Source organism: Pistacia vera, unplaced genomic scaffold (assembly GCF_008641045.1).
Source record: "Pistacia vera cultivar Batoury unplaced genomic scaffold, PisVer_v2 Contig45, whole genome shotgun sequence".
Lineage (NCBI taxonomy): Eukaryota > Viridiplantae > Streptophyta > Magnoliopsida > Sapindales > Anacardiaceae > Pistacia > Pistacia vera.
This window is the reverse complement of record NW_022196279.1, coordinates 622812-684052: the sequence shown is the minus strand read 5'-3', so window position 1 is coordinate 684052 and position 61241 is coordinate 622812. Positions and strand designations below refer to the sequence as shown.

The 61241-nt window shown below is 33.3% G+C and overlaps 2 protein-coding genes across 15 annotated transcripts; both read right to left on the bottom strand.

Annotated features, from left to right (window-relative positions):
* Positions 1 to 7605: 7605 nt before the first annotated feature.
* Positions 7606 to 16650, bottom strand: LOC116144636. Of its 12 annotated transcripts, XM_031430086.1 has the most exons (18): positions 16048 to 16650; positions 14630 to 15428; positions 13456 to 13563; positions 13191 to 13373; positions 12558 to 12738; positions 12223 to 12362; positions 12000 to 12109; positions 11679 to 11746; positions 11513 to 11586; positions 11335 to 11430; positions 11118 to 11207; positions 10845 to 10973; positions 10366 to 10579; positions 10112 to 10279; positions 9573 to 9680; positions 9352 to 9445; positions 8347 to 8532; positions 7606 to 7954 (listed from the first exon to the last, which is right to left on the bottom strand). In XM_031430086.1, the coding sequence occupies exons 1-3, from the start codon at positions 16495 to 16497 to the stop codon at positions 13532 to 13534; spliced, it is 1281 nt and encodes a 426-aa protein (XP_031285946.1). In that variant the 5' UTR covers positions 16498 to 16650; the 3' UTR covers positions 7606 to 7954; positions 8347 to 8532; positions 9352 to 9445; positions 9573 to 9680; positions 10112 to 10279; positions 10366 to 10579; positions 10845 to 10973; positions 11118 to 11207; positions 11335 to 11430; positions 11513 to 11586; positions 11679 to 11746; positions 12000 to 12109; positions 12223 to 12362; positions 12558 to 12738; positions 13191 to 13373; positions 13456 to 13531. The 12 variants fall into 12 exon arrangements, with proteins under 12 accessions (XP_031285946.1, XP_031285945.1, XP_031285949.1 ...); XM_031430085.1 differs by having other exon boundaries at positions 10112 to 10582; XM_031430089.1 differs by having other exon boundaries at positions 9352 to 9480; positions 10112 to 10579.
* Positions 16651 to 16966: 316 nt separating this feature from the next.
* On the bottom strand, positions 16967 to 27262 carry LOC116144635 (putative disease resistance protein At4g19050). Of its 3 annotated transcripts, XM_031430079.1 has the most exons (9): positions 26614 to 27262; positions 25889 to 26215; positions 23870 to 24954; positions 23558 to 23785; positions 22734 to 23162; positions 20190 to 20924; positions 19324 to 19791; positions 17236 to 17937; positions 16967 to 17126 (listed from the first exon to the last, which is right to left on the bottom strand). In XM_031430079.1, the coding sequence occupies exons 2-9, from the start codon at positions 25893 to 25895 to the stop codon at positions 17055 to 17057; spliced, it is 3726 nt and encodes a 1241-aa protein (XP_031285939.1). In that variant the 5' UTR covers positions 25896 to 26215; positions 26614 to 27262; the 3' UTR covers positions 16967 to 17054. The 3 variants fall into 3 exon arrangements, with proteins under 3 accessions (XP_031285939.1, XP_031285938.1, XP_031285940.1); XM_031430078.1 differs by having other exon boundaries at positions 23558 to 24954; XM_031430080.1 differs by having other exon boundaries at positions 17236 to 17700; positions 23558 to 24954.
* Positions 27263 to 61241: the final 33979 nt, after the last annotated feature.

Genomic DNA, 61241 nt, shown 5'->3' with positions numbered 1-61241 from the left:
GTGTAGATCTGGCCGTATGGAAGGGAAATCAAGTCTTGGGGAGCCGAACGCGCCGGAAAAACGGTGAATCTCGCCTGGAAGATGAAAAGTGCGATGTGAAGGCAAAACACGCGGTGGTGGTGGGTGATTTGCGGTGGTGACGGTGGCTGGGTGAAGATCGGTGCACCGGGAAGATGAAGAGTCGCCGTAGGTCGCCGAAATGAAGACGAAGGGTCACCGAAAAAATGATGACAGCCGCCCCACCCAACCCCCCCCCCCCCCGGTGTGCGACTTTTCGTTTTCTTTTATAGAACAAAATGCAAAATATCACTTTGGTCCTTGCATAATTGAAAAGTAGCAAATCAACCCTTATAAATATGACAGTTTACCCCCTAAATAGCATAAATGAGACAAAATCACCCCTAATCCATAAACCACAATCTAATATCAACTCATATCCTTTCCAAAATCATTCCAAACACTTTAAATTCATAAGAAAAATATTAGGAAGCGATTTTAGTGAATAAATTCATAAATTCTTTAATTGTCTCAGTATACTTCAATTTAATCACACATGGGGTATTTTTATCACCAAAATAGAGTCACTTTCATGACTCTAACATAACCCCAAGGAATTGGTCTGTCGGTCAAGGAGGTTTGATTCTTTCCTTAAGTTTTTAGATTCAAACTTTGTAACCACCTATCACAATAACATTGTGGTTTACTTGGTCCTTCGGGCTCATAAGATGTTCAATAGATCATGAGGATTAGTTGAGGTGCGTACAAGTTGTCCTGAACACTCTGATTACCAAAAAAAAAATCATCAGGTGCTAGGGTACTCACTTGAACATCGTATTTCATAATTATTTTATTATTCGTTGTCGTGGAAACTTAAGTGTTGAAGTGGAAGCCTGAAAACGGTATAGTTTTGGGTTAAGTCGAACGACGTCGTTTCATGCAAGTGATCAAATGAATCTTGACCACATATTATTCTTCAGATCCAACGACCATCATCCAGCCACCAAGTCAACCATATATAAACTTAGTTTTTCCCATTCGACTAATTGGAACACTATTATCTTCAATATTCGATTGAGAAGTTAGGGTTTGTGGAGTTCTTACTCACGTTTTGTGTAATCAGTTAGACTAGAGTGATTAGGGTTGTAATCATTCTGGTGAGGTGTTGTTCTCTCATATTAGAGTTTCCAGGTGAGTTTCTCTAAGGGTTGATTACGGGATATATTGTATCTGGGCTGGGTGATTCTGTGTTGGTTTGGTTTTTTGCTGTGATTGTAATTGTGATTCTTGAGATAACAGTTAGTGCAGTGAGCTCCTCTCTTTCTGGAGCTCAACGTGGATGTAGCTTATCTTATAAGGATAAGTGAACCATGGTAAATCACCATGTTCTTTCTATTCTTGATTGATTTTGTGTGTGTTTGGTATTGAGTAGAATCCTTTAGTTTGCATAATAGTGGTATCAGAGCTGCTTTTGGAGTCTAGATTAGATTACTAAGTCTCTATGTCTCGATAGAAGACGATTCTTGAAATCTAGGGTTTTAAGAAATTTGGGGGTTTCTCAAAATTGAGTATTCTGAGTCTTCCTGTAGAACTAAGGTTTCGGGATTTGAGTGGAATTTGTCAATCTTGACAAATCTTGGGAAAAAATCTAAGGTTCCAGAATTCGTATAAAGGTTAGGGCAAAAGATCTAGGGTTTACAAATTGGGGCTTTCTAAAATTAACTCTAAAACACCACTACAATGACCACTACAACCACCACATGGTTGGAGATCATCCAATATGATGGGAAGATCAACTTTGGAAGCTAGAAGATGAAGATGAAAGCCCTCCTTTCACACAACGAGGTCGCAATTGCATTGGAAAGGGACCCCAAGAAGTGGCCAGAGGACAAATTAAGGAAGAAGGAGGAGATTGACAAAGAGGCCTGCAACCTGATCATGATGAACCTCTCGGACAGTGTACTTCGAAAGGTAGATGGACTTGAAACTCCTCTTGGATTACGGGGTAAGCTTGAATCTTTATATGCTTTACAGTTTGCATCGAATCTTGCATTTTTAAAGAGAGTTTTATTTTCTTATAAAATGGATAACTCTAAATCGATTGAGGAAAATTTGAATGAGTTTTTGTTAACGACCATTTCTTTGGCTATCACTGACGACTAGATCTGGCCTTTTTCGGCCAGATCCATTATGGATCTGGCTAGAAAAGGCCAAATCAGTGAATTACCGACCATTTCCGGTGGTGGTGTAGACCATTGTGATAGATTCTGGCTACCACCGGCGGTGATTACCGGAATCTGGCAAGTATTGGTGGGTGGGGGTGTTTTTGTTAATTTTTGAACTTTTTTTCTAAGGGTATTTGATGAAATTAGTAAACTTAACGGGTTTAAAAGTTATTAAAGAAATAGACTAATATTTCTCAAATAATGTGCCAAACAATATTTGGGGAATAAGATTGGGAATATGGGTAGAAATAATAAAATAAACAGAGCCCAAATTATTCAGAAAATCTAAGAGTTCATTGTCATCATTAGACACATAATTTTTTTTCCCCCAAACTTAGTTCCGTAATTTAAAGAAATATTAGATTTAACATTTATTAACCATTAAGTTGAAGAACAATTTGCAAGTTGTGGAGACACATGAGACCCACTTCAATAAATATTTTGTTATGCCTAAAAATTCAGGGCTGACATAAGCTGATGTTAGTGAGCACCAATCAAAGTTCAAGAAGACTTTGCAATTTGCCACATCGTCCAAGACAAAAAGAATAAAGTTGTTATCAATCCAACCGACTCAAGTTTTGTCTATGAATGAATTTGGTTCGCACACTTGTTCAAGCCCCATTTATTTTAAGGATATCTTCTAAGTTTTCAGCCAATGAGACATCAGGAGAGGTTTACATAGTACCTACCCACTTACAAAAATGTAATCATTACCTTGAGCTTAGCGGGTATAAATAGGCAGCTCTCCCTCACAAAATCGAGATCAGACAATCTGAATTTAACAAAGCAAATAGCAAAGACACACAATAGGAAATAGACTAGATTAATATTCTCTAAGAACACTAAGCACCTGTAACCTAGTTTGCAATTCGCGACCTCTTGTAATCTTGGCTAATAACCACAAACTCACTACTATATAAGAAAACAGTGGATATATGATTCGCTTTAGGCATCTAAACCACTATAAAACTTTTATTTTCTCATTTATCTTACGTCTTTGCATGCTACTGTGAGAACAGTACTTCATTTAACTCTCATAATCATTCACGTGTGATTTTTAAGATTTTCTTTACACTTTGCACATGTGAGTTTGTTGGTATCAAAATCCAACATCAACATATTTATTTGTCATATTAAAGAACAGGCACGGCTAAGACAATGACTCAACTAAAGCAAGTAAAACATCCTACGATTAAATTCGTCATCACCGTGGAATCAGCATTGCCTTTTTATTAGGGCAAGACTTGGAAAATATATACTTACAGAAGGGGAAAAAAAAAACCAGAAAGAAAGTTTAATCAAGGAAAGACTTGTGTAGAATTTCTTAGCTGCTTGGTTTATAACATCAAAGGACTAATCTATTTACTTAGACGTTTGATAAATTATTGTGTTAAATTCTTTTCTTTCATTAATTTGTACTAATTTATGATTTTTGTAATAGCACATAATTAATTTTCAAGGACCACCATCTATGATTTTTAGACATATATTTAATATGAGAAAGTCTTTAATAAAACGGATGCATATCCCATCAAATTATATTTTATGTTTTAAAATATTTATTAAATTATATTTTTAAACAAAAAAATTAACATAAGAGAATTTTTTTAGTGCATAAATCTCAAAAAAAAAATTATTATTTAATCAAACTTTATGAGATTAATGTTATTAACTGTGAGAGAAATATAACTATTGAATTAGCTTAGATGGGAGTGCTGAATAAATCTTCAATTTGAAATTGATGTGCAAAGAGAATAAAGAAAATGCATCCCGAGAATATCGATCTTATTCTTGATGCATTAACTAGCACTGGATATATTCTTAAAAAAAGAAACCGTATAATCAAAAAAATGGAATGAATATGTATAATTGTGTCAAAACTAAGTGGATATGAATGAAAGCCTACATATTTAATTTTGTCTGACCTTTTGTTAATACTCACTTTGATAGTAACAATCATCGTTTTAATTCTATGCCTAAAATTGACTACTAATTTTTTCATCATGTCTGTTTGGCATAAAAAAAAGGGAGCTAGATGAAAACAAAAGGATTGAATCGACGTGTGTGGATATTAGAAAAAATTAATTACATAATAAATTAAGAAGTAAAGGAAAATAATCATTTATTAGCATAAGAATTTCTTTTAAATGTTATTTTAAATCAATAACTATCTATATATATAAAAAGTAAATTTTTATGCAACTAATTAATTAATTTAAATTATTAAAGTAAAACGAAATAAAACAATAAATCCCTTAACCCACCCTTTTACTTGGTATTAATTAATATTCAACTGGTCATATTGAAAAGCTTTCAATTTAATATTGGTGGAAACCCACCATGTAATGGATTCATAAACCAGATAGGAGCCTGTTTTTTCTTTACAAATGTGTACAATGGATTGATTCCCATTGGTTTGTGACAATTATTCCATGATGATCAACAAACAATTAGAGCGATTCAACTATTGGTGGATGTTTGTCTATTTCAACTTGTGCTCCAAGTCTTCGAGTGAGTATGAAATCATATCATACTTATATTTCGGAAAAAGAATTCCTCAGGAATGCAAAAGTTCATGGAGACACAACGAACCAAAGCTACCTTTCATAAGACATTAACTTCCTCCAAGGTTTAAAAAAGTACAACCTTTGGCTTTTTCGGAATCAGTATAAAAAAATTAATGAAAAAAATGAACTAGTTTATACCCCTTTACAATCAATTCCAAGGACTTTTAAAACATTGTCTTAGTTAATAGTGGAAGCTAATTATCTTGTTTTAATGAACTTTCTAAATGAAAATTTAACTACTGGAAAGAAATATTTTCCAGCTATTCTTAATTTCCAGAATTAAAAATTGATGTTTAGGCCATACAAAAAGAGAGGGACAGGTAAATTAAAGCTAGTTAGTAGTGAAAAATAATAAATTGTAGAGTTATGAGCTCTTACCTTACCCTAATTAATAATATTTTCAAATAAATTAATTATTATTAATTGATTTGTGCGAACTAAGTAAAATTATATCCCATTGTTTAATCAATCGGAGTCATTCTGTGATTGTTGGTTATAACAAGTCAGATGTGCTGCTGGAATTAACCTCAGCTCATGAAGAAGAGTTTAGCAAAGTGCAGCAGAATTAATAGCAAAAAGCTACAATTAGATAATAAAAAGGATTAGTTAGAGTCAAAAATCTGTTAAATTAAATTTAATATGAAATCCATAATAATTATCTTAGCTTATGATCATAAGTTTTTGTCAACATAACCTCTTTGAACAAGTCGATACAGCAGAATTGATTAAAAGAAAAAGAAAAAAAAAAGCTTCTTCCTGTATAGCCAATTTGAACATCAATGGAAATAAAATTCGAAGTCTAAAGACAATGAATGGAAGGAAATAACAGGTGAAGAAAGCACTTAATTTTAGCCTAGGGGACATATAACATCCTTAAGACAAATAATTATTAAAGAGAAAGGTACATGAAAAGAGACTATTCAAAATTGGTAGCATGTGAAGAGAATTTTCAAAATTGGATGCATGCGAAGACTTAGACTATATATTAAAAATTATTTTCAAAATTGGATGCATGCGAAGACTTAGACTATATATTAAAAATTATTTTCAAAATTGGATGCATACGAAGACTTAGACTCTAATAGAAATCTTGAAGAAAAACATGTAATTTCTCGGAAGACAAACTAATTAACATTTTGAAGAAAAGGCGAGTAATTTCCTTATTGGAAGACTTATGAAGCATGCCAAAATCATTGCTTTCTCCAAATTAATTATTTCCGACCAACGACAATTGACTTTGGCCCAAGATTATTATCCATGCAATTTGTGGTGGAAATTTAATGAGGCTAGAGAAAAAAGTAGAGGGATAATTCAAAGTAATAGAACGTTCAACGATAATTAATTGAATTAACGAGATTTTTCTTTTGATTAATATATATTCATGAAATAACTATTAATCTCAACTGGTTGTACAATATAAAGTATATTTACACGACATAATTTTAATATTCATACCTCTAACAATATAGAAGAACTTAACATATAAAAATAGTTGTTAATGGTTAAGGTTAATTTGATATAATAGGATCTGGATGCCCTAAATATGCTACTTTTTCTTACAACAAATTTTATTAATTTTGTATAATTCAAAATTTTATGACCAGGGTGGATTTTATCTATTCAAATAATTTTAACTCAAAATTGATTCGGTCAATTACATCGAATATGCTTGTGTTGGAAAATATCCCTTTAAAATCTTTAAGTTATTGTCTAATTGTGAAAATAATTATGCCGTTGATTTTCCACTTTGTTTTGATTTTAACAAAACGTAAGTTTGATTATGAAATCATATCAGAATTTCATTCTTATATATTAAAGAATTTCCCAATAACACAAATCTTCAAGAAAAAAGTAAGGAAACAGAACTACCTTTCTTAAGAGAATGAATCCTTCCAAGGTTTAAAAGAGTACAACCTTTGGCATTTTCAACTTCCTTGACTCTACATGAAAAAACTAATGAAAACAAGAAACGGGCCCCGTCATTTATCAAAGGAACCATGAAAAAATTACTCAGCTCCCCTTGGCTCCGTCCTTGTATGAATAGTTTCTAGTTTGAGAAATTCTACAAATCTCAAAGTCTAAAATACAAAATATATAGGTGTCAGATCATTTATATCACCCTCCAATGAATTTATGTTACTTTCGATTTTTCTTCTCTCTCATTTATTTTTAAATTAATTGTGATTAATAATTTTTATATGTAATAACTATTTGAAATGTATAAATTATCTTGTGAAATCACATCGTGATACTATTCTTTTATTTATATGTTAATCATTATTAATCGGGTTTAACCTGACTCTTTAGATTGGGCTTTTCCGAAAGTCGTCATCTTCAAATGTGTTCTTAGCTAATAATGGAAGCTTAATTATGTCGTTTAAATCATTCTAAACTGTAAGGAATACTTTGTGAGTGAGAACAACCGAAAGTAGATCAAGTGGAATGACTACAGCAGCTTTCGATAATTTCACAAATATTAGTTAACGTTGCCATAACAACAGAGGACATCCGATAAGATTTCACTCTTTTTATCACAAACCATAACCATTTTCTTCAATTATATCATCAATTCAATTTCGAGGAAAATGAAAATCATTTTATAGACCAAGAATTTGACCATCCACAAGGGTAATTTAGAAATATATTATTATAGATAACCCGAGTTTGTATCCCAAGTAATGTGACATCAAAATCTTAAATTGTCAAAATCGTTGATCGATGCCACGTCACCACACTGACTCGTAAATAAATTAAATAACTAATTTTCTAAGGAATAAGAAATAAATCCATGCACCATAACAAATAGAAAAACTGGAATAGAATTTTTACTGTACAAAAACATCAAAATGCCTTGAAACAAGGAAATATTGTCAATTTACGGGCTTCCACATTTTGATACAATGAAATATATGAAAAATGTCTTGAAACATCTGAACTGGTTTATATAGAATAACTGAATGTTCAGAACTCGCCAAATAAAAGGTCCACTTACCTGACGGAGAAGCAAGGTATGTAAGCAGAAGCTGCTATTCTACATCTGAGCCTTAAATTACCCGCATCACAAACTCCCACAGCACCGTCACAAAAACCGGAATACACCAGGAAACCATCACATGAATAAACTGCACTAGAAATGGGAGCAGGGAGTGTATCATTTGGAGACCACTACAAGTTATAAAATCATAGCATAAGGACCATTAGAAGAGAGATTGAAAAATAACATATTAAAATATACTTTATGATAATAAGCCACGCACCGGGCCAAGGCTTCTAACATACTATCCATAAAAAAGCATTCAAATAGTAAATTTTACTCTTGCGAGTCAAGGTGGAACCGTGGAATGAGTACATTGGTGATAATAAGCTACATAACTAGATCTTTTATGCAAACATCAATATGTGATTTGGAGTCTCATTGACCTTAATTATTGTGATGCCATGTTTCCACACGATAGAAATGAGATCATGGTCGGTAAGTTTACTTAGACAGAGAGAGAGAGAGAGAGAGAGAGAACAGAAGAAAAACTACAACATAATGACATGGAAGCAAAACTTACTGAACTTGAACATTCAAGCTTGCTGTCATAAATGGAAATTTGTCTATCATGAGCCACCAACAGATGTGTTTGATCATTATGAAACTGGACTTTAGTTTCTCCAACCGAAGGGGATTGACAACCAGCTGGTTCTTGTATGCACCTTGATTTCAGCTTCTCCCATTTATCAATACTCCACATACATAGCTGCATCAAATTAATTGAATAAAAATAAATTATTAAGTAACGGAAATAAAAAACCCAGAGATAATAAAAAAGAGAAAGCTTCAACTTAATTGAAATTCAATCGCATTTAGAAGTGACTTGGGGAAGCCATGTTTGAAACTTGTAGTAAATTAGAGTCTTTCCTCATTTGTATGATTGACTATTCTTTTCAGTGCAACAAAATAGAAAAAACATGTATATTTTTTCCCAGGCCTAAATGCAGGGGAAATTACAATTGTGTTTCACATCATTTCTGCATAATGTTTGATTTGGCTATTTATGCATTGATTGGTATTAAGCTTTTGGGATGAACTTGACATTGTTTCTTCTTCTGTGTCTTTTTGTAAAAAGTCATTTAGTTTAAATTTATTTCATCAGTCCTCACCTACTGTGTTAATCCATGAAACAAGCACTACCATGCAGAGAGGGTGCATTATGCCCTAACTTCACGACTGAGGTGGCATTACCATGTGAATTGGCAGTCCACATACCATCATCCTCAGATGCATGTTACCTCAGATGCATGTAGGTTTAAACTAGCATTCCAACATTTGAATTTAACATTCGGGAGTTCCTGTGATTATGCATCCAATTCTTTAGAATATACGGTTGGTATATTAATGAAAGATATAGTTGCATATGATTTGCATAGGTTTATAATAGTAAAATATCTCATATATAAGCACAGACACACAAAGGGTAGTAACTAACTGCAAAGAAAATAAGAAGCACCATAGAAGCAGAGGGGTTTCTTCCTAACTGAAATAAAACATGCAAATACTTGAAGTCTTTGCCACCTACCTTGCCAGGTGCTATAGAATCAGGTAAGTGCAGGGCTTTTATTTGTGATGGATCTGAAACATCAGGAATTTTCTCTTAACCATGTCTCCATCGTCTGCAATATGTGGTTTAACATCAACAAGTCTACTGCTGTCCATAGTACCGTGCAGTGGCACTTGGTATAAATATGTGGACTAAGATAAGCACCAACAACTTCATGGTATAAGAAATGCTAAACTTACAAGACTGCTGATAGATACAGCCTGAGGAACTCTATCTGGCTGTTCCAGAGTCGGAGCAATGGCACCAGAAACATTTCCCACTGGACCGAGAGCATTCACAATCAATGGCTGCCAAAAAGACAGCAGCACATAAGACACTGACAAAACAAAAAGTCAATTAATAGGCTTATAGGAAAATGTATCCTAAAGGTCTTCATTCTTTAAGCTTATAGAAGGTTAAATTGACAAGATTCTAGAGACTACTATGGGTTGCAGTCATAAGAATTTCAAGACTCAGGACTGTCATTTTATCTCAGTCATGAACCAACCAAACCTAAACATTATCTAGTTTAGGGCTGATAATGCCAGCCCCTAAAGGGCTGTTGCTTACAATTTTATCTTCCAACGTGTTGTTCTTTCTACATAAATTATTTTTTTAAACAAGTTCAAATAATTACATGAGAAGAGGATTACGATTTCTACGTAACTTCTCAATGGATCACAAATATTGTTTGAATATAAAAGAAAGGTAATACATCAACAAACATGCACAAAACTACCTTAGAGTTGATGGGTTCAGAAGGGGCCCGATTTTTGTTAGTAGCCCTGCTATCTAACATTCTTATCAATCATAAACCATTACTGGTGGCTAAATTTTTGATAACATTGTCACTCGTTGTAACTGTGAGCAGAGATCCTCCCTTATTGAATGTTAGTCTAGGTCTAGCCTACAAAGAATAGAATTGAATGAACAACTACTACGTATCTACTGTTAAATACCATTGATGTACAAGTAAATAGTACGACTACAAACAGGCAATCCACCATCTGCATCAACAGCAGTCAACATATTTGTATTGTCCATATCCCAGAATTTAATTTGAAATTCATCACCAGCAGCCAAGAACTGATTCCATGTCGTATCAAAACGGACAACCCAACCAGAATATGTCCTTTTGATAGCTCCTTCACTCTCATTCCACTCAACTAAATGAGATTCGCCGTCTTTACTTGTTCCGCATGAGAAGCTGCTGCAACAAAAAATATAGAAGTCTTATTCCATTTAGATGATGTAAGAACGGTTAAAAAATAATGGCACATCAAAGGCAGAAAAGTGCCTAAAAAGTCCAGCAACAAAGGATCCTTGGCAGCTAAATGATATCATCCTTTGTAAAACAAGATATTATAAGAAACTTCATCGAGTCATTATATAAAGTATCATGTGCACAAACAATATGAAAAATCACCAAATTATATTAGCCTGTGTCTATCTTAAAATTAACCAAGCTTTACCTGGTTCCATCTGCAGTATATGCCATCATGGTGCACCAGTGTACAGGAGCGTCATAGTTCCAGTCTAGATCCCAAGCAATCATATAGCCAAGCTTTTATCTTTTTATCAATGGCAGTAGAGAAAATAAACTGCACATTTCAAGAGAGGAAGATGGATAATATGAGATTCAAAGTGATGTTAGCCATCTTATTCCTATCAGTTAGTTAGCGTATAGAAAAAGATGCAGACTCATATTGCCGATCACAACATAGATGATTTAAATAAATATTGACCTGAATGTTTTCTGTGGTGAAGGCAGAATACACAGGAGATTCATGGCCTTCAAACGTATACTGCCTGCATCCAGCTACAGCATCCCAGACCTGTCATGGAAGAAACTTACTCTAAGTATCCCCATAAGTCAAACTCATTAATAGGGAGAAGTTACAGCAAGGATGTATCAATTATGTTTTCCCTAGATAAGCAGATCACACCCTTTTAAGATGATACCTTAATAGTCTTATCATCTCCACATGTAACCATACACAGTTGCTTGTTGGGATGAGTAAACACATTGTCATTAACTCCACCAACATAGGCGTCGATCTAAAAAAAAAGAGACAAGTGATCAATAGATTGTATCTAGCCATTTTTAAGGAAGAACTGATATTCAGGATACAGAATTTACCTTTAAGTGCTGTCTTAGTTCTCCAGTTGGATTGGAAGTATATATCTGAACTATATGTTTAGAAAATGCACCACCTAGACAAAGCACAATTTGATTAAGAGAAAAGATAAATATAACGAACTAGGGGTATGATTCATATTCACAAGCAAAGAATGCATATACATACCAAGATAAGTCCATCTGGCCCCCAAACACACTGATTCACTGATATTGCAGCATCATTCAACAAAGCCTCTGGTAGTACAAGATAATTAATGAAGAGACAAGAATCAGACCATATTTATATTCCTAAATTGTTGGCCATGGTTAATGTGAAAGTGTTTGCCAATCAAGCCAGCAAGTATACTAAATCCAATGTTCATAAGTATTAGGTGAATACATCAGTATGAGTTACTACCCACTATTATTAAATTCATTGTCAAGATCAAACTGATAAAGGAAGAAGATTTTATGCATTGTACTCTTAGGAAGTTAAGATGGTGAATACCTGCAACGGCCTTGAAGCAGCCTATATATCCCAAACCTTGAAAGATTTATGTGCTAGCCTTTCCCGGGATCCCACCTCCCGATAGCTAACGTCACCAACCTTTGTCCCCACTACAGACCGAAGAACAGAAATTTCAGTCAATAATAAATAATCTCAGGAAAAAAAATTTATAAATTTTCAGCAACCAGACATTACACAGTGGTTTTTTTTTCTAATTTTTTACCTAGAAGAATAGTTTGCTGATATGGATGGAAGTCCATGCTCATGACATTAGATCTTTGATTTAGGGTTCACACAACGGCTTTTAGTAAGGTCATCTTCAGAATATACATTGGGAGTATGTGCTACACCAGCAAAAGACACCTAGAAAGACCAAAAAGGAACAAGAGAATTGTTACAACCAGCTGATATAAAGGCCATTTAGAAATTTATAGCAGCTATCAAGCTTGAAAAAACAACAGATTATCTCATTCATCCACAAATCATCAGATTGGCTAGTGCGAATACGCTTCATCAAATGCTCTGAATCAGCTGATTGATAATCCATCCTAGTCATACCTGTCAGCGTCCTTGGATGTTTCAAGAATGCAACTGTAGACATCCCGCTACACAGTTACAAACTTTGGGGGGGGTGGGTGACGCCGCCTGTTGCCACAGCAGGGTGAGGTAAGGAAGGACTATTGTTTGACATCCAACTAGTAACAGCACCAGAAGATGGGGAAACAACAGTCTGAAATGGCTGCACAATAAGAATCATTATGAGTATGCACCAATGTTTTATATGGTAGATAGATGCAAAATACTCACACCCTGGGCACCAATAGGTGGAAATGCACCAGCCTTAGGAATTGGTCCTACAAGGGGGTTGTTTGTAAGAGGAGGATAGGCTCTATTAGCTGTAGGGTTGCAAGAATGATCAGTGTAGAGTGTTTTAATATCAGGGTTTGGATGAGGATTCTTGCAAAGTTGATGCTGCCAATTTAAACGGATTTTTTTTTTTTAAAAAAAGAAGTGAGTTCTAGAAAATAAGTCTCATCAAGAAAAGGTAATATCATCTACAAGTGTAAATGATTTCAATCACCTTACAAATATAAGAGCAAAAGCGCAAACCCAAATTAGAAATCAACCAATATATAATATACCAATACACATAAATATTTGTAAAATGCATTCTCTAGGTTTTGTTTTTACCAAAAAACCTCGCTGCAGCACACCTCTGGTTTATTAATGTCCTTCGTTGTGAACTTTTGAAGGCTGGGAATCTAAGCTTGTCACGAAACAGGGGGTTTGATTCAATTAGCTTTTTAAGTTCTACAAGCATAATATTATGATCCGAATTTTGTGTCTCCATACTTGGAAACCTGCTCATTTTGCCTGATCACAAAGTGCCAACAGAAAATCAACTAAAATTTTCTTGGCATACCATACCAATTAGAAAGAATGGTGGAGTAATCACCTAAAGTTATCAAGTGTAAGAAGCTGGGTAATCTCCTTGAAAGTTCTTCATTGAAGGATGCAAAAACCTTAAGGTCCTAGACAAGAATCTCAACAACCTTTGCTCGATCTGATAACATGAATGGAAAAAAAAATGAACATTATTCTGCACATATAGGTTAAAACTCTACATATGAAAACAAAACTACTTCCCTCTTAATGAATGGGAATACCATTAATTTTTAATAATGCCCTGATGATCACTGTGATCAATAGGTTTAGGATATCGGCACAATAAATTAGAAGGATATTACTTTCCTTTTAAATAAACTCTTCAAACCATAGAGCTAATAAATTGCTTTGGGTAAGCAATTCCTAGGGCTACAGAGTAAACAAAATCTTACAAAAGGCTCCATGAACATGCATCGTCTTCATATTAAAATACAAAGAATAAACCAGAATAGGAAAGGTCATTGAAAGATTAGCTTCATCGCTTCATGTGCCCAGAGGAAAAAATTTCAGCACAATACCAGGTTCTGGGAGGTGGTGACATCATCTGAGGCCAAGATTTGGCTTGAAACTGTGTGGCCATGCCACACGGCTGAGGCGAAGATCCGACCAAACCTCGCAGCTCAAGCAAAGATTCAGCCGGACCTTGAGTAGCCAAGCCATTGACCGGTTTGCCACCCCCAAATAAGGCCTTCGTAGCCGGATATTTTAGTTTATTTGTTTAATAAATATTAATAAAATATTTTTAATAATCTTTTATTTTTTCAAAAAATTATGAAAGAGAAATACTGTGTGTTGATGGAAATGGGAATCTTTTCCATAACTATGACCAATCTGTAAGCATAAAGAATAACACATTAATAGTAAAAGCAAAAACTGTAGAGAATACTATTTTAGACCCTAAATTGATCATAATTTATCAATTAAACAAGAAAATAAAGAATTTCCTCAACAACTACTGCAATATAAGCTTCACAAACATGTATAAATTAACTTTAAGGAAACATAAATTGTAATATTATAGCTTTTCTATATATATTTGACAGTCTACAGTTGATTCACTTAAAGAATTTTAATTAAAGACAAAATCAATAATAAAGACTATTGAGGATTTACTAGTATTAATTCAATGAAGAGTATGAAGAAGTCTATCGAAAAAGTATAATTTTAAGTAAATGAATACTTACTATTTTCTAACTGTTGTATGATTGTATTAATGTCACTCTCCGAACAATTTTTATTGTTTAACTCCTTTAACCTTGGCATGCTTAAGTCTCCTCGAAAGAAAGTCTTCATCTTCGAGCATTTACTCACAAATAAACTTTCCAAGAATGGGAATTTTAAGATGTAATCCCCGAAGCAGAAACATGTGAGACAATCTAAATCATCCAAGTACAACCTCTTCAATTTCTCAAAAACAATTTCACCTTTCTCTATATCTCCCTCATTTGCTAATACTTCTATCATCATTTCACATCCTACTATACTCAACTCTTCTAGTCGCAACAGACTTTTGACTGTTGAGGATGACATTAAGTTTTGCATTCCATTGCAATACCTTACTCTCAAAGTCGTTAGATTTTCAAAAGATGCTAAAGATGGCAATAGAGTAGTCAAATTTTGACAATATAGCACCTCCAAACGATCAAGATTTTGAAGAATTGAGTTTAATTGGGAGTCTTGTTTCCAAATGCACTTTAAATTATAAAGTCCTTGTAATTTTAAAACTTTTAATTTTGTGAGTGTTCCAACATGTTTCTTATCCACTTCACATGAAAATATCTCTTCATATGAACTCATTTTCAATATCAGTTCTTCAAGACTATTAAATTTGTAAAGGATTTGAATTGGAATGCTGGTATATTCATCATTAATCAATTGAAGAGTTTTTACTTTCCCAAATCTCTCTTGAAACTCTCCTTCCCAAATCAACACGATGTCCCTTCCACTTAACCGTAATGTCAATTCCTTCATATCAGAGTCAACCTAAAAAAAATCATATCAGTCAAATTACAATTAATATTTCCCTTAAAAACATATATATATATATAAACTAAGCAAGAAAAAAATATTTATTTAACATTTTTTTTCCATAAAATTACCACGTAATTATCCAATTACTTTGATATTGATACTGCATTGCTTTAATATGTTCAGGTAAAGACAAAAGTTAAGATAATTAAATAGAATAAAGAAAAACTAAATAAATCATTATTAATAATAAAAGCACCTTTAGATTTAGACAGAATTGTTTCTCTTATTATAACAATTAATTAAGTACTTACTACGTGTTCCCATTAAAATTTATGGGAAGATTTCATCATTTTCCAGTTCTAGTAATTATGATAATTACATAATTTCCCAATGCCAATGTTAGAGTCCGAATGCAAACCTTATGCTGAAATAAGCCAGTTTTGCATAACACTAGATTAAAGCTTCCAATGCTGGAAGGAAATATGTGAATCTTATTCTAACGCAATATTTGCAAAACAGTACCTATATATAAACACAAACTAACTTTAAAAAACAGTTTATTGTAATTAATGCTATAAACATAATATTATTATAAAATAAATATTTAAACTAATTAATTGAATACATATACCTTTTCTTTGTGTTCTTTTTGAATGGTTGCATTAAGCTCACTCCCGCCACTCTCTAAATCCATCTCGCAGTTGTCATAATAAAATGTGTGTAACTTTGGTGTGCTTAAGATTCCTTGAGAGAAAGTCTTCATATTGGGGCAAAACCGTATAATTAAGTCTTCCAAAGATGGGAAATTGAAAGAGTAATTCCCAGAGCAAAAGCATGTGAGGTTGTTCAAACATGTAAATGACAACTTGTTCAAATTGTTAAAAACAATTTCAGTTGTTGTTGCATCTCCCTTATTTTCTACTATTTCAACCAACATTCCACAATACTCTACGCTCATTTCTCTCAATTGCACCAAGCCTCTAGCCGTTGAAGGTGTTATTAACTTCATCAACCTTTCGCAATGGTCAACTCTTAGAACTTTAAGATTCTGGAAAGAAGCTGAGCATGACATTAGACTCATCAATTCGATACAGTCCTGTAAATTTAGAACTTCAAGAGTTGGAAGATTTGGAAAGAATAGCTCTTTATATTGATCACACCAAAATAGTTTGAGCTCATTCAGATTTTCAAATCTTTGAAGGAATCCAAGTGGAATATTTACTGAGTTATCATATCCGATCTCAAGNAACATATATATATATATAAACTAAGCAAGAAAAAAATATTTATTTAACATTTTTTTTCCATAAAATTACCACGTAATTATCCAATTACTTTGATATTGATACTGCATTGCTTTAATATGTTCAGGTAAAGACAAAAGTTAAGATAATTAAATAGAATAAAGAAAAACTAAATAAATCATTATTAATAATAAAAGCACCTTTAGATTTAGACAGAATTGTTTCTCTTATTATAACAATTAATTAAGTACTTACTACGTGTTCCCATTAAAATTTATGGGAAGATTTCATCATTTTCCAGTTCTAGTAATTATGATAATTACATAATTTCCCAATGCCAATGTTAGAGTCCGAATGCAAACCTTATGCTGAAATAAGCCAGTTTTGCATAACACTAGATTAAAGCTTCCAATGCTGGAAGGAAATATGTGAATCTTATTCTAACGCAATATTTGCAAAACAGTACCTATATATAAACACAAACTAACTTTAAAAAACAGTTTATTGTAATTAATGCTATAAACATAATATTATTATAAAATAAATATTTAAACTAATTAATTGAATACATATACCTTTTCTTTGTGTTCTTTTTGAATGGTTGCATTAAGCTCACTCCCGCCACTCTCTAAATCCATCTCGCAGTTGTCATAATAAAATGTGTGTAACTTTGGTGTGCTTAAGATTCCTTGAGAGAAAGTCTTCATATTGGGGCAAAACCGTATAATTAAGTCTTCCAAAGATGGGAAATTGAAAGAGTAATTCCCAGAGCAAAAGCATGTGAGGTTGTTCAAACATGTAAATGACAACTTGTTCAAATTGTTAAAAACAATTTCAGTTGTTGTTGCATCTCCCTTATTTTCTACTATTTCAACCAACATTCCACAATACTCTACGCTCATTTCTCTCAATTGCACCAAGCCTCTAGCCGTTGAAGGTGTTATTAACTTCATCAACCTTTCGCAATGGTCAACTCTTAGAACTTTAAGATTCTGGAAAGAAGCTGAGCATGACATTAGACTCATCAATTCGATACAGTCCTGTAAATTTAGAACTTCAAGAGTTGGAAGATTTGGAAAGAATAGCTCTTTATATTGATCACACCAAAATAGTTTGAGCTCATTCAGATTTTCAAATCTTTGAAGGAATCCAAGTGGAATATTTACTGAGTTATCATATCCGATCTCAAGAGCTTTAGATTGACTCTGCCATATAATCCATTTCTCACCCCATGACCTACCATTCTTTAATTCAAATACCTCCAAATCGTTGTTGATCTACAGATCCATAAAAAAAAAAAATCTAATTAACTTTTTAATTATATACTTAAAACAAAAGTTTAGTTATTGGCTCAAAAGTCATAGGCCAAACCCAATCAAATTTTGACAAATTAACTACAATATATTTTAAAACTAGTAAATTAATTTTATTAATATTATAAATTTCAAATCAATGTTAAAAATTGCATTAAAAAACTATATTTGAAAACTACATATTAAACATACTTTGTTTTTTGTTTACATTATTTTGGAAATTAGAAAATAGAAACATACTTTCCAAATAAATTTTATTTTTATTTAAACCAATTTAGATTATTCTTCAAAGTTCAAAGGGCTAACCATGAATCAAATTTATGAGCAAATGTTTCATTTATGTAGATTTGCTAACTGCACCCCCTGAAACCAAAAAACTACTCAGCCCCCACTAACTTGGAAACTACATTATACACCTCCTGCTACTGTCCACTAAATTGTTTGAATTTAAGCTACAATCTAGTGGAAACGGCTACAGATGCAGATCGTAGCCACAAATTGTAGACATGATTAATGGCTATGACTTCAACCCCAGAATGCAAACCACGATCTAGTGGTTGTAGACACCACTACAACCATTTTCAATTTTTTTTTCAATTTCTCTTAATTATTTTATTTTATTTTATTTTTAAACATAGTCATAGAAATTCAATTAATATAAATTTCTTAAAGAGTTTTTTCCTAAATTTCTATTATTTGAATTTTCAAATTTAGTATTTAATGGTTACAACTTTAAAAATATAATTTCAGGTTTTATAAATATTTTTTTCTTTATATTTTCTAATTTTGCTTTTTTAATTTTCTATATTTTCAAGTTTTTCTAATTTTATCTTCTATTTTTTAAATTTTTTTATTTAATCTTTCCTTTTGGTATGAAATGTCAACTTTATCCTCTTTAACATTCAAACTGGCCCATCCTAATATAATTTGATTTATTACTCTTGGCCGTTACTAAATCATGTTAGAATGATTTTGAATTTATGATCCCGATTCATAGGCTTTCAAATTGCAAACTTTCTATTAAAAAAAAAAAAATTCAATAATAAAATGAACCACCTGATAGACAAATATCTAGTAAATATAAAAACTTTATTGTTGATTTCTAGAATTATATTGGATGATCTAATTTTTTTTTTTTTTTAAAAAAAAAACCTAGTGCGTAAATGAGTTTAAATAATAAGATCCTAAAGTAAAATTGTTCAAATTAAATAACCATTAATTTTTCTAAATTTTCTTTCCAAGAAAAATAGAGATGTTAAGAATTCCATAATTAAAGTTTTGACTAAATGTCATATAAATGAAGAAAAATAATTTTCTTTTTCAATAAACAATGAAATAAGAGATGCGTACCTTATCGTCCAAAAAGATAGAATTTGGATTTGAAATATTAAGTCCATTCTCCTCATTGTTTTCTTTGAAGCTTAGATATTTTGATGATAATTTGTCACAATTTATCACCAGCAACTCTTTTAACATTGGCCATTCGGAAGTATGTATTTCAGGATAGAAAGCTCTAAGTTTTGGTAGATCTTCAAGCTTAAAAAAGGTTACATGTGGAAAGACAAAATTGACAACTCCATTTGCTCCTTCTTCTTTTGCAACAATCTCCTCTAAAACCTTACAATTATGTATCTTTAGGTATTGGAGTTTGTGGAGGCTTTGGGCAATGGAAGATGGAAATGCAAATTTTATGTTTTCACAACCTGACAAAATCAAGTGTGTCAAATTTTGATAGAAGGAATTTGGATGTTGATTGTAGCAAATCTCTGTAGAACTATCATCTTGGAATGTCAAGAACTTTAAATAAAGGGAGATGTCCTGCAACAAAAGTTAATAGTTGTTTCAATATAAAGTAATTAAACAATAATAATTACCTTTTCTAATGGATTAGAAAAATGTGTCTTTTTGTAACTCTTAATAATTTATAGAAGGCCTAAGCCCAAACTAAACGGATAATAATATAATGTTGCATTAATTCTCTCTCTTGCTTTATAGAGCTATGCCATCCCCTAACCTGCAGCTATTGTCTATTCAACCAGGGTCAATACTTAAAATTGTCTTCTTGTCTTCTTAGTGTTATACACTTATTGTAAACTAACAAAACTTACTTCATCCTACTATTACTTGCAATCTTGTAGCTAAAACATAATATTATTAAAATATATAAAAGTAATGTAAAAATAAGTAAATATTTAAACTAATTATGGAATACATACTTGTTTCTTGTATGCTCCTTGTATGGTTTTATTAAGATCATTCTCCTCATTCTCTACCTCCATTCTCTCCCAGTCTTCTTCCTCTTCCTCCCTAACATCTTCAGTCTCTTTAAAGCTCTCATAATTGACTTTTTGCAACTTTGGTGTACTTAAGATTCCTTGAGAGAAAGTCTTCATATTGGGGCAATACCGTATAATTAAGTCTTCCAAAGATGGAAAATTGAATAAGTAATTCCCAGAGCAAAAGCATGTGAGACTTTCTAAACATGTAAGTGACAACTTATTCAAATTGTTAAAAACAATTTCGGTTGTTGTTGCGTCTCCCTCATTTTCTACTATTTCAATCAACATTTCACAATACTCTACACTCATCTCTCTCAGTTGCACCAAGCCTCTAGCCATTGAAGGTGTTATTAACTTCATCAACCCATTGCAAAAGAAAACTCTTAGAACTTTAAGATTTTGAAAAGAAGCTGAAGATGACACTAGACTTATCAATTTGCTACAACCCTGTACATCTAGAACTTCAAGATTTGGAAGATTTGGAAATGATAGCTCTTTGTATTGATCAGGCAAATATAGTCTAAGCTCATTCAGATTTTCAAATCTTGGAATGAGTCCAAGTGGAATATCTGTTGAGTTATCATATGAGATCTTAAGAGCTTTAGTGTGACTCTGCCATATAACCTCTTTCGCACCATCCTTTAAATTAAATACCTCCAAATCATGGTTGATCTACAAAATCCATCAAAAACAAAATCCAATTAGCTTTATAATTATATATTTAAAACAAAAGTTTAGATATTGGCTCAAAAGTCATAGGCCAAACCCAATCAAATTTTGACAAATCAACTACATTCTATTTTAAAACTAATAAATTATATTTATTAATATTTTAAATTTCAAATCAATATAAAAATAACATTCAAAAACTATTTTTGAAAACTACAAATTAAACATACTTTTTTGTTTTTGTTTACATATTGGAAAATAGAAAATAGAAACATACTTTTCAAATGAATTTAGATTATTCTTCAAAGGGCTACCATGAATCAAATTGGTGAGCAAATGTTTCATTATTTGATTTTACCAAAAAACTACGTAGCCCCCACTAACTTGGAAAACTACAATATACACCTTCTCCTATTGTCAATTAAATTAGGAATTTTATCGTGTTTGATCTATGTAAATACAAAGTTACCTTTAGATTTTCTGCAAACCGACTAATTTATCTTGTGAAAATTTTATGTACAATTAAATTAATATAAATTTCTTAAGAGTTTTTTTTTTTCTAAATTTCTATTATTTGAATTTTGAAATTACATCTTACTATTTATTTTAAATTTCAAATCAATATTAAAATTACATTCAAAAACTATTTTTGAAAACTACTAATTAAACATAACTTTTTTAAAAAATTAATCATTTAATTCCAATACCTTCAAATACAATTTGATCTACAAATCCATTAAAACAAAATCCAGTTAGTTTTTTATTTTCTTAAAAACAAAACTGTTATTATTACCTATTTTGTTAAACTAACTCTTAGTTGGTTCATCCTAACAATAAGTTGGACTTTAGATAAATTTCTTTTTTAATTAAATTTTTTAATGTAATTAAATCGTGTGATTTATAACCTATAACATTATAGGCATATAATATGACAATAGATAATGTCTTAACATAACATAACTCCACAGATAAATATTATAAATTTCTACTTACAAAAAAATTGATATATAATTTATTGACATTTATCCTAATATAATTTGTTTCAAATTAATTTGTCCACTACCAGATTATGTTAATTTGGTTGGGTTTCAAGTGGCAAATGTTTTTTGTATAATGTTTCCAATAATAAGAAGGTTCACTTTTTAGACATATTTCTAGTCAAAATAAAAGGAATATTATCAATTGAGCTATAATGTCTCCTATGGTTTTAAAAAAGGGATAAAATGTTATTAGAGATAGTTAGATTTAACATTTTGTAAGAATGAAAATAGTATTAAAGTTGATGATAAAATACTAAAGTTGGGTTCCATTAATAAATTATTCTACAAGAAATTAATAATTAAAGAAAATTATTTAATATACTGTTGAGATGTAATAATTAACGTAATTTTTCAGTGAAAAAAAAAGTATTTATGACAATAAAATTTGCCACTCAAACACAATATTTCAATATAGCTCTTAAACAAAATTTTAAAATAGTTTTCAAACATCATATTGTAGTTGTATTTCAATATTCAAAATATGATAATACAATGAATTGCATTATAATACTTTAGAAATTAAATTTTAAAACTTGTCTTTTTTCTTATAGTTTCATAAAAGGTTGTCCTCCAATTGATGATAACCCAATATTAAATTTTATTGATGATTTCTAGTAAACATTTGATGATTCTATAATTATTTTTCTAAATTTTTGTTAAAAAAAAAAAAAAAAAAAAAGACGTTAAGAATCACATTATTAAGTCCTAATTTATATAATATATTAAAGTTTTTTTTTTCTTTTCAATAAAGAAGTAAACAAGGGACTCGTACCTCATTGTCCAATATACGAAGTGAATTTTCATGGAAGCTTAGATACTTTGAAGTGAATTTTTCGCATTCCTTCACCACCAACCCTTCTAACATTGGCAATTCCCAAGTATCTATACCATGACAAAAAGCTGTAAGTTTTGGTAAATTTTCAAGCATCAAAAAGGTTATCTGCGGAAAGGCAAAAGTAACAACGGCTTCTACTCCTTCTTCCGCAACAATCTGTTCTAAAACCTCACAATCTCTTATCACAAGGTATTGTAAAGCCTGGAGGCTTTTGACTATGCAAATTGAAAACGCATATTTTATTTTTTTACATCCCTTCAAGGTCAAGTGTGCCAAGGAAGACATGAATGTTGGAGGTTGGCTGTCCCAAATCTTTCTAGAACTAGTAACTTCTAGTGCCAAGGCCGTCAAATCATAGAAGATAACCTGAAGTCAAAGATAACTAATGTTTCAATATTTACAAATATGAAAAATTAAAAAAAAAAAAGTAATAATTGATTATTATGGATTTATCATTGACATTTCTATTAACGATGTGTCTTTTGTCTCTAATGATTTTCATCATGAAATCAAGCATGAATTTATGAAAATCAATTTGATAGAAATTACAAAGTATAATTATTGAATAGAAGTACTTGGAAAAGGAAAGTACTTAGTAATGAAATTTAATTGGAAATTTAAATCACAAGGGAAAAAATAAAAAGCAAAAACAAATGAAAAAATAATTTAATATCACAACTATGTGTTAACAAATGAGAATAACATAAGAAAAAAATAAGAATATATAATAAAGAAGTGCAAGAGGTTAACTTCAATCATACCTTTTTGTTAAAAAGTGGCGTGAGATTGTTATCATCATCTGAAAATTCGACCAACCCTAAGAGTTCAACATTCTTGAGAATTCGTAATTCTTCTAAAGAGATGGTAGAATCATATTTAAATTTCAAAATTCTTGAAAATTTGTAATTGGATTTGGGCCAACCATATGAGTTCCACCATTCATTACCCATTGATATCTTGTACCTTCTAAGCTCTCTGGAAAAGAAGACCTGAGGCAAAACTATGTCATTTTTAATATCTAATTTTAAAGTGGTCAATTGAGTCAAGTGCTTCAACTCCTTGAGTAATTCTACCTTCCACTGAATATTGCATCCTTTTATATACAGTTCTTCTAGTTGCAATAGTTTTGATATCACATTTGGCACAATAACTTTTAATTGCCAACAATTGCTTAAATCCAAAAACTTTAATCCAGTCAACTGATCCATTTCTGTAGGCAAATTCTTAATTCTAGTATTTCGCAAGCTAAGGACTTTTAGCTGCTTAAGCTTTCCAATAATAGCAACATCTTCAATTTCGCTACCATCTAAACACAATGTTTGAAGGTTTGTCAAAAGACCAAGTGACGACGGCAACGACGACTTTTGTATTCTAAATAAATTTAAAAAGGTTGTCAAAAGATCAAATGACGACGGCAACGACGACTTTTGTACTCTAGATAAATTTAAAACTTTTAGCTTTGGCATCACCATAAAAAACTCCTTAGGGATTTCGAAAGAAGAACCCCTCTCACTCATATTAAGAAATTCAAGCTCTGGACAATCTAATGCTTCAGGCCAAAGTTGAGTAATAATTTTATTACCAACTAAAGAGATAATTGTGCATTTTCTAAGTTTATCTTTATCCTTCCATTCACTTTCAATGTCATTTCTTTCTGTAAATACATGGTGATCTGTATATGCACATGTTAAAGCAACAATGCGAACAACGTCATGCATAGAAAATCTTCTTTTGGTTCTACCATCAAGTAACAAGCAAGAGTCCTTGAGTTCCTTGACCACTGAATCTAGTCTATTTCGTGCTTGCTCTATTGTAAGGTTAGCTCCTTCAAGTATACCCAAACGAACGATATTCTTGAGCAAGTTTGAAATGGAAGTGTCGTTTTCCATTAGACTAGAAATTATGAAAGTTTTCTTGAGCTCATCATCTTCTAAATAATCATAACTCAACTTAATCTTTGAATATTCCTTTTCTAAAAGTCTTGTGAACTTTGCTGGGGAAGGCATTCTTAGTATTCGCAAAGCATCTTCCCATTGAGATTTTTGTCTTCTGTTCCTTAATGCCTTTGCTATAGTACAAATGATAATGGGCAAACCTCCACATTCTTTGCATACATCATTTGGTAAAGAATTCAATTCAGGTGTTTGAATAACATTACCTGCACAAGAAGCTATGATTATACTAATTGCATTTTCTATTCACATGCTTTTGGTTTACAAACAAGAAAAGTTCCAAGTGTTGTTATTTTCCCTCCAGCTATCTTATTAGACTCTTTTCTAAACAAAACCATAAAAAATATTTGAAAATCTAAATAAACTGCACTTAACTCCAAATAAAATTCCTTTCCCCTCTTCATCTCTAAAATCATAGAAATACATATGTCTTCTTATCAAGAGCTTTACGAAGTTTTTATAGAAAAGAAAAATAAATCGATGAGAAATGTAAAATGAAGCTGCTAAATCAATTCTCATAACTGTGAATTTAGGCTGAAAATAATTAATTAACGGCATCTAATTCAAATATTAAGAATTAGTTTAAAGCATGCATGTTAATGAATATACTTTAAATTTAAGTCGCAAAGTAATGTTTGGGGGGCATGGGCAATTCTCCCACACCCCCCCCCAAAAAAAAAAAAAAGGCATCCATTCCCTGCCTTGACAAAAAAAAGGGCAATAGCGCCCTCAAGCAGAAGCAAATCCCTCGAGAATATTTAATATTGAAAAAAATAGGTTACGAATTTAAAGAAAAATAATTACAGTTATTAAATACTTTTTAAAAAATCAGAATTATTTAGCTCAGACCCTCGGGAAAAAGAAGTACAGTTTTAGTGATTTTGGTTAGAAGATCAGTTCAAATAAAATTTGACTAGCTTGCAATTAGAAAACATTGCCAACACATTAAAATGAGTTACAACATTAAAACATGGCCCCTAAGTTAGATTGTTTTTGCATATGGAATTAATTTCTTGTTACCAACACTGCTATTCTATCAATCATTGAGTAATTATACTGATTTCGAAAATATTCCTCTTATCACATCAACCATAACACAATTTTATATGTTATCAAATAAAAATGAGTTATAACAATTACCTGCCATTTTCTTGAATAGGCTCCAAGCTCTTCTTCATTTAAAATGCCCATCCCGATATTTTTTGTGGAACCCATCTTCTCCAACATATCTACATTTCTTGTTGTCATCAATATTTTACTTCTTCCACGATCAGCTTCGGAAGGAATTCCACCGACGTCACCTCTAACTCTTTCCAAATATTATCTACAATTAAAAGGATATTCTCTTCTCTATTCTAGAATATAACTTTTTTGCTCTGTCACTCTCATCTTCCTTCTCTTCAAACTCAAGACCTAACTTTTTTGCAATTGCTATTTGAATTTTTTTGTATCCGGAGTTTCTGTTACCTATAAAACAAGAAAAATATGGCCAATCAAGACCACAAAATAAAGAAATACATCACAGAAAAAGAAAAAAAAAATCTTAACAGAACTGTGCTTTTTTTATTTTTCTTCTTAAGGTATTCATCTATTAAAAATAACTAAAAACAATGAAACCTTACAATAAACTGAACTAAGATATATAAAATTCCTTATTTTCATTAAACACAAAAACAATATTGTGTTGAATGCTTTTTTTTCTCCCTTAATTATTAATGGAAACATACATCCTCATATATTTATGATGCGTAAAGTCTAATTAATTCACTCAAATAAAATTAATCATATAATCATTTATACTAATATATCACTCTAAATATATAATTAAGATAAAACAACATCTTAATAAACAAATGAAACATTACCTCTACAAAAACAATCTCCTCAAAGAGCTTATCCTTCTCGGCTTGTCTCCAACTTCCTGCACAAGAGTGGTCTTCCCAACCACCCTCCGTAACACCGATCATGTAGATATTCTCATTCTTCAATGCATCCCATACATTCTTCACTGTGGAGTTTCTGATTCGAAAGCCAATATCTTGGTTAGATCTAAGCCAGATCTCTGGTGGATTAGTTGGATGGGCAACTTCTTTGAATTCCTTTTCTTCCTGCAAGAGTGAACCAATCATCCCGCTTTAATCCAGTGCTTTCCTACTAAGTTTGTAGCGGATGATCAAGTTGGGGCACAATCCCTTGAAACATCGTGGGTTGTTTTCTTTTGCTTGAATCAACTGCTCGCTTCATTAATGGTCTTCTCAACATCCGTCTGCCAGTCCTTAACAGTCTGGTTGATCTCTTCCAAGTTTCTTTCAGCAGCAGTAACCTTAACCTGCACTTCGCCTCTTGTATTCTTCAGCTTCGTACCTTCCTTTTCGAGATTTTTGAAATTGGTATTGTAGTTGTACAAGTATTTAAATGGACGCCCAATCGAAGCAGCCAACAGTTGACAACATCCAGAACAAAACTCGCGATTTCGACCATTTTCACACACTTTTTCCTTTCTCCTTCGCTTTTTTTTTTTTTTTTTTTTTTAACAGTCATAACAGGAGACTAGGGTGCAAACTTTCAAATTTGAAAAAACACAAAAAGGTAAGAAAAATACAGAAATAACAGCAAGACAACAATGATGCAAACTCAAACAAAAGAAGAGGAGTGAGGACAAACACCGAAAATGCTGAAATAATTGTTTTTTTTTTTTTTTTTTTTTGGGTTAAACAGATAAAGGAAAAGGAAAATAGCAAAAAAAACAGAGAAAGTAACGGGACAACTGCAAACTGAAATAAAAAGATCCTTTTGTTCTAATGAAAATAAGAAATGGAAGAGAATTCTTTTTGGTAAACAGAAGGATTGAAAAATAAAAGCGATCTGGTTTTAGAGTAAAAGTATTTTTGTGGTAGCTGAAGGGAGGAGATTGAGAGAGGTTTACGAGTGAAAGTTTTTTTAGTGATTTCTGAAAGATTGAGAGATAGATGAACGCTAAGAAGAAGAAGAGATTACAAAGACCCACCACTTGAACCATCGACAAAAGTAAAAAGTTTGAAGGAGGAAGAAATGAAAAGACGGAAGCACTTGAGTTCGGCCTTGCACGCGGTCCCGCCTAGTCGACCCCCGTGCCTCTGTCTCATTACTGATTACCCCAAAAGCACTTAATTGATTATGAGAAGAGAGAGAGAGAGCTGGGTTTGGACTTTTGCTAAAGCACAGTGGTCCTCACTCGCCCCACTGGGCCCCACTGAACTGTGCACGAGTCAACACAAGAGGCCCTCTACCCCTTGTCAGTTGTCTCTTAACTCTACCAATAACACAACAAGTTCCGCTCTTCCCTTTTACGTGTGGCCCCCGCCACCCAATCTCAATCAAAGGCTTGACTAGTTGACTTTCTAATTTTTTAAATTATTTTATGGAATAATTTAAAATTGATTGATAGAGCTTGCCGTGTGAACAAAATTATATTTTATAAAAGAAAAGTTTGATAAGTTATTAACCTATAATAAACCCTTTTATCTCCGGTACATAAACAATATTTGAAATGCTACAGCTACCGACTGTGTACGATTTTGCACCGAATGACTTGCAAAATCCTACCGTTGATTAATTAACTGATAATAATAAACGTCGATTTGCACTCATTCGGTGCAAAATCGGTACACCAGTCGTAACGTAGCTTACCCAATATTTTGGGAGGAAGTTCTTTGAATCCTAAATCCCGTGTCACTGCTATTTTTTTTTTTTTCGAGAATCCATAAAATTATAGTATATATGTGGATAATGCCCTCATTTGTATTTTGGTGTGGGATTACTCCATGACCATCATCTTGTTGTGAAATGTCATCATAACAACATAGTTTATGCATCTCTATTAAAGATCCTGGGTTTGCTATGTGCCTTATGGTTGATTTCTTTTGTACCTAACATTTTTTTTTTTTACAGACAGAGAATTACGGTTGCATAAACTTCATTTATGTTTTCAATATTTATTATATGTAAGTTTATGTTCTCTTTTTAGTGGTAATAAATTCTATAAACATAACAATTGAATTTACTTAGTAGTTGAAAGAAGGACAGAAGGACAACCGGCTAACTTTGTTAACTTTTAATAGAGCTAAACAGACTGGTGAAACTGTGCATATTCTGAACTTGAAGGAGGCCTGGAGTTGAGTTCTTATATACTTCAACAATATAACCAAAATACTTTGTGTGTGAGAACAATTTGAAAGAAGATTAAATAGAATGATTACAACAACTTTTTATAAAAAAATTTTATAAACTAGTATCGTAATTCACCAAAAGTAGGTCATATATACGTATATACATACTTCAAAGTACACACAAAATACATAATTCACATTTCACAAAGACATTAGAAGGGTAAGAAATATTTTATTTACCTTTCCAAGTTTTACTCTTCTAATTGCTAAAGACAATATAAAAAATATTCCACTAAAAAAATACTGATCTTAAATAAACAAAAATTTGATTGTTTAATAAACGATAGATAAAAATTGGTGAATATCAAAATAGGAAAAATAAAAAAAAACATATAAGAAAAATTAATAAAAATAAATTTATGAATGAAGTCACCGGTCCTAATCATCTATACATGGGTACGTCCATGTTCAAGGAAAATAAAATAAACCTTACTTAAATTTTCAATCAAAAATTCAAAATATATTCAATATTAACTTTATTAAACATATTAATATGTAAATTAAGGTGGAAGGAAGGAGATTATTGTCATTACACTTGATCAATTTAATAGGCCAGCCTAACCACTGACGACAGACTATAATGACAATGTAGGCCTCACTTTATTCGTATTGTCACGTCAACGTAAATGAGAATAATGGTACACACTTTTTAGATGATCAATTTTATCTGATTTTGTTGCCGTTATAAATTCGGTGTGCTATCGTATTTGTTGCATAAATTTGTATAGTATTATATTTTTTTACATAATATAATTCCTAATTTTTATTAATAAAGGTGAGGTAGCGGTGAGACTAGAGGTGTAACAAATAAATTGGGTTAGAGGGGTCTATCCTAATTCAACCCGCATTAAAGAAGGTTCAATCCGATTCGCCTTATAGATAGACTGGATTGAATCCAACTCGCATGCAACCCACCAACCCGGCGGGTTGCTATAGGGCAACTCGCCAACCTGACGGGTTGGCCCAAAAAAATTAAAAAAAATAAAAAATTAATTAACTTTTTCAAGTTTCTCTTTTTTTTTTTTTTTTCTAATTAAAACTATTATGATTGAACTCTTACAAATAATTTTATATAATAATATTAAACTATACTTCTAAATCATAAATTTTAAAATGTATAAAACTTAGTAATATTTGACATATTGTTATTATTATTTTTTATGGTACGTAAAATATAAAAAAATTAAATATTGAAGTCTTATTCTTAAATTTTCATGTCTTGTATAAAATATAATTCATTCTTATGCTAAAGTTTCATCAATTGAATAAATAAATCTAATTTTTCTTATATTACAATTTTATTGTATTAAAATTGAATTAATATTTGAAATGTTAATAAAAAAAATTAATTTAATTGAGTTATTGATATTTGAAAAGTTAACTAAAAGCAATTACATTTATTTATTTATAAATCGTTAATTATTTATTTGAAAAATTAACTAAATAAAAAAAAAATAGGGTTAACCCGGCCCGACCTGCAACCTAACTCGACAGGTTAGGGTTGACGGGTTGGATTGGGCCAACTAGAGTTGGGCATTTGGAATCGGCCCAAAAGCCCAGCTTCAAAAACCAGTCCTAGGAGGCCTGGTCCCAAAACGGGACCAGACCTAAGGAGGAGGGCCCGGGCCCTCCACTGGACCCTCCTCCAAGGCCCGAGCCTGGGCCCAAATTTTTTTGACCTTTTATCATTTTAGTCCTTTATAAAATTACATTAAACCTCATAAAATAAGTATAAATTATAAGGATTAAAATGAAATTTTACAAAATTTATTAAAAAAAAAAAAATTTAACCGTTGGCTGCCAACGGTCAACTGACACCAACGGTTATATTTATATAATTATAATTTTTTTTTTTCATTTTCCCCCCCACAACTACACTATAAATAACCCTAAAACCTTTAATTTTTTTCACACCAATCAATCTCTCATTCTTTCATTCTCTCAATCTCTCTACTCCAAATCTCCAATCAATTTCTCATTCAATTTATATTTATAATTTATTTATATTATTCAAATTTTTTTCTATTTTTCAATATCATCATAATTTCATATTATTATTTAATTTCTTTTCATTTTAATTATTTATTATTTTATCATAAATTTATAATGTCTTCCCCAAATGAGTTTTACGTTCCATCCACCGAAGAAATTGAAGCCTTCAATCCATTTTCACCATTTCCTCCAGAGGATGCAGCTGTAATTCCACAACCACATTCGGCCGGGACGAGGTGTAGCCAAACACATGTGAGCTGCGAGTCAACGGGCACGGACATAGCCCAACCCCCCCGACCGTCAAAGAGGGTCGTGTCCGATGTCTGGCGATACTTCACCAAATCAAAACGGCCAAAGACAAATGGGGAGGGGGAAGAATCGTGTGGGATATGTAATTTATGTGGAACCATTATTGGGGCTGAGAAGGGGACTTCGACGATGCGACGACACGTAGAGAAGAAGCATCCCCAAATAAATGCATCTTCAAGCGGATCAGGTAGACAAATTCAAACTCAACTTAATTTTAATCCACAATCCTCAACTCTCTCAACATGGCAATACAATACACATGTTGCACGAGAGGAAATAGCAAGATATATAGTTGCTACAGACTCTCCCATTTGTTTATCTGAAAATCCTTTTTTTGTTAATATGGTTAAAACTGCATTTTGTCCAGCATATACCCCTGTTAGTAGAACTACAAGTAGAAGAGATATACTAAAACTTTATAACAAAATAAATAATAAACTTAAAAACGAATTTCAAAATTTTAGGAATATATCTATTGCACTTACATCAGACATATGGGCTTGTAGATCAAAAACCGATTTTTTAACTGTTACAGTACATTTCTTAGATCATAATTGGGGTTTACAACAAAAATTGATAGGTTTTAAACCATTATATGAAAAACATAGTGCTGAAACTATTTATTTTACGATTCTTGAAGTTTTGCAAGAATATTTATTAACTGATAGAGTTGTAGCGCTAACGCTTGATAATGCAGCTGCTAACACCGCGGCAATATCTTTATTTGAAAAGAAATTGGATCCGCTTGGTGAAGGCAAATTTTATCACCAGAGATGTGCTTGTCACATCATCAATTTGATAGTTAAAGCAGGTTTAGATGCTATACATTCAAAGATGGAGAGGGTGCGTAGAGCTATCGGATTTATCGTCGGCGGTAGCAATAAAAGATGGCAGGAGTACGTCAAATATTGTAAGCAAGAGGACCCACCGGTTCGACCTTTGAAGTTATGTACAGACATGCCTATCCGTTGGAACTCTACCTACTTGATGTTGGAAAAAGCTTTGCCAACCGCGAAACAAATTACAGATTTCGTCAACCGGAAGACCTATCCAGAGGAAGTTGTCGATTATGATGATTGGGGGGTTTGTGAACTTTTTTATTCATTTCTTAAAATTTTTTATGATGCTACTAATACATTAAGTGGTATTTATTATCCAACTACTAATTTAGTGTTAGATATTTTAGTTCAAATTGCTAAAACTTTTTATCAATATAGACATGATGACATTTTTAGTGAAATTGTTTCAAGTATGGAAGAAAAATATAAGAGATATTGGTTAGATATTCCATTCTTATATGGATTAGGCCTTTTTCTAGATCCTAGGTTTAAATTATCCGTAGTTAACGGTGTAATTACTGAGTTAGGCCATTATTTAGGACATGATTATACGTCTTATTTGACTGACTTTAAAAACAAATTGGATAGGCTTTTTTCTTTATATGAGAACAGATACAATGCAAGTGGAAGTGGAAGTGGAAGTGGAAGTGGAACATCTGGGAGAGGCGATCAGGACCTTGATGTAGCCCCCCCTCAATGGTCGACCAAGTGGGCGTATGTGGGACGTAGCGGAAGCTCCAGCTCTAGCTCCAGCTCGTACATACATAGACCAAATGAGATGACTCGCTACTTACAGGTGGACTTGACTTTTATGACGATGAAGGAGCAACTTGACATGGATATTCTTCAATGGTGGAACCAACAAGAAAGTCAATTCCCCATTATATCCCAAATGGCACGTGACATTTTATCTGTGCCGGTTTCTACAATTGCATCCGAGTCAACATTTTCAACGAGTGGTCGGATTGTTGAAGACAGAAGATATTCTTTAACCGATGAGATGATTGAAGTGATAACGTGTTTACGGGATTGGACTCATGCAGAAAGAAGACTACAACAGCACCTTGAAGATCCCGAACTACTCGAACTCTTTAGGAATACAGATTTGAATAATGTAACTAGTGTTGATGATGAAATTGAAGATGAATAATTTAATAAAAAAAATTATTTAATTGTTTATTTGTGAAGCGTGAATGTGTGAAATGTGAATATTACATTTATGTTAAAAATTAAAATTAACTATTAATTTATTATTTTTTAAAATTAATTAAATTTTTAGAAACTTACTAATCAACCCCTAAAAAATACTAAAAACCCCCTATAAAATTTCGTTTTGCCCCCAAAATATAAAAAAAAATTGAGGGGGGAAAATAAAAATTTTCAAACCCCATGGGACCGGTCCTGGGCCAATGGGACCAATCCTGACCAGGCCTAAGGCCTGGTCCGGGTCCTGGTTTTTCTCATGGGCCTAGAACCGGTCCCAGGCCCATGAGTGACTGGTCCCATTTGGAACCACTCCCAAGGGACCAATCCCAAACTGGCCCAGGCTTGGGCCCGCAAGGGACCGGTCACTTGCCCAGCTCTAGGGCCAACCATTACCCCAAAAATAACAGGTCTAACCCGGCCTGTCTTTGTTAGCGGACGGGTTAAGACTAACCCGCCAAAAGAAGTAAGACGGGTTACTTTTCCACCTCTAGGTGAGACTGAGACTAAGAATTCCTTGAAGAAAGGAGTCTGAAGGATCGATTCAGCAGCTGCAGAAGTAGTAGGCTCCGTTTGGTTCAAAATTTTGGGTTTTTGGGAATTTTTTTTTGAAAAAAGGTAAAAAAAAGTTGAATTGGGCGGGTATTACGATGTAAGATTTATAAATTATAAATTACCTCCTATGTTTATTTATTTACAAAAACACCCCTATAATAAAATATTAAAAGTTAACAAAAACACCCCCAATCCACCCTCAAATACGAACAGCCGGCCACCACCGCCGAAGGGTGGCCGGAGTCGCCGTATTGACGCATGACCGGCTGGATCTTGCCGGTCGTGCGTCGATATGGCATTTTTCGGTCAGATCCATGATGGATCTGGTCGGCAAAGGCCAGATCTACGACCAGATCAATGGCCAGATCTGGCTGTATTTGTTGGCCGTCGTTACCGACTGTTACGGCCAAAGATCTGGCCTTTTCAGGCCAGATCTACTGTGGATCTGGCCGGAAAAGGCTAGATTAGCACACTACCGGCCAGATTCAGCCGGTAGTGTGCCAGTCTACCAGATTTCGATCATTTTCCGGCGGCGGTGGCCGGAATCTGGTAAATATGGATTGCTGGGGTGTTTTTGTAATTTTTAAAAAAATATTTAGGGGTATTTAATTAAATTAACAAATTTAGAGGGTTTAAAAAAAGTTGAAATATATTGAAAGTAGTATTCCCAAAAATTAGGGCTCTGTTTGGTTCAAAATTTGGGGGTTTTGGGAAAAGTTTTTTGAAAAAAGTTAAAAAAAAGTTGAATTGGGCGCGTATTACGATGTAAAATTTATAAGTTGTAAAATACCCTTTATGTTTGTTTTTTTACAAAATACCCCCTATAATAAAACATTAAAAGTTAACAAAAATACCCCTAACCCACCCTCAAACACCCCCAGCCGACGACCACCACCGGAGGTGGCCGGAGTCGCCGTATGGGCGCATGACCGTTTGGATCTTGCCGGTCATGCGTCGCTATGGCCTTTTCCGGCCAGATCCACGGTGGATCTAGCCAAAAAAGGCCAGATCTACGGTCAGATCTGGCTGTCAACGGCCAGATATGGCCGTATTTGCTCTCAACGACGGCCAACAAACGGTCGTCGTTGATGGTCAACGACGACCGTTTGTTGGCTGTCGTGACCGAGTGTTACGGCCAAAGATCTGGCCGGAAAAGGCTAGATCGGCGCACTACCGGCCAGATTCAGCCTGTAGTGCGCCATCCTACCAGATTCCGGCCATTTTCTGGTAGTGGTGGCTGGAATCTGGTAAATGTGGATTGTTGGGGTGTTTTTGTAATTTTAAAAAAAATATTTAGGGGTATTTAATTAAATTAACAAATTTAGAGGGTTTAAAAAAAATTAAATAATATTGAAAATAGTATTCCCAAAAATGAGAGATTTTGGGTATTTTACTGTTTAACTTTTTTGGGAATACCAAGAGTAGTATTCCCAATCTTGAACCAAACGGAGCCTAGAGTTTTTGGGTATTTTACTGTTTAACCTTTTTGGGAATACTAAAAATAGTATTCTGAAAATTGAAACAAACGAAGCCGTAGTGTTTGAAGTGTTTTTTTGATAAAAGCAGGAGCTGCATTTGAAAGTCTGAGAAAGTTCGTCGTTTAACAGAAGACGCTTGTGGAACAACGGAAGTTAACATAACTGTTAGTCAATTCATGAAGTGCTGCGTTTTGTAAAATGAACTCAATGTCGAAGAAGTGCAGAAGAAAGGCAGTTGCGTTTTCAGTATTTATTTTATAGAAGAGTATGTGCTACAGAAATGTTATAAATCTACATATAAAATAATGTGAAAAAAAAAGAAATATAATTTATTTGAACTTTTTTCCTCTGAGACTCAGTCTTTGTACTGGCATCTGTCACATCAACTATCACGTCCTCACTTTCACATCACTTGTCCTCTCTGTTTTCTCGTTCTTCTTCCTCTCTTCTTTCCGTTTTGCATATATATATAAAATAAAAACCTTTTGTTTTCCTTTTTTCTTTATTATTGATTTTCTAAATATTTTTCTCACCGCTCTTTTGTCTCCTCTATCATCTTTCTCTCCCGTCTCTTCTTCTATTTCTTTTTATTATTATTTTATTTCCCTTATATTTTCTAACGAAAAATTTCCTCTAGATTTTTTCTATATTTTTTCAGCAAATTTCATCTCTAAACAAACAATGTAATGAAGATGGAAGAGAGAATCGGATCACCAAGATCCAAATTCGGTTCATTGGGTCTAAAAGGAACTCTCCTACCGAACCTCAATAACTTAACCTCATTGATTATACTTGAGGTGATGAAGAACAAACTGAGTGGGCCTATCCTAACTCTTGCTTGGTTGATTTCTCTTCAAGAAGTGATTTTTAATAACAACAATTTTTCATACTTTCCCCAAATTTCTTTTCTGGGTTAACTTTTTTGCAAAGTATAAGCCTTGATTATAATTCCTTTGAGTATTGGGACATTCTTGTGAGTTTAGCAAATGCAACGACTTTGCAAAAGTTTTCAGCAAACTTTACTAATGTTCTAAGGACTATTCCTAGGTTCCCCAGGGGGGTATTTTCTAGATTAAAGAGTTTAAATTTGGTTATGAACAAAATTGCTTGCTAAAATTATATTGTTTGTTTACAGATGAAATTTTCCAAGAAAATGTGAAGTGAAATGTAGAAAAAAACTTGTGAGGGAATTTTCCATGAGAAAATATAAGGAAAATAAAAAGAAAAAAGAAATAGAAAAAGAGGAAGAAGAGATGGGAGAGAAAGAAGATAGAGGAGATAAGATAAGAGTGATGAGAAAAAAAAAAAAAAAAATCAATGATAAATGAAAGAGAAAAAACAAAAATTAGTTCAGTCATTTTTTAAATAATAGCTAAAAAATTAATTAAGATATTTGACCATAGCTAATTTATTATTATCATCACTTAGGCATAATTTAAGATTATCCTACCTAAAATTAAAGGTTTTGGCACCCCTAACTATTCCAAGAAATTACAAGGAGAATATAGCAAAATGAACATCTAGAATTACACCATATTAACTAACAAATGATGATGACTAGGTATTAGTAATCTTTTCTAGAGATATCCCTCTCTTTAATTTCATTACTCATTAGGAATGGATTTCCTTTTGTCACAATAATTGATCTAGTACAATAAAACACAAACACTACTTATCATTCTTAGGAGGATACAATAAGTTAGCGTAATAAAATAAGATTAGCACTCGACTACACCTTTAAAGTTGATAACAAGCCTCAATTACATAAACAGAAACCTTAAAATCTGAAATAAGATCTGAATAGTTCATTCAATACTTTATATCTTCAAAAGAAAAGAATAATATGTTTATATAAGGTGGTTATAGCCAACCATAACAAGATTCTAATTAAACAAGGAAATAAAAATCCTACTTAAACACGAAAACTAATTAAAACAAGAAATTTTAACTCTTGATTAATTATAAAATAAGAAAGTAAAATTTAACTAAATTAGAACTTCCTAAATCAACTAAACTCCTAATTAAAATAGATTACTACTTGAATTCCTAATATGAAACTCTAAATAAATAAGAAAATCAAATAAAGAAAGGGAAACAAAATTAAATTCAAATTAAATCCCAATTTAGCACTATTTTCCCTACATCATATGCTCGATCTTGCCTGATAACATGAAGGAAAGAAATGGAACATTATTATGCACATATGGCTTAAAACTCTACATATGAAAACAAAACTACTTTCCTCTTAATGAATGGGAATACCATTAATTTTTAATGTCCTGATCACTTCAACCGGTTTAGGATATCATCACAATGAATCAGAAGTTTATTACTTTCCTTTTAAATCTTAGGTGTCACAAAATGTAAGACTAACAACGATTTATTCGAAAACTCACCTGTCAAGAGCTTCCAAATACTTCTGCTTCCTGATTTCAAAGAAAATCTTCATTGAATACCTGTTATCTTCAACCTTTGTGAACCCACAGAGATAACGTTCAACCTCATCCCATTCACCAGCCTGGACTTGATCTTCAAAATGTTTCATATTAAAGAAAAAGCCAGACTCTTGCTCCAACCTAATTGTCAATACCCCACAGCAAACACACATGAAAATGGAAGATTCGCAATGTATCTAATCAATTTTGTTAAACTCCATAAGGTACCAAACAAAAAGCAGGAAACGGCAAAATCAACTATGGAATTCCTAAGTAAGCACAATGGACTAGTTTTATCGCTTTGAAAAGCTAAATGCAATTGTACTTTGGCTACCAAACGCACATCATAAAAGGTAAGCATGCTATTCCTAATTGTCCCATGATTAAAACACAACAATTGAAAGGTGTCCATTCGATTTACCCTAATACAATAAATCAAAATAATTCAAATGAGGTTTGCCTTTATCTTATCAATCAGCCGAAACCGAAATTTTCATATTTTCCTCGTCTTCCTAAGTTGTCCCAGCAGCCAAAAAGAATCTTAAGATGCAATAAAATAACCAAAACAGAAATGAACTTACTTATGAACCGTTTCCTTGAACTTTTCCTCATCCAAGAACTGTAGTATCAAGAACACCAGTTCCCTACTCAAAGACGACATCGTCCCCGGTACCCCTAACGACTCCAGCGCAAAGTTGCAATATTAAACAAGCCCACAGAAATCAAATGTAGCCAACAAAAGTTTGCCCAAAGAAAAACCTCACCACCTTAACAAAACCCAACAATACAATGTACCAAGACGCTACTTCTCTCTCAGTTCACTTCTGCAACTAAATTCTCCTTCAAATAGAATGAATCTCAACACATCAACAAAGCAAAACAATATGATTAACCATAAATTACCCAGAAGCTATTTCTCCTTCAGTTCTTCTCCACTGTCATAAATTCCTTCAAATCATTCCGCAGAAAACCAGACAAAGAACAGAGAATCGTTCAAACAAATCCCAGATACATAATAAAGCATACAAACAACACCACGAAAAACCTCAAGCTGAGAAAAACCCCACTTCACATAAACCCTAAATTTCAAATCATTGTACAAAGATCCACAAAGGAAAGCTCAACCACTCACCAAAACATGAAACACCTTGATTTCACCCCAAAATGTGAAACGTTTCCTCCTTCATCTGTCCACACAATACAATACCCACATAAATTATAAACAAATAAACAACAAAACAAAAGCCCTTACTCGCAAAGCAGCACCAAAACTGAAACTAGGGTTAGGGTTTTTTTCGTTTTTTCCCCCTTTTATCTTCTTTCCTCCTCTGTTTCTCAACAACAACAAAATAATAATAATAATAATGCTTTTGCAACAACAAACACACCTCACTTTCTCTTTCTAAAGCCTTGAAAAAGACTTTAAAAAACACAAAACACTTTTCAAATTTTGCTTACGACTATTGTTTTTCTTGTTTTTTCGTTTTCTTTTTCTCTCCCCTCTCTCTCTCCCTCTCTCTCCCTCCTTTACCTATATAAAGCAAGTACTGTAAATCCCCATCTGATCTAATCGCATAGAAAATCTATCTAACACAATCTTTTATCTCTTCTCTCTCTCTCTCGCGGGCGACTGAGACAACAGTACAAAACTACAAAAGCTCTCTGTTGTGTTGCGATTCTGAACACTTTTTCTCTCTTTATTATCTTTCTTCTCTCACTATAAGCCAGTATTTAAAGTGTCATTCCCTTACTATATAATAATAAATAATATAATAATCTCACCATTTATTACCATTAATATATATATTATATATTTTTTTTTTTTTTTTTTCTCTGTCTACCTGATTTTCTTCTCTTTAAGCCTCTTTTCTCTATCATTGTTATTACTTTAATACTGTTTCCTTAGAAAACCCTAAAAAGGGAAAATGATTTGGTGTGGACTTCTCTTTTATTCTCCATGAAACTCCTCCTCCTCCTACCCCTTCATGCCTTGCATATTTTTTCTTATTGAGTTTGACCATCATATTTTGATGATTCATTCTAAATATTAAATTCATAAAATAAATTTTATTTTATTTTATTTATGAGTTTAAGCATGATAATTTGATGATTATATGATTAAATTAATGAAATAAAATTAGAATAAATTATTATTTAATTTTTTAGAATCGTGAGATAGAGTTTATGTACATTTATTCGAACCTAAAACTATATTAAATAAAAAATATAAATAGAGGTTGATAGACTTGAAATAAGTCTAACTAAATGCGGAGTTAGTTTTGAATTAAAAAGTTATAGATACGTGACATTTTTATTTATAAGTCAAAGTTTAATTTCGGTGATTTAGGTGAGAACCTATTATGTAGTCAATCATTGCTACTTAATATTTCCAATTTCATATTTAAACTTAAATTTTTTTACATAAAATTGAATATAAATACTTAAAAATATATATTATAGTCATTTTTTTATTATATTAAATGTATTGAAGAAAATTTTAAAAAATTATAATTTTTTGGTTACTAAAAAGAAAAAATTTAATGACCCAACCACCAAGTATGAACAAAAATTCACACTAATAATATGAGAATATATATTCTTTCATCAATTTATTTTTATATTATCTATTAATTCTAATCAATTTTTTAAATATTTATTATTATCACTTCTAATATATAATTACCAACAAGTAAACTACCTAATCATTAGAAGAAAAAAATAATATTTTTTGTGATTTATATAGCAATTATTCGTCTTAAATTGTTTTTATTTTATTAATTGGACGTGATTTTGATAGTCAAAATTTGATAAGGGGTACTGGGGTAGAGCCATTTCGCCTACAATGAGGACGCACACAGAGGGACAATTCCCAGAGAGGTGCTTTAACTCCTATCTTGTCTAATGCAGAGGCTCATAGGAAAAAGAGCCATTAGGTCGGCAGTCAGTTCAGTACCTCTGTCTCTGGACCATTTTTTTTTTCCACTTTTGCCCCTCATTGTACAATTTTCTTTTTCCTTTTCCTTTTTCTTTTTTAATTTTGTTGGATTTTTTTTCTATTTATTTTTTTCTTATGTAAATTTATATTTTAAATATTTGTTCACTAAAATTCATTGAAATTTTGATCTTAAAAATTTTATATGATATGGGTCTCTTTGGTTCGTGATGGAAAAATCATTTTAGAAAACAAAAATACGTTTTAACAATTTAAGTTATATTTTAATAATACATGAAATCATATTTGTATAATATTCAAGATTTGTTTTCAGATAAAATTTATAGAAAAAACNTTCCAAGGAACTGCAAGGGCAAAATGGGAAAGAATGTTTATTTATGTGAGCTACTAAGGATTTAGTCTTATAAACCCTCCCATTCTCTACACCCCATGCACTTCTACTACTCTCCAATTCTCTCATCTCTTCATCCAATTTGCTAAAGGAAATTGAGGGCTTTTAGTTGGATTTTGATAAGGATTTGACCCTAAGCATCAAGAGGTAAGAATTCTTGTGTTAGATGTGAGATTAATTTGTTTAAATGTTGAATTCTTATAGAGTTTATGCTTAGGGTTTGAGAGCAAAGTAAGTCCAACAAAGATAGAGAGCTTTTGTGGAACTACTCAAGCAAAAGATAAGTAAATCCAACCTAAGCTAAGATTTCAGTAATCAAATGATTGCTATGTATATACATGATTATGATTTTGAGATTGATTACTGAGAATGATATTGTTGATGAGAAGATGGCTTTTGATGAGTAGATTTGAGCCATGAGAAGTAGAATTGATGTTGTGGTGACCAAGTGAAGTTTGGTTACATTTAGAAAGAATTTGAGTAGAATATCTGAAGTGTTTTTCCTGGCTAGGATTTGTGATGATTCAAGGAGTTTTATTCCAATTATGGATGGTTTAAGAAAGAAGTAGAATTATAGTTGAATTAGAATTTAAGTATGCATACTTATTGTTTGATGAGATGCCTAAGAGAAGCATGTACATGAGTAGAGAAACTTAATTTTGTGCAACAGTGCATATTCGCATTACATGATTGCACTTAAGAAAGAAACATAAGCATGAGACATCCACATGCATATATTTACATATGCGTAAGAGCTTAAAGAAAGAATAAAAAAATTTAAGAATAAAGAGAAAGAAAGAAAAGCACTAAAGAATTAAAGAAAGAAAAGTGCTAAAGAAGAGAAAAGAATAGGTTGTTGCACTGGGAAACCCGTGGGTGATAAGAAGAAGAATTCCCACATAAACGCGTCCTTAAGTGAGCGGCCTAAGAAGAAGAAGACTTTGTACGGCCTGTAAGAGTATATGTGGATAAGGGCTGTACCAAGAAGAATTTCCTAGTTTTGGTGAATCATAACGAATTTTCCTTTTTTATATTAAACCCTCAAAAAAATAAATTTTTATTTTCGACTTACAAATAAATGCATATTTGTAAATATTAAATATTAACTTTATAATTAAAAATAAAATAAAAATAAAAAAGTGTTGTAATAGTACCCGTTGAATCACCCTTTAATCTTGTCGAGAGCTCAGCATCACCTTTTGACTTTAAAACAAGCAAATACGAAATTTTTGTAAAAAGCAAGGGCATTTACGTCATTTCAAACACTTTTATTGATTCCCATTTCGTCACGTCACTCTTCCTCGTACACCATTAAAAATAAATAATTATTAAAAAAAAATTTTTTATTTAACTTTTTAAATTAAGAAAATACCAAATATTAAAAAAATAATATTTTAATAACTGAACCGATCATCTGTCATTGTCTTTGTGTAGTGCGCGGTAGCTGTCTGAAATGATGACGCCGACGGATAAGTGCACTGGTTTATCAATAATGAGTTATCACTTTTAAAAAAATCAATTTAATTATATAAGAAATAATTATTATATTTGTTAGCTAAACTACTCTTATATCTTTGTGCATTTTATTAAATATCTAAATATATTTAAATTTTTTTTCAATTAATCAATAATTCGAAGAAAAAAATAAATATATGAGACAAGATATTAGTATAAAATAAAAATAAAAATTATTCATCTATTTCTTCTAAAATATTTTATTAAGCATGTACAAATTAGATTAAATCAAAAGTTAATTTTGAGTAACAAAATTCCTAAATATCTATAAAAAATTATCCATGTATATTTTATTTAAAAATACAATAAGAGTTAAAGACAAATACCCATATGATAAACTAAATTTACTAATTTTGAGTTTAAGACATTCACCTCCTATAGACACCTCTTATAGATAGGAATTAATAACAATAATTCCTCGAGGTTTATGAAATAATAAAAATCTACATATTGTTAGTAAATTATTAGAATTTGTACTATTATTAGTTAATGAATATCTATCAAATTATCTTTTTATAATTTATTTTAACACATGAAATGTAATAATAGAAAATTCTATTATTCATAAACCGTAAAAATATATTTGTTTTTTAATCAAATCTTAGGGTGTTAGTGTTAAGAAGAAAAAGAATTTTGTTTTAATTAAGAATTTAAAAATATTGGGTACAAATTGTTAGAAAATTAATATTATTTATTATTAAGGGTTTTTATATTTAAAAAAACTGGAATGAAATATAAATTTATTATATGTTTTAATTATCCATTTAATAATATTAATTGACTTTATAATTAATCTTTCTTTGGTAATGCGGGGCAGCTGTGTGAACAAAAAGATGATAAGTACGTATGCTTATCAATGAGGACTTATCAGATTTGTTCGATTTGGGTATTCTCTTTTCTGACATGTTTTGTTTCTTTTTAACTATTGAGAGATTCTTGCATGTGATCTTCGTCATACTTTATGCTTTCATCTTTTTCGTACACGTGGCATTAAAAATATTCCCGAGATCAAATTATATCCTGTCCGTTCAACATCAGTTGGACCCACCTCCATTATCAAAATGTATTAATATAAGGGCAAGATCAAGAGCACATTTTGCTTTTGCTTTTGTTTTTTATATAAAAAATTAATATTACTTTTAAATCTTTTAATTTTAAAATGGGTGAGATTGATATAATTTGCTTAAACAATGTAACCCCCCACTTGAGGTACGTAGCTAATGTTTTTTCTTTTGCTCTTATTTGAGTTGGTTTATTAGTATTATTGTTTAATTGACCTTTGATTGAGTGGTATGTCGCCTTGAAATTGGTTAAAATAGAAGAAGTTTAGTGTTCCAAGCTTCGCCGCGGCGAAGAGGTGTTGAAGCCACGGAAAACTGCTGGACAGTTTCGCCACGGCGACGGGCCAACCAAAATGTTTGTTAAGTTTTAGATATTTTCTTCCCTAAGGGCAATTTGACCATTCTACCCCTAATTAGTAGGAAAAGTGGGGAGTAAAATGTAAGAAAATTTCTTGGAGCATTTGTTAATATGAGAAGTGATATGTGGGTTGGGATTGTAGTTTGAAATGGAATTGAAGGATATTGAGAAATCCTTTTTGGAAGTGTTATTCTATGGCAGGATTTATGGCTATATGAGGGAGTTTTCTCCCATTTTGGATGGTTATAGAAAGACATAAAATTATTGTTATAGTAGAATCTTGTTATGCACTTGAGTTGTTTGATGAAATGCCTAATAGAGGTTTAAGTATGAGTAGTGAACCTTAATTCTTGCAACATTGCATGTTGGCATTTCATAAGTGCATTAGTAGAGATAAACCATCCATATGCATTATTTGTGCATTGAGAAGTGATTGAAGAAAGAGTAGAAAACTTTGTGTATGCACTTGCTTAATAAATAGAGAACTTTGTGAATGCAACTACTCTATGGGTAGAGAGAATGAGAAGTGCTAGAGTAGAGATAGTTATTAGAAATGTGTTTATGCTTTGTGATCGTCGCCCAAAAGTCATGAGAAACGGGTAGATGCTTTGTGATCGTCACCCGATAGTTATTAGAAACGAGTTGATGCTTTGTGATCGTCACCCAAAAGTCATGAGAAGCGGGTAGATGTTTTGTGATCGTCACCCGATAGTTATTAGAAACAGGTTGATGCTTTGTGATCGTCGCCCAAAAGTCATGAGAAGCGGGTAGATGCTTTGTGATCGTCACCCGATAGTTATTAGAAACGGGTTGATGCTTTGTGATCGTCACCCAAAAATCATGAGAAACGGGTAGGTGCTTTGTGGTCTCCACTCGATAGTTATGAAAACCAGGTAGAAGCTTTGTGATCCCCACTCAGTAGTCATTAAAAGCGGGCTGGTGCTTTGTGAACTCCACCCGATAGTCATGAAGAGTGAGATGGTGCTGTGTGAACGCCATCCAGCCGTACCTCCGGTAAAATGAGGCCATAGCGTTAGTAGAAAACAATAGAAAGAAAGTGTGAGGAAGAAATTAAGAAAAATAGTTACGGGGATAGACAAATAGAAGGTTTACTTACTGAGCATTATTTTGTGCTCATCCCGTCATTTTCCTTTGTAGATGCAGGATCTAAGTGATGTCGCAGTCGGAGAGGCGTCGGTAAGCGAGGAGCAATAGCTACACTGTTTCCCCTGTTTTTGTCTTTTTAAATGGCATTTTGTACAATAATAATCTTTGTGTATAAAAGAATTATTTCTTATAATAGAAAGAAAAGTTTTGGGCCCATTTTCTAGTATTATTATGAAAACATTTTACTAGTTTACAGAAGTTGTTACAAATAATAAAACAATGCTTACAATTTTTTCATATAACTTTCTTTTAACAATCTTGAGGTAGCAGTTCGCGATTAATTTGTTTGTATTTTGGTAAACAAAACTCATTGCGAGCTGACCAATCATAAACTGTCATATCAGAATTGTATGAAAATGTTATAACTGTAGTATTGTTCTGATATAAATTATATGAACTCAACCATATATATACTCCAACATGTACTTCATAATTCCGACTTCAAAATTAAAGCATGCACCAAACCTTTTATCTTTGAAAAAGATAAAACAATAACTTTTAGTCATACAAATATCCATGAAGAGGATTGAACCTCAAACCTTATCGGAACAAACCACGATCTCAATCATTTAAAAGCATTAATTGATGGTTTCATATTTGTGTTAAACAAGTTTAGACCTCTTGATATTAATTTATTTCGAAAAAAAGAAGAAGTAATTTTTGGAATTTTAATAGAGTATTATGAGTAATTGTTATGATTTCATTTATTGCTTCCTTTCATAAAATCTTTTTTAACTAGTAGATGATTGCATTTCATGGTTAAGGTTAAATTTAACTTGTATTATTTTTTAAGTATATTAATTATGTAACTTGTATTAAATTTCAATTTTTATAAGTGACCTGATTTAACGATTCAACATTATATAATAGTTTGTAATTGAGTTAAATACATCAACCCTTTAGGTTTAATGTAATGATAAAAGCCTTTGAGATTTATGAAATAAGAAAAATATTTCTATTATTAGTAAACCGTTTCACGTATCATTAGATGTTATACTATTATGAACTAATGAATATTTATTGATTTACATTGTCGTTTATTATAGTAGAGAAATTTTTGTTATTTCACAAACATAAGATTGTTGTTATTTAATTAACTTCATAGGAGTTAATGTCATTGACTCTAAATTTAATAATTTTTTAATGTAAAAAAAGAGAAATACTTTATCCATCTAAAGGTTTCTTTGATTATGTTTACCTCTTTTATTTTAAAATACTTGGATTTAGTTTACCCTTTTTAAATCTAATAAACATTTATATTATATGTTTAGTAGAATGATTTTTTCTTTTTTAAAATTAAAATATCCCTCATTTTGTTATTGTTCAAGAATTCAACCGATATAATAAAAAATACAGTATAAAAAAAAAAAATTAACATTTCTTAAATTCAAGGGGTATAAATACTATTAACTCAAGGTAAAGACCTATTATTTTAACAAAAGTTCATGGTAAATTTTAGTAATTTCTCAAATTACTAAAATAAAACAAAATCAATAAGAAAAACTGCCCAATTTAATACTAGTTATGAAGGATCACACTATAGTGGTTTTTCCTTTTTCTTTTTTATTTATTTATTATTAAATTAAACTAATAATTATTTCTCTGTCATAGAGGCTGGCGATATCAGGCGCTGCCTTCACTTAAACAGGAAGAAACTATAAAACTAAAACTGGGTACGGATTTAAGGTGTTGCCACGTGTTGTTATATGGATCGTTGAAGCAACTGGGTGCACGATTTTTACTGACTACCTGAAACTTCGAGACGTGGCACGCTATTAGATTAATAGCAGACTGCACAGAACAGTCTCGTCATTATTTCTGTGTACCGGATCGTCAGTGTAACAGAACTCAGCTCTCCTGTAGTTGTTGGACCTGGAATGCAATAAGGCCGGGCCGCCTGTTAAATTTCATATTTATGTATTTTCACTAAATAAATAAATTTTTTATTTATTAGAAAAAACTTTTTTTTTCTATTAATAAATATATTTAAAAGTAAAATATTTATTTAAATATTTTTAATATTTACGCAATTTTATTTAAGGTCATGGTTTCAATAGTTCACAATATAGAAATAATTTGGTATTTTGTTCTGTGGTTATAACTAATTCCTCCCAACTTAATGCTAACAAATTGATATCACAACTTGCTCATACCATTAAGATATTGTGACTTATTTTTCTATTTATTCTAAAATTATATGTTTTCAGGAAAACTATTTAATAAAGAATACAATTATAAATATGAATAAAATTATGAGAGTCCTATTAAAAATTAAAATATAAATCTTATCAGAAATAAAATATTTTATATACTACCTATAATATAGGGTGAGAAACCACTAGCCTTGTAGTCGGATGACAAGATTTTAGCCATCTGAGTGGATTTTTTAGAGGTCTTGTGTTCGAGTCTCATAAAGTGGTTATCTGCTACCTATTAGACTTATAGGTTGTTCAATGGACCTCAGAGTCTTAAAAAAAAAAAAAAAAGGGTTATGAGAGAATCTGCCCAAGGGGTTGGCTTGCCGGTCAAGGAGGTTTACTCAATTCCTTAAGTTCTTGGGTGCAAAACTTGGATCTACCTACCACAATAACATTGTGACTTATTTGGTTTTTTGAGTTTGTAAGGTGTTCAATGGACCCCAAGAATTAGTTGAGATGCACACAAACTAGCCAGAATGTAAGAGTTATTAAACATCGCAATTTAGAGTAAACGACTTTTTCCCACCCAAGGTTTGGTGAATCACCCATGGTTTCATAAATTATAGATTCCTACCCTTAAGTTAACACTGTTACTTTTCTATTAAAATAACCATACATCTCAAATTTCTCTCAAATGACCTCGAAAGGAGATCTTGGCCAAGCCAAAAATGTGGCCTGATTTAGGCATAATTGGACCTCCCCGACACCACCATTATCATCCCCTTATCCTCTTCACCAAAACTCCTAACTTTTCCATTTGATTGCACCTCTGTGAGGTGCCAAAATTTGGTTGGAAAGGCACGAAAAAATGCAAAAACCTAAGGGAGAGGTAGGGGGGATCTATGAGTAATTGTGGTCAATGATGTTGGGGTTTTTGATGGGGGGAAGCTAGTGATACTATTGGTGGTGTTGGGGGTGGTTTTCGGTGCCGGGATTTGCCAAACTTTGGATGAAACGCTGACTGAAACTAAGACTGGCGATTGACGATTGTGGGGTTCAATAAGGCAAGAAGGTTAGTGGTTTTAATGTGAGGGTTGAGAGGATTGTAATAGTGGTGTTAGGAGGGGTCGACTGTGCCGAGAACAGGCAAAAATGGCTTAAAATCACTGGTGGGGTGAATTTGAGAAGTTAAGGGTTATTTTAAAATTTTTCGATGGGGTAAATTTGAGAAGTGAAGGGTTATTTTAAAATTTTCATCTTTGAAATGACCATTTTACCCTTTTAACAATTAGATTAAACAATTTTCTATTAATTTAAGGGTGAAATCTGTAATTTATGAAACCATGGGTGGGAACTGGCAGATTTGCCAAACCTTTGATGGGAAAAAGTCGTTTCCTTCATAATTTATTTGGTTCTTTGGGCTTGTAAGGTATTCAATAGACCCTAGGAATTTGTTGAGGTGCATACAAACTGGCCCAGATGTAAGAGTTATTAAACAAGCGCAGTCTCCTAACACGTACAACATCTAATTCAATAATAGTTTTATCAATAATTTAGTTATCAAACAGAGAATTTTATTCGACTTTTGGTAACGCCCACTTCGACGTACGTAATTCTGTATCCTTATTTTGCTTTGGTGATGAACTTGTTGTTCATATTGTTGATTATTGGCCTTTCATTAAGCTTGCATAAGGTTAAAAGTTGCTTGAATGCCCTAAAATTGGTGAAGTCTTGGCAACATTGAGAATTACAGACTTCGCCGCAGTGACGTATGCTCTGTAATTTTTCACCGAGGTGAAGAAAAATCTTTGCCAAGGTGAAAAGTCGGTTGAATTTCCTTTGAAGTTTCTAGAGAAATTTTCCATAGGGGTGCAGTGACCATTCTACCCATAATTAGCAGGAAAAGTGGAGAGTGAAATATAAGAAAATTTTATGGAGAATGTATTGGAGACGGGGGTGTATTTGTAAAAAATTAAAGGGTAAAGATGGAATTTCCAAGGAACTGCAAGGGCAAAATGGGAAAGAATGTTTATTTATGTGAGCTACTAAGGATTTAGTCTTATAAACCCTCCCATTCTCTACACCCCATGCACTTCTACTACTCTCCAATTCTCTCATCTCTTCATCCAATTTGCTAAAGGAAATTGAGGGCTTTTAGTTGGATTTTGATAAGGATTTGACCCTAAGCATCAAGAGGTAAGAATTCTTGTGTTAGATGTGAGATTAATTTGTTTAAATGTTGAATTCTTATAGAGTTTATGCTTAGGGTTTGAGAGCAAAGTAAGTCCAACAAAGATAGAGAGCTTTTGTGGAACTACTCAAGCAAAAGATAAGTAAATCCAACCTAAGCTAAGATTTCAGTAATCAAATGATTGCTATGTATATACATGATTATGATTTTGAGATTGATTACTGAGAATGATATTGTTGATGAGAAGATGGCTTTTGATGAGTAGATTTGAGCCATGAGAAGTAGAATTGATGTTGTGGTGACCAAGTGAAGTTTGGTTACATTTAGAAAGAATTTGAGTAGAATATCTGAAGTGTTTTTCCTGGCTAGGATTTGTGATGATTCAAGGAGTTTTATTCCAATTATGGATGGTTTAAGAAAGAAGTAGAATTATAGTTGAATTAGAATTTAAGTATGCATACTTATTGTTTGATGAGATGCCTAAGAGAAGCATGTACATGAGTAGAGAAACTTAATTTTGTGCAACAGTGCATATTCGCATTACATGATTGCACTTAAGAAAGAAACATAAGCATGAGACATCCACATGCATATATTTACATATGCGTAAGAGCTTAAAGAAAGAATAAAAAAATTTAAGAATAAAGAGAAAGAAAGAAAAGCACTAAAGAATTAAAGAAAGAAAAGTGCTAAAGAAGAGAAAAGAATAGGTTGTTGCAATGGGAAACCCGTGGGTGATAAGAAGAAGAATTCCCACATAAACGCGTCCTTAAGTGAGCGGCCTAAGAAGAAGAAGACTTTGTACGGCCTGTAAGAGTATATGTGGATAAGGGTTGTACCAAGAAGAATTTCCTACATGCACGCCACCTTAATTGAGTGGCCTAAGAAGAGGAAAGAATTTGTATAGTCCACAAGAGTGCATGTAGATGAGGACTATACTCACTCACATGGCTAGGATTCCGAATCCATGCATCAACCGAGTTCGATCGGCAAAGAAAAGAAAGAATAAGAATAAGAAAGAATAGAAGAAGAATGAGAATAAGAAAGAATGAGAAAGAAAAGAAAAGAAAAGCTTGAGCAAGCAAAAAAAGAGAAGAAAGAAAGAAAAGAAAAGAAAAGAAAATAGAATAAGAAATAGAAAAGAAAAAAAGAAAATGCATTTCTATGCATTACTGCATTTGCATTTCATTTATGCATGTACCATGGTTTTCATCATGGTTAGTGAGAATAAGAAAGAGAGCAAGAAAGAACAGAGAGAATTAGAAAGAAAGAACAGAATAGTGAGAACTAGAAACAGTGAAAGAAAGGAGAAAGAACAAAGAGAGAATGAAGAAGAGAAAGAATAGAGTAAGGAAAGAATCAAAGCATGAGTTGCGGGGATAAAAGAGTAGAGGATTTACTTACTGAGCATTTTTGTGCTCACCCCGTTATTTTTCTATGTTTTGCAAGAAATAGGTGAGAAGTAGTCGAATAGACGTCGAGAAGCGGAGTGGAATAGCACTACTGTCCACCATTGTCAAAGCTTTGTATATACTATTTTGTATACGTAAAGATTTATATGTTAAGAAAAAAGAAAATTTTGGGCCCATCTACTTTTCATTTAATAAGTATGTATGTTTTCATAGTATATTTTTTCTAAGTATACTAGTAGAAAGAAGCTATTACACTTTGATAGGTTATAACAATCACAACAAATTGTATAATTAAAGAATGCAAACCCCATTACCGAAGCTAAAGATGGTAGATTTCTTTAACAACTTGAAAAGAGAGGAAGGAAACAACATGTATAAATGAATTTCGTCTAGAACAAATAACAATCAATCACATAACACATAAACCAAAGTCACTAAAGATTCAGAAAAATTGATTGAAGATGGCTTACAACAAAAATTCTTACTGTGTGCTAGTTTTTTGCATAACTGTTGCCATCCTCGTTGTGAGTAATGAGGTCACTCCGGCCAAAGCAGCAGAAATCGGAGGCCTTGCAGACTGTGAAAAACAGTGTACAGAAAGTCGCCCAAAGGGATTTGATTGCCAATCGTGGTGCATAACTCAGTGTGCATACGGCAATGGTAAGGCTTTCGTTTCTTTACAGTTCCCATATGTTCATCCACTAAATATATTATGCCACATATATATATAATAATAATTATTATTGTTCTTCCTACTGTTATCAATGAAACATAGGGGAATGTGGAGATGGACCAGAAACATAAGACATGCAAGATAGAGAAACAAAAGCATGGTATGTGTGCGCCAAAAAACGTGAAGACTAACAGCAATTAATACGAAGAGGAAGATGATGATGATGGTAATGATCAAGGAAGAAGATATTAAATATATGGTTAAGAGTTCTTGGTATACTGTCTCCTATAGTAACTTTTTAGCTACAAATAATGTAATTGATATAATTATGTATGACCCTTATAAGCTTTCTAATATTTTTTAATAAAATCACAAACTTATTTATTATCTTATTTTATTTATATTTGAAGATATATAAAAAATAAAATAAAAAATACCGCTTAAATCTGAAAACAAACTTATACTAAAAATAGTTTGATAATTATCCATTATTTTTAACGATCGCTTAATTCATCGACATAAACCTTTGTCTAAAATTCTTTTGACTTTTACTGGATTTTAAAAAAAATATATATATTTAAGTGCAATTATATAATTTAATACTAAATCTGATCTCGTATAAGAATTTGTAATACTTTCTTAAAATTAAGGGTACAAATGAAATTAAAACGGCCTTTTTGGAAGGTGGATGATAATAACCCACTTAAAAAAATGAAAATAATTGGTTTTTGTTTTTTAACATTTGATATTGCGAAAAAGATTTTTGCCATCGACAATCAAATACAAAACAAATTGTTATCACAAAAATCTTTTGAGCATTATTTGTATTAGAGGCAACATTAATAAAAAGGTTAATTCTATACTCTCTCTCTCTCTCTCTCTCTCTCTCTCTCTCTCTCTCTCTCTCTCTCTCTCTCTCTATATATATATATATATATATATATATATATATTTCACACACTCAAACCTTTGCTGGAAGTTGTTGGACTGTGGTCTAAATTTCACAATTTCTATCATGAAAACTAAGGGTGTGCAAAAGAACCAGTCGGAATCAGAATCAGCATGTACTTAGGGTTCCTGTACCCACCCAAAACCAACCTTTACAAGGTTGGTTCTGATTCTAAAAAATCGGAACCAGTACTATGCGGGTCTAATTTCGGTTCCACCAATGTAGGAATTGGAACCAAATGGGGAACCAGAACCGAGTTTTGGGTACCCGTGTAGGAACCAAGATTGAACTATAATTTTTGTAATTGGGGGTGTATTTGTAAAGTTTAGAGGGTTTACTTATTTTTTTTAAAAGTAGGGGAGCAATTAAAATTTTTCCAGGTACCTAGAATTGGAGCCAGAGCCAAAGCCGTAACCAGAGCCTGCATTTCAAGTTCCAACTTTGATTCCAAATCTAAGGAGTCGGCCGGTTCCGGTTCCTTTGAATTTGGGCAAGTGCCCAAATCCACCCACCCTTAATGAAAACATAAATTTGAAATGTATGCTGTAAAATATATGTAAAAGGACTCTAAATACTTCGACCCACCCACCCTTAATGAAAACATAAATTTGAAATTTATGCTATAAAATATATGTAAAAGGACTAAATACTTCGTATGCGATGCGACCACTTCACAGTAACACTAATAACAATGAGCTAAAAGTATACTTGTTAGACCCCATTGATCTTTCGCCCATAGATTGATGTGACTTGGCTTTCTAGTTTGCAGGACAAGACAGTGTGCCATTTGGGAGTTAATTCCATTTTCTCATTCCACATTTCGATAAAAAAGGGTCTAGATTCTGCCATTTCAAACACTAGGAAATTCCCCTTGGAAACAAATTGAAATTTGTTAATAATAATTGAAATTACAAAATTACCTCCAGTAATGATGTTAAATGTTTATATAGACATATTAAAATTATGCAAAATTTTAGATATCTAAATAAATTATTTTCAATTATTGAATTGTGAAATTTGTTTAATAGGTTTATGGATTTTTTACCATTATTTTTAAGGGTATCTTTGTCGTTTTAGTTTTAGTTAACGATTTTGACTAACCTCAGTAAAACTAGGGGAGAGTTTTCTCGTATTTGAAATAGTAGGATCAAGACCATAGTAGATTTTGAATCGATCGGGGGTGATTAAGTATTTCTCTCCCCATTTGGCCAAAACACCACTATTAACACTTGCTAAATGGCAACATAGTCTCCAACAAAATCAAAAGCCATGACTCAAGTTCTAATACCAATGGCCAAATCTAAAGACTTTCCGCATGAACATAAAACATGTAGTAGAGGCTTTATAGAGGATTTCAACTTGTCTCCTCTTGTAATTTCCTTACTAGTTTGAGTTTGTTTTCTATAGAAACCATAAAAAAATACATTTAGTACAAGGAATGAAAATATAATTCACACCCAGGATTTGAAATGTATTACCTATTAAGAAATGAAGATCTCAACAAGCCCATCAATCTTAGAAGTTAAGTATCATGTTGGCTCACATGAGAGATTTTTTTTGAAGATGTCAAAACTTTTGTTTGGACATAAGGAGATTCAATTTATGGAAGGTATCATATGATTTGGCCTCTTTTGGGGGTATTTGTCGAATCGGTTGTCACGGCCACAAAATTAAACCTAAATACCATACTTAGCAGTAAGCAGGGTCAAATCCACAGAGAGCAAGACTAATGACCTAATGTATATTTGAGTTAACGAAAGAGATATTGGCAAATTGATTGATTAAAACAAAGGAAACTAATTAATTGTAGGAAATTAAAAGCAACAAATAAATTGCTAACTAAAACACAATATTAAAAGCATTGCTGCTACGTATTCGGTTTGACTCAAGACCAACTCTCACAATTCCTCTCCTTACTCTTCAATTTCCTAAACCTACAAGGCTAGGCAAATCAATAAAAATATCTCTCGGCAATCTAGGTATAATCTATCATGTCTTCTCGTCGTCTTAGTTACAGATCGATTGGTTAAAGACTATCATCGACTAATCAAAAAATGTTAAACCCTTAAACACCACTAGTTGGTACAACGTTAACAAGTACAACCTATCAACTTGTATCATCCAATCAACTAATTACATAACAAATGCATTCCTAGTAGAAATGATATCAAACGCTAATACAACTTGATTGCAATTAGTACCGAAGCAGTTTAAAGTCATAATCAACATTCAATAATCTCAAACTGACATTCAATTATGTAAAAAGTTATATATCAACAAACGTTCTCAATAAACATTGTCAATTTAGCACGTCGAGCATCAGAATAATATTAAAGCATCGCAAACAAACTGAAACGAAAACAAATATAATCTGAATACAAGAAACTTAACCAAATATCCAACTTTCGACCTATCCAACTAGTCGAGAACTAATGAGGAGAGCAATGGAGTCAATCTCGATCTCGCCTACGCCGTAACAGACAATCTGGAACTCAGCCGCTCATGGTGGTGTCGATGGAGGCTGAAGCGGTGGAAATGAAGCTGATCATGGCAGAAAGGAGTAACCAACAGTGATATGATATGAAGAAGGGGTGAAAATGACCAACGAACAGCCCGGAATATGAACAGTTGCACTTTCCGGCGGGTCTTCCAGCAAATGGTGGTGAAAATGGGATTTGAAGGTACTGATGGAAAGCTCTAGTGATAGGGAGTTCAGATCAAGTCCTAGGGAGATGAAAGGTTGTCTAAAATGGGAGAGATCGCAGTTGAAAGGTGAAGGGACGAGACAGCGGTGATGGTGGATTCCAGCGTTTTTGGGGCCAGCTGAAGCTTGGAATGGATAGATCCGGCTGTGGGGGAGGAAGATCGGCCACCAGGGAAGTGAAACGTCACCTGAGGTCACCAGAAAATGGCCCAACGACAGCTGGAATGTGAACAGTCATGGCAACAAAAGCGTGATCGTGGTGGTGTTGACGACTAATGAAGATGATCGATGCAAAGGGAACACGAAAGGTTGCCAGAGGTCGCCGAAACTTGATCGGAGAAAATGAAGGGTTTTGGTGGACGGAAGCCACCAATCTACAACCTTGTGCTACGTTTTTATACAAATATGGCAAATTTCCATTTGGTCCCTACATGATTGAAAAGTGACAAAATCAACCCCAAGTTTTATGACAATCTGACCCCTGAATGGCATAAATGAGACAACATCAACCCTAGAAAATAAATCACATCCTAATATCAACTTACGAAATCTCAAATTTCAATCCAAACATGCCAAATTAATAAGAAAAACTCAAAATATGATTTTTATACATAAATTCGTAATTTCTCTTAATTATCTCAATATGATTTCATTTTAATCACACATAGGGTTTTTTTATCACCAAAATAGAGTCACTTTCAGGACTCTAACACACTCCCCGACTTACTCTTTGCTCGTCCTTGAGTAAAGTCAAAGGAATTCTTTCAACATTCTCACCAAACCATACACAACCATATTCATCAACACTCAAGGCATTCATCAAAAGGTAAAGTAAAGAATTTGAACACAATAAGCAAACAACACAATCCTAAATAAAGAACTAAAGTTTATGTCAAGATTTGCCTATCTCCATTCAAGCTTCTCAAACACATATTTCATATTCATATCACAATGTTAAAATGTCATACAAAACTCCCCAACTTATGTACATGCAATATAATGCTCATTTTCCACATCAGATTCTGACATATAATTTCTTTTTCATTCATCACTTTTTTTTTTTTTTTCTTGTCTTAACTTCTTAAGCTTTCTAGAAGGTTTGTGTAACGGGCTTTAGGTCAATGACTCCTAAACCAGACGACTATAGGCATTAAATGTAAAACACTCCTCAGACTTACTCACCCGAACCAACTAGGCTACAAGCCAAGACTTATATATATATTTTTTAATAAAACTCATGATCTATATAATGACTTATTAAGCTTTGTAGAGGACCTGTGTAACGAGCTTTGGGCCAACCACTCCCAAGCTAGATAGCTTTAGGGGATTAGGTGTTGAACACCCCTCAGGCTTACTTACTCGAGTCAACTTGGTTACAAATCAAAATCAAATCATCAAGCAACCGTTAAGCACTTCCAAAGACAAAGATTAACATTTTCAATACATGCAAGATAATAAATGAAAATTTGCTCCATGGGCATGTAAAGTATGTGGGAGACTTGCATAAACATTAAAACACATGACATTCACACAAAACAGTGTCTGACCACAATTATGGACAAACCAAGCACATAACAGAAACAATAATTCAATTTTTAAAACCATGTTACAACCAACCATTTTCAAAAACCTCACAAAACCTCTCAACTAGCATCTCAATTGCTTCTAAAATGGTGATTCTGCATGAATTCATGAATTTTTTTTAAAATGGCTCACTTAAGTTCACTTTTTCCACTTTTGGACTTACAAGAGTAAGATTCAACCTATTTTCAACAAACATAATCATGCCACAAAAATTTAAGCACAATCCATTCAACACACAATCTCCACAAAGCATCGTCAACATCATCTCTACAAAAATACCATCGACAACACTTCACAATAACATACATACTCCACAAAAAAAAAAATCAATCAACACACTCCCCAACTTAAAATGTCATTGTCCTTAATGACTTACAACTACAAACATCCTCCCCAACTTAGTATCAAATGATCTCAAATGACAATATGATCAATAACATTAAAATCGTCCAATATATTTGAGAAAAAAGAAACCTAACAATAACAGCATATAAGGTGGAGAGATACAACCTGAGGAATGATGGTGGGGTTGTCACCAATGGAGTTCGTGGAGCATGCGTAAGCGAAGCCTTGGACTAGTTAATGAGTTTCCAACCACGGCACACATGACAAATCTTACAATGACAAAAACAACAAAGAAAATAAAGTAATAAAGAAGCATTTAAAAAGGTGGTTGTCTCCCACCAGCGCTAAGTTTTAAGTCTTCAACCAGACTGAATGCAAACATCAAGTTCAAGGTGGTTGAAACGTTGTCGGTGCCTTACATGACCCTCGCCATTCTGCAACAAGTTGGGTATCACGAGGTCCCAAGAAGGCATATTTAAATTTAATACGCTATTTCCATGTGCACAAGTCATTTAAGAACTTAGCATAGTGTCACGGGCTAGGAGTTTCACACCCAAAAGGCTAACCTATTAGGTGGAGGGACTCCCCCCATTTATAAGCCCAAGACCTCCCCAATACGCTTTCAATGTGGGATTTGTTACATTCTCCCCAACCCAATCCTGTGACGCCCTTGTCATAGGTGGGGCCCCCTGTCTACCCATCCACCTCACTCTTGTGTGGACCCACAATCACACGTGAACGCCCCTGCGTGGGCGTTTGGTGAGACATCGAAAGACAGATTGGGTCTGCTCTGATACCACTTGTCACGGGCTGGGAGTTTCACACCCAAAAGGCTAACCTATTAGGTGGAGGGACTCCCCCCATTTATAAGCCCAAGACCTCCCCAATACGCTTTCAATGTGGGATTTGTTACATTACTTGAGATCGGGGTATTACCAAGTGCGGATTGCGGAGGGGGATGAGCCAAAGACTGCATGTGTGATGCGTTATGGAGCCTTCGAGTACAAAGTCATGCCATTCGGCCTCACCAACGCCCCTGCCACGTTTTGCACCCTCATGAACCACATCTTCCATCCATATCTTGATCGGTTCGTGGTGGTTTATCTCGACGACATTGTGGTGTATAGCAACACTCTTGAGGAGCATGCCGAGCACCTGCGTACAGTTTTTCAAGTGTTGCAAGAGAATAAGCTATATGTCAAGCGGGAGAAGTGTTCGTTTGCCAAGCCGGAGGTAGAGTTTCTCGGCCACAAGATCACGGATGGGAAACTCATCATGGACAAAGCCAAGGTGAAGGCTATTACGGAGTGGGAAGCTCCAACAAAGGTTACCGAGTTGCGCTCTTTCATGGGCCTGGTAAACTATTATCGGAGATTTATCAAAGGCTATTCCACTATTGCCGCACCACTCACGGATTTGCTCAAGAAGGCCATAAAATGGGAGTGGACGGTTGATCGCCAACAAGCCTTTGACACTTTGAAAAGGGCCATCATGGAGGAGCCGGTGTTAGCATTGCCCGACCATACTCGACCATTTGAGGTACATACTGACGCATCCGATTTTGCTATTGGTGGTGTTTTAATGCAGGAATAACATCCTATAGCCTTTGAAAGCCGGAAGCTCAATGATACGGAGCGGCGATACACGGTGCAAGAGAAAGAAATGACAGCCGTGGTGCATTGTCTACGCACTTGGCGGCATTACTTACTTGGGTCCAAATTCTTGGTGAAGACGGACAATGTTGCAACTAGCTACTTTCAGAGTCAGAAGAAGCTTAGTCCCAAGCAAGCTAGATGGCAAGACTTTCTGGCCGAGTTCGACTATGTGTTAAAATACAAGCCCGGGAAAGCCAACTTGGTAGCGGATGCATTGAGTCGGAAGGCCGAACTTGCAGCCATCAGCAAGATACAAGGGGATCTTCTCAAACTTATAAGGGAGGGTCTCGAGCATGACGCATTGGCCAAGCAACTCATTTCCCTAGCTCGAGATGGCAAAACCAAGCGCTTTTGGGTAGAAGATGGCCTCCTGTACACCAAAGGAAAAAGGGTGGGCATGTGGGTTATAAAGGCTTGGCCACCCTCCCTTGGCAAGCCGGTTTTCCAAGGAGAGTTCTACCCAAACCCATGAAAGACCCATGGCCTAGCCCAAAATTGTTGAGTTATTGGAGTGGGTTCCTATCAATTGGTATTAGAGCATGATCCTGTGCCTATGTGGCAGCGCACGCGTGGCAGGCTGACCCGTGGCAGGCTGACCTAGGGTCCGGGCTACTACCCCGAGAAAGGGCATGGAGGCCCGAGGCAAAAGGGGATCCGCGTAGTCACCCAAGGGGTAAAGAGGCCGACGGGGGTAAAGAGGCCGACGTGGACGTCGGTTGCGGAAGCGTGGTGGAATGTAACAAATCCCACATTGAAAGCGTATTGGGGAGGTCTTGGGCTTATAAATAGGGGGAGTCCCTCCACCTAATAGGTTAGCCTTTTGGGTGTGAAACTCCCAGCATGTGACAAGTGGTATCAGAGCAGACCCAATCTGTCTTTCGATGTCTCACCAAACGCCCACGCAGGGGCGTTCACGTGTGATTGTGGGTCCACACAAGAGTGAGGTGGATGGGTAGACAGGGGGCCCCACCTGTGACAAGGGCGTCACAGGATTGGGTTGGGGAGAATGTAACAAATCCCACATTGAAAGCGTATTGGGGAGGTCTTGGGCTTATAAATGGGGGGTGTCCCTCCACCTAATAGGTTAGCCTTTTGGGTGTGAAACTCCCAGCCCGTGACAATAGGCATGTATGTGCTTAATGGCATCTATAAGTAGAATACCAATCAGCCCTTGTCAAAATAGGTCGACCATTTCCTCCATCCTAGTGGTTTTCTTAAAGTTGGATGCATTATTTGACTCTAGGTATTGAGGAAAAGGTTCTATTGGCATGTCAAATGCAGGGGATGGTTCTTTCTCCCCACCTTCCTCGTTTTCATGTCTCGATACACCTAACTCTCTGCTTGGTTCTTTTTCACTGCTCTCGGTTCGATTTCCCTCTAAGCTTTCTTTCTCTCCAAAATCAACATATAATTCCCTGTCAAGCCTAGCTTGTTCATGGCACCCCATTTGGTGAGGTGCACCATTGGGATTATTTACAAATTGACTCGGCAAATGACCTTCCTCTCTCTTATAAACCGCTTCAGCTATTTGACCAATTTGGGTCTCTAGCTTACTAATAGATTGGGAATGGGTATGTAATATCTGATAATGCTGCTCTAAGTCATTGAACCTAGCATTCATGTCATCTTTTTGTTCTTGCATGGTCTGGAGCATTTGAGCCATCATTGATTCCAGTGAACCGGGCTCTAGAGTGGGTTGCTGGACAGGGGGTGGGATCCTAGGTTGGGCAGGTGGTTGGACCGAATACATGTCCCAATAATTGCCCTGTTGATTGGAAGAACTATATGACATATTATAGGAGACATTTTGAGATTGTTCCTGCTTCAATGCAAAATTAGGATGGTTATGCCACTCACTATCAAATGTGTTCGAATACGAATCATTCCATCTCTAGAAACCTTGTGCATCTTGCACTTGCTCCTCAAAAGTTTAGGGAGCTGGTTCCTCAAATGTGTACTCAATAGCTAAAAGGTCTGAAGGCATAGAAAAGACATTCTGATTTGTCCTACCAGGAGTTGGTTGCCTAGAAGCTTGCCCTTGTATGGATATGAACGTGTCAAATTGATAAGCTAAAGACTCCAACTTGGAGTCTATATCGTCCAAAGAAGAAAACTTATAAATGTCACCATTCCTAGGCCGCTGCCCTATGATAGGAATTCTAGAAGCTAGATGGTTGTGCATGGAATAAAGGTTATCATCCATCCTCCATATTTTCTATTTTTGAATCCAAGGGTACTAAAATTAGTTGATACGACTATCTATCAAACATTCATCAACAAGTGCACCAAAGGTTCCACCAACAACGACAATGCAAAATTCAAAGGAAAAAAAAAAACTAAAAGCAAATTCAAAAAGCACACATAAAGAAAAATAAAAC

Bases quoted from the DNA above. Each gene is read 5' to 3' on its own strand.
- LOC116144635 (XM_031430078.1), bottom strand. The intron at 19,792-20,189 runs GTATGTATTCCA...CTTTTGTTGCAG, and splicing joins AAGGAGCATACAAGAAACAA to GACATCTCCCTTTATTTAAA. The intron at 17,938-19,323 runs GTACGCATCTCT...ATGGATCTGTAG, and splicing joins CTATCTTTTTGGACGATAAG to ATCAACAACGATTTGGAGGT.
- LOC116144636 (XM_031430085.1), bottom strand. From the start codon at position 16,497: ATGAGTCTAATGTCATGCTCAGCTTCTTTCCAGAATCTTAAAGTTCTA. The intron at 15,429-16,047 runs GTATATGTATTC...GATTTTTTTTAG, and splicing joins AAAAAGAACACAAAGAAAAG to GTTGACTCTGATATGAAGGA. The intron at 13,564-14,629 runs GTAAGTATTCAT...TCATGTTATCAG, and splicing joins CATACAACAGTTAGAAAATA to ATCGAGCAAAGGTTGTTGAG.